The sequence below is a fragment of the Larus michahellis genome, chromosome 9, assembly GCF_964199755.1.
Source record: "Larus michahellis chromosome 9, bLarMic1.1, whole genome shotgun sequence".
Classification (NCBI taxonomy): domain Eukaryota; kingdom Metazoa; phylum Chordata; class Aves; order Charadriiformes; family Laridae; genus Larus; species Larus michahellis.
In genome coordinates, this window is record NC_133904.1 from 46,130,790 (window position 1) to 46,193,620 (window position 62,831).

Sequence of the window (62,831 nt, forward strand, 5' to 3'; positions counted from 1 at the left end):
CTTCAAAACCAAACTCCCGACCTGAACTAAAAAGCTAATGTAGATGCAGCTTGCTGACACAGTTTGGTGGCTGAGGAGATGGTAATCTCCAGGAGGGTGACGATGGGGGTGTGTGAAAACCTCTTAACCCAGCCCAATTACAGCCCGAACACCACACTGGCCTGCAGCTGAGTGCCCTGCAGCCCAAACCACCGCCCGCATCAGAGGCAGGGCTGCCTGCGGGGTCGCACACAGCGTATTCACTGGCTCCTGCTTCCAACTGCTACTTATGATTGACGATTTTGGAGGAATAATTCTATTCCCTCTGCCACAGCGGCCCCGCTATGCTGTTGATGAATGCAAAGGGGAGACAGGCTGGGAAGAGCGAAGTGATGGGACATTTGCTTGGGGCTCGCCGTGCCTGTGAGAAGGCGGCGAGCCGCATTCTGCAGCCATGAAACGGGGTCACTGAGCAGCTTGTGCCTGCGAGAGCCTACCTGCTGCTGCCCCAGGGCACGAAATGCTCTGGACCTACAGAAAAAAGGGGGCAGGGAGAGCCATCCAGGGAGTCAAAGGGCTGTTTTTTACTCAGTTTAACATAGACCTGCACTTCATCAAACCGCAGCTTTGTGCTGAAAGCTGGTGATGGTATGGCAACAGCTTGTTTAACGGTCTGTAGGAACTGTTGCTCTGGCTGCAGCAAGCTCCTGCTGGTTCTCTTACCCCCCCCCGGCACACTCACACAGCGCAGGGGCTGTATCCTGCTGACACGCTCAGGTCGGAGCAATGCCAGTATCCGTTACTCTCTCACTCTGATTTAATTTCGAATCTCGCGAGTAAGCAAGGAAGTTTTGAGGCCAAGAGGCTGCACCGCACGCTTTCTGGGATGATCAAGGCGCAGAAGTGGATGCGCTGTAATACTGAGCTGTTCAAATCCTGTTGTACAGGTGTATTTCTACCCATGCGGAGTGAATGGCTCAGATACATGACCCTGACCTTCCAGCTGCAACATGAGCACAGAGACACTTCCCAAGTAAAGATCCATTACCGTGTATGACGATACAAAATACTGAGATGTGGAGAGTCTATCATCATCCACACCCGTTGTGCAAATTTGCAGTTGGTGGGATTTGGATCAGACTCTTGTGCAGTTTTTCCCTTTTTCTGTATCACAGACCCTGGACAAGAAAAGCAGCTGTTATTCTTGTCCTGCCGTCGGCCTCTCTGGTTCTTGCTGTTAGCAGTGCTCTGAAGTACCTGAGCTAGAAAACCTCGGGAGATTTTAAAAATAAACTCTTTGCACTGACAGCTTCAAAAAACATCCAGGAAACAATTCTTTACGATTAAGAATTTAGAAAATATGTAGAAACATTTATTTATAAATAATTAGCATAAAGTACAGAATTTGCGCTGCTGCCTGAAACCTTAAGATGACAACTTTGTCAGCCCCCTCTAAGACAGCCAATATTATTATTATATTGCTTTTATAGCTGGGTTAATAAAAAAGAATACAAAATCATCCAGTCACCCACCGGCACAGCTCATAGGACCAAGTGGAGCTATCTTCTAGTCTCTGTCCCTAATCCATAGGACAGTCCTTTAACAGACTCATTTTTCTTAGGCTGGGGGTTGTGGTTTTTCAGTGCCTCGATTACTTTTGCTTTGCTCGTGGAGAGGCAGATTGATCAGGCGTCTTTATAGGAAAAAGCAAGCTGCGCTGTTCGAACAGTGTAGGCAGGTCCTGCGTCGGGGGCAGTCTCAGGACTTCCGAAGAAATGAGGTTTGTTATTGCTGTCGCTGTAGAGTTCCCATTTTCCTGTTCACCGCTTTCCACCCCCCATAAAACAGGCTCTTCGTTTCCTCTTCCACCCATTCTTTCCTTCTTTGCTTTCTACAGGAACACAGAATGAATGACTTTGTGAGGAAGACACTTGGTGATTCACTCATCTCTGTGTTTCAGGTCCCCGGCTGGTTTTAAAGCTAGATCCAGTTTAATCTCATAAACCACTCCACATAGCAAATGGTGCATGTGTGTGTGTGTGTGTGTCTGTGAAGAGGGGACAGGCAAGAAAAGGAATTTATAAAAAGTGAAGAGAAACGTGAGATGTCTTTCCAAAGGGCTGGCAAACTACTGGCACTTGTGCAAAGAACTGATATTTCGAATACATTTGGAACCAGTTGCCAAAAGAATTTGCTGTCATTTCATCATTTACAGTGTGTCAAATGCAGCCCTGATACAATTCTGTTGATTCCACTGGAGACACAAGATAAAGGATGAATGTATTTTGCAGGATTTCCTTCCTCCCCTCCTCCTTTGTCACCCCATGAACAACACACAAAGAGCCCTGCCAGTCTCTACAGTTGTGCATGAACTAAAACCTTTAAAGTTGAAAATATCACCACACTCTGCCCGACATGTCACGGCACCGCTGTCCTGCTTCCACTATCTCCTCTCATGATGGGGCTCTGTTTGCAGCTAGAGGTTCCTGCCGTGATATCTCATCGGGGCTGTTGGGGATTGTCCTGGTTTGAGGTAGTGACCAGCCCAGCCCAAACCGCGACAGAGATCCACGGGTTCATTTTAAACGGCCAAACCATATTGACCCAAAAATCCCTCTCAGAACTGGCTGCTCCCTGGTTCCTGTTTAATAACACTCAGTTTGGTCCCTCCATGGTCCTTTTACACCATCTCGGTCTCACTGTGTATACAATTACTCCTGATTATCACCTGTTGAAGCTGTCAGAAACCCCCAGTGTAAGTAAATGCATTCCTGATTGACTCCTATCCAGGGGTTGCCTGTACCAGAGCCATCTGCAGCCGGGTACTCAGTCCAGGAGGTCGGACTGGGCACTCACATTCTCTGGCATGCATGGGAGGAGACGCCTGGTGGCTTTCATTCCAAACTCCAAGTTCCCTATCTCTGAGTCAGAAAGGCTGTGGCCCTACATGGTCATCACACTGGTACCATCATCTTGGCTCCACACCAGCCATCTGAGAAGGAGCCAGGGCAGGACAGAAGGAAGGAGAGAAGAGAAAACTCCCGGAGAGCCTGTTTCTTTGGGGCACTGAAACTGGGAAGATCTTTCCTGAAGACTCCAAGTTGCCACACTTCTGCAGCAAAGCCTAGTAGTGTGGCGGGTAAGCTCTCGCGGGCCTGAGCCCTGTTGAATCAAAGATTTGCTAGATTTTATGCCTACAAAGCTTTGGCTTGTCCTGTTAAGAAAGTAGAGTGGATGAAGAACGGAGTGACAGGTTTTGTTAGATTTTTTTTGAGCTTTAATTGTTTTTTCTATCATGGTTTGTTTACAGGGAGGCTTTGCTGGTCTAGACAGCTCTGGTGTGCGTCCCATAGGCTTTGTGGACTGCCTCAGGGGGTAAAATGCAGCGGGTAATGTAGTATTTTACCTCTAGCTCCCTGCTTCCAGTATGTTTTTAGTTGGCCATGACTACTGTAAATGCTTAATAGCTTCTGAGAAATACATACGAGTAAGCATGTTTCCTTTTGGATACACGTCACACCATCAAACCTATGAGAATGAATACCATTGGAGCTACTTTTTAGGTTAGATATCTTTTCTAAAACTGAAAGACCTAGCTTGGTTCCTCCCATCGCCCATAGGAATAATTTCTCTTCACTAATTTGAGGCGGAACAGACCAGCGGGACTTGCCCCACCTCCTTGCTCTGAGGAGAAGGCGCCAGCGTCAGTCTCCAAAGCTCACATTGTTCCCATTCTGCACAGACTTCAGAGCATTTCTACATTACTACCTTTCACCCAAACCGGCAAAACATATTCCCATTCATTGTTTTGTCCTTGCTGGTTATGTTATCTGTTATTTGGGCTGCAAATATTTGGAGTGAGGTCCCAGAATAACCCATTAGATTTCCCTTTGCTCCCCTCAGTACTGCAAGCAGCACAAGGTGCAGAAAGCAAGCGACAGATGAGCGTTTGCTCCCACACGGTACCTAGAAAGAACAATTGAAGAAGAGACAATTCTGGCAGATGGGTTGCTCTTATATTTTTTTCGTATGGTCATTGCATACATTGCACACCCTCTGTCTGGTTTGAAAGTCTCCTCTTTAGTCTCCCCTTCACACCAGATCCCCAGGCAAACACAGCAGCTCCCATACAGCGAGTCATTGTCCCTAGTCCCACCTTCTCCCTGGCTCCTTGCAGGGACCTCATGGGCAGTGAGGGACTTTGGCTGGAGGGAACTAGGATCTAGGGCTTTACAGAGCATCTGGCGGCCTCAAATCCCTGGGATTTCCAGGCAGTTCCAGCCCTGGGGAATGAACAAGCCAGGAGCTGGGACCATACACTGTAATGACCTCCGTTCCTTGAGGTGGAAAAGATGTCAGAGAAATGGGGTCACACATCCAGCAGCTGAGTGGGAGTAGAATTATTTTCAGCTTTTTCAAATCCTGCCTCCCTAGATGTGGTGTGTTCTCCCTTTCCTTTGCCTCTCTCACCCCTCCAGCTTGAGAATCACTGCAAAAGATCACCCTGATGCTCAAGGCTTCAAGGTCTTAATGAGGCAAGGGTGTTTGGAAACAGTGATCGTGGGTGCTTGGGAGAGAAGATGCTTTTTACCTCTAAACACAATCAAACACTAAAATGATCCAAGATCATCATCGAAGGCATCTCACTCTGAACTTGTAGGCATGAATGTCTGAGCAGAAGGAAACTGTAAGAGCAGGAGGAAGAAGCTTACCTGCTATTCAAAGAATAGCTCATAACCAGAGTGGTTAAACAGAGGACAATCCAGGACTACTGTGTGGTGAAGGTGTAGTGCTCACACTATGGGAACAATCTCATTTTGTGCCTCCCTTTGCCTATGTGAATCGAACTAAATTTCTTCTACACCTTCTAGCATGGAACATGTTTGCTTTGGGATTTTTTGTTTGACTTTTTTTAATTACATTGCAGCAAGCTGGATGGAATAAGGCCTCTCTCTTCTGTCACAGCGGCGCAAAGGGCAGTTCAACTTACCCAGCATTAGTCCAGAAAAACTATATGCTGGCGAAATGGCCCCTTGTTTGAGTGCTCATGCTAAATAATTCTGGTATTTCAGACCAAATAATTTACGTGCTTTTTCTGCTTAAAAGAAGGTACTACAAAAGGTTTGATGTAAATGAAACCAAGACAATAAATCCCCAGTGAAATACCAGACCTCCTCCCAGGAGAATGCTTAATGTCATCCTGGCCTAATCTGATTCTGAAATACTTCAATATTATTTGGGCTCTGAGCAGTCTGGAAATAACAGCATTTTTGAGGCCCTGGGTAATGTTACTCATCTCCACAGCCTCCTGCAGGGAGGATCTTTAGTCAGATGAGACTTTTACCCCTTGGAATCTCATCCTGCAGTCGGGGAGGAGAGATAACCCCTGCCTTGTGGCTCTCAAGGAATCCAGGGATGTGCTTGTTCTCACACACGGCCAGGCGGGGAGGACTGGGCTGCTGGATACCACCACCCCTCCGCAGAGGCTGGCCAAGGAGAGGTCCGGGAGGGAGGTGAGATCTCGGCGCAGCACCCCCGCAGCAGGAATTCCTCCCCACACTGCAGCTGGAGCACCCGTTCCATGGATTTGAGCTGAGTTTTAATGAGTTTCGACTCAGCTCAAATGTTTCAGATGACTCGTCCTCCTCCCTCGACAGGGAAGGGGAAGAGGAAAGGAAGAAGAGGAGAGGAAGTAAAGCGGAGAGACTCACATGCCTGTCACAGGGAACTCTTGTCTTTCAAGTGGCATGAATGGTATTTTGTTTGGCTACTGCTGCGAGTAATAGAGAAGAAGGACAGGAGAAGTGGCTGGGTGAGAAAGAAGTGTCTTGTCACGCTGTAGAATTCACTTTGCTTTTTCTCACCGCTCCCGGCTGTTTGTAGACTGTGTGACATGCGGTTTGTGACTTTCTGAGCACATGGGCAATGGCTGGCACGGCCAGGGGGAATGCAGAGGCTTTGGATCTGATTGTTTCGCTGGCACGGGGCTTCACTTGCATCACAGCCCCTGTTCTCAGCACTGTGAAGAAAATGTTCGGTCCCTGCATGCTAAACTATGGCTCCGTAAATTTATCAAGGAAATAGCCAGACTTTTATCCAAACAGTTTATCCTCCAAACAGTTACCTCAGTCATATGAAGGAATGTTGGAACAGAAGCCCCAACAGAAGCAGAATCGGGCTCTCCCCGCCACATATGGTGTTGTTAGCAAGGTAACGAAGAAGTGTCCACAGACCCACTTGAATCCAGCGAGAAAGCCCACATCTAACATTCCTGGATCCAGACCTGGCACTGTGGGTGCCCTCTACCATTTGTCAAAATGACCAGTGAGTGCCTGTATTATTCCGGCTCTCTTCTGCCCATATCAATTTCTGTGGGAAACATGTGGAACCCTTTCATTGTTTGACCTAGTCTAAGAAAGTCTTAATGTAAAAGCGAGTCAGAAAAGGAAGAAAAACTTTCTACAATAGACTTTTAGGGACCCTGTGACTTTTTGTATAGAAAAGTTACACCAATTTACATCAATCGTAATTATACTGATGGTTTTTCCTATGCAGACACAGCACAGAGATTCTAGTTTAGGCGAAACCTGTCTATTCAGGTGAAGCAAACGGAACTCCTGGACCCCATTTCCATCTCCTGCCAGGTGGGCACAGGAATAGTTTTATTGCTCTCTATGGTATTATTCCCAGTTTACTCTGGGGTAAGACACGGCCTTGTCTCTTAGAAACTCCATTTTTCTTTTTTATAGGGTGAGAACTATTCTGGATTTTCTCTTTCTCACATAATGCTGCACGGTGAGGAAACATCGCATTGAAAAGCAAATCAACACATTTTATAAGCCTCTGGTTTAAAAATTATTTGTGTTATATTACATATACTTTTACAACAATATTATTCCTTGGGGAAAAAAAGAGAAACTGCCTTTCTGCAGACCCTGAGGATTTAATTATGGGTATTTACAAGGCAGTTTTAGATCTTTTGAATGAACTGCCATTTTTAAAGACGTACAAAGTGTTATTATGAATCTGATGTCAATTCCCAACATACCTCAGTTTAATATTAATCCCAGCAGAATCCTGTAATCAAATTAAAGAAAACAGTTTACTCAGCAGGAGTCTGTGCTGAACTGCCTAGTAGAGCTTGGCTTGCTCCCTTCCTATTTTATATCTGAATTTATGTGTTCTCATATTAACACAATCTTCATTTATTCAACATGCTGGAAAAAAAACTAGGTATGAAGTACAGCTAGTCTGCATGGTCTTTCCATCAACCAAGATGGCTTAAAGATTGAAAATATTTAGCGGATTTGACAAGAAGACCCAAATTCAAGAAAAATAGGAAGACAGGTTTCTACTTTCCTTAAAAAATAGGGTGTTAAATTTATTGAGAACATTCCATTTCCTTCTTCTGGATGCGAGTTGTTAACTTTAAAAAGGATGACTTTTCTTTTTGCTCTGGGAGAAAGTAGGACTTGGGTCACTGTTTGACAGTTACGTCCAAAATCTCAAATGAGATGAGAGGGCTTCTTAAAATCCCCATGGAAATGCTGGACCTTGATTCCTGTCATCAGCGGTTCCAAAACACAGATGGCAGGGGAAGCTTTGGTGAGTGGTCCTCGAACTCTTTTCATCCATGCATCGGATCGCTCCTTTATGCCATGGGATTATGGCGCTGGCCTCTGAGGAGGCTTGAAGACTAGAGGTGGTTTGCCTGCCAAGCTTCAGGGAGCCACAGCCCCTTGTGCTTTTGAGACACCTGGGGCAGGATGTGTGCTTTTTAAAACAGTCGGGTATGAAGCCCTTGTAGATGACAGCACGCTCGCTGAAGCTGCCAAGCGCTGAGGAGACTGAGCACCACCCCAAGCCAGCGTGACTCAGGCTGAAATGAGACAAAAGGCGGGACAAAAGGATTGCCCAGAGAAGCTGCGGGTGCCTGTCGTGGTTTGGGCTGGGCACTGAATGAACGACAGATGCTCTCTTTACCCCCATCCCTCAAGTGTTCAAGGCCAGGCTGGACGGGGCTTGGAGCAGCCTGGTCTGGTGGGAGGTGTCCCTGCCCAGGGCATGGGGATGGAACTAGATGATCTTTAAGGTCCCTTCCAACCCAAACCATCCTATGATTTATGATCGGCTTGCCAGTGCTGTGCTCTTACTCTGAACAGCGTAACCGCCCATAAAATAGCATATTTTTTTTTAAATAATGCTTTTAGCAAGGACCGGCAGTCCCCGTGACACCTGATACGCGAACAGACCTCAGCACTCTGGGCTTTCTGGGCGCATTTTTGGCCCCCAGTTTTGGGGCCGCTGGAAACCCCCCGGCTCCTGCCCAGGTGGGACTTTGCCGCTGCCCCCCCCGGCCGCTCCCCCCCCCCCGGGCCCCTCGCAGGGAACAGGGACGGCTCCTGCGGCGGTGGGGGGACACACAGACCCTCCGGCCTCCCGGAGCCGCGGCGGCGAGGCCCGGCCGGGCCACGCGGTGCTCGAAGGCCGGGCCGGGCCGCGCCCTGCTGAAGCAGTCGGGGCGGGGGCGCCGGAGCTCCAGCCCCGAAGGGAGGCGGCCGGCAGCGGGGCGGGCCCGGGCGGGGCTTGCGGCGGGGCGGGCGGAGAGGAGCGGCGCGGAGTCCCGTTAGAAGCCAGCGCGGAGCCCGCCGAGAGCCCCAGCGGCGCAGGAGGAGCGACCTGCCGTGCCCCAGTCCGCCGGGAAGATGCCGAAAACGGTGGGTGCCAGCGAGAGCCGGGGGGCTGGGGGGGAAGCCCCGCCGCGGGGGCGGCTCTCGGCAGCGGCAGGGCGGGCGTGGCGGCGGCAGGGCCTCACGGCGGGGCTCTTCCCGCCTGCGCCCCGCCCGGGAGCGGCCGCGGCGGGGCCCGGGAGGCGCTGGAAGAGCCGGTGGCCGCCCCGGAGGGAGAGGGGGAAGGAACTGTGAGGCGGTGGGGAACGCGGCGCGGGTCGGGCGGGAGGGGAGCGGAGCCGCCCGTCCCCTCCATCTTGCGCTCCCTGCCCCGCCGCGGCACCCCCGCCTTGAGGGGCCGGGCCCGGGCCCCGCTCGGGGCAGCGCCCTGCCGAGGCCGCCCCGCCGCTAAGATGTCCGGTGGAGCGGTGCCCGCCGCCCTCCCCGCCCCAGGCGTGTGCGGCCCGGGGAAGGCGTGCCCGGTGAAGCCCTTCTAGAGCCCGATGGGGGAATTAATTGTGATTCTATGGCCGCCTCTCGTGTGCCCTGCGAGGAGGAGAAGCCGGGGTTTTCACAACTCGTAATTAGTCAGGTTGAGTTGCTAGGGAGCCTTGTCCCAGCTTGACTCGAAGTATTTCTTGGCTGGAGAGATCTTGGTACTTCAGAAAGTCTGGTCAAGTCCGTACTTGACTCTCCCTCCCGCAGCAGGAGTTCGGTGACTAATGAGGAGCGTTGGGGTTTTTCCATTTAATTTCTCCTGGTCGGAGTAAGAGAATTGTCCTAGCCCTTCATTGATAAAACAGGAAGGAGCAGGCTGGAAAGCTCTGGACGTTTCCTCGCTGGGAGTGATCTGAAACGGCCTAAGAACATCTAATGTTTAAGCTAAGAGTCTCTGGTTTACATAAAGGAGAGAAAAAAATCCTAAACAAAACCCCACCCCTATGCAAGTGGAAGTTGAAATGGAATCCACCCTGATTTATTTTTTTTTTAACAGAGAGTTTAATTTTATTGCTTCAAAATAGATATCAAATGCCTGTTTGACTGACTTCTGCTTTTCCTGCTGTCTTAAGTGCCAGCTCTCTGAGACAATAGCTGGATTATTATTATTATTTTTTTAAACGTCAACATCTTAAAGGATATCAAATGTAAGCGACTTGAAGGTTAAGACAGTATTTTCTGAATCTTTAGAAAGGCCTTTCTTCAGACGTCAACAATGATTAGTCAAGAGTTTATTCCTAAAAAAAACACCAATACAGGCAAACAAGTTCAGTAAGATTAACAGAAGTAGCTCATGTTAGGGGACTTCTGTGTAAAAGGCAGTTGAGATGTTTTAGCCAGAGAATTTACAGTTGCGAGGAGCGACTTATCTTGGTGTGAATCACCCAAGAAATCCTGAACATGTTGCGGAGAAGCTCATGATGCTGGGTTCCCACTAACAGGCTGGATCCCAACCTCGCTGCGAGGTGCTGGGTTCAGCCCCCTCCATGTGCAGGCACACCCTGGGCTGGGCTGCTGTTCCCCGCCTGCTGCTTTCTGGTTCTGACAGAGCAGTTCTGCTTTTTCGGAGCTTCTTAAAAACTGGAACAGATAAAGAAATGCAAGCGCTTTGCTGTGACACTGTGTATTACACACCGCAGATTCCGCAGAAGGCGGGTTGGAGCGTGGGTGCCTGTTGAGGCAGGGAGCTGCAAGGCCGCCTGCTGTATCAGCCACCAGCCCTCAGTTTCCTGCCCCATCTGCCCTAGTTGCAGACCCAACTGAAACAATATTTTAAACATTTATTTCTTGAGCTGTGGTTTGCAGGAACAGGATATGCTGGCATAACTGTGTAATCAGTTCTTCATGTGAAAGAAACATGACTACTGCTGCGCTAGCTTAAGATTTGTTAATAGCTACTTAATTAACAAAACAGTAAAATGCAAGTGGCTTTCCTCAATCAAGGTCAAATGTGGGTGAAAATTCAGCAGTTAGATGTAGCTATATGTGGGCTTCATCACAAAAATAAATCCATTGTGAAGAAGACAGATGGAGGAAATGTTCCAGGGAACAGCTCTGGCTGGGCAGGAAAAACATTTGTGTCTAAAGTGTTTGGTAGCTCTTATCATTCATCTCACCAGCCTTACAGAACATGCTGCTGCACGGCTTGAGCAGCAAAACCTGTTGAGTTCTGAGTCCCTACTCCTCCTTAAGCTAGGCTAAATGTTAACGCATCTTGCAAGGAATTGCCATTTCACTCCGTGAGACTTGCTACGAGTGGCACTATGCTTTGGTGCACTATTAATAGGAATCCAAGATTAACTCTGGTAACCTTTGAACTAGTGGCACATGACTGGCAGATGTGAAGTGTGATGTCTGTGCAGGGGTTTTGGTTGCTGGAGGCCTTGTAGGCTGTGTTGAAAGTCCATCATGGATCGACCTGCTGATCCTGCCATGCTATCAGCAAGAAAGACTCACAGTTTTATCTAGAGGATCTTATAGTTAAACAACCAACTCTGATTTATTGGCTTGTTGTGTTTTTTTTTGTTCTGAAAAGTTTGCAAGGCATAAATGGTTAAAGCACACATCAAAGAGGATGTGTAATTCCCCCCATGCTTTGTATTGCAGAGGGGTGGAAGCAGTTGAGTGCTAGGACGCCTCTTGCAAGCCACCATCAAGCTCTGAAAAGTTTCTCCCCCAGTTGTAGAAGTTTGTGTGTTGGCCAAGAGTAGGCTCTGATCTCACGCTGAGTGACTGGGGCTCTGGTCTCGCACTGACTCATCTCAGACTGGGCAGAGCTGGAAGTTGTGCTGGCTTCCAAATCCTGATAGAAGTGAATGAACTGTCACGTTGATGGCTAGTCCGAGCACCATAGTTAATCACTTGAACTTGTATTACAAAAACCTTCTTAGTTGGAGGAGTGGGAGGGGAAAGCGACCTTTTTTTGTACCAGTCATGCCCGTTTAACGGGCTGATACATTACTGTATTTTTAGCTATTAGAAAAGGCAACGTTTCTGTATCGGGATTCATTAACTATTTTGCCTATGAATGTACTTACTTTGTGGCCGTCTGAATGGATAGGCCGCTGAACTTAAAATGTGGGCATCTGTTATGTGCATTCAACTGTCCTGTCACTAGGACCTGAACAGTTCTGTTTTAGGTAACGTGATCTTTACTTGTTGAAGAGAAATGGGTTTAATCAGAGCTAATCTCGTGATTAGCTTCGAACTAAGGTGTAATAAAGTTTGAACTCTTCTTATTGTATTAGCAGAACTGTTTCTCTCGATGTTCAGATCATAAGCCTCCAGGTTTCTAGGGCAAAGTGTTATTGCAGAGAAAATCAACTTGGACAAGCATGAAGTCTGCAGCACAAAAGGACAGTAAGATTCATAGGTCTCAGCTCAATGATGCTATTTAAGATTAGTTTTTTAAAAAAGTCTTTTCTGTTGTTGCCTTTTCCCTTAATGCTTTCTAAAACTTGGTGTAGCAATAGCCATTAAGGTCTTCAGGGACCCTGTCTGTAGCATAAATTCCCCGTCCTAATTCCCAGTTGGACTCCAAAGGTCCTTGAAGGGTAGCTCCCTTTGTTATTTGGAACTGTGTAGGTCTGGTTAGAAGAAAGGTAACTGAGAGACTGGGGTAGGAGGTATCAGGAGAATCCATCCTGTGGATATTGGTTTCCTGATGTGTAGGTACTTGGTACCGAATGCTGCAACAAGATGGCAGCTATGTGCAGAGTGCTACATTTGTTTGGGTGATCTTTTTTTTTTTTTTTTTTTTTTCCCTTGTGGAATTTGCTAGAGGTCTTAAAAGCTGATGGGGAAAGGTGGACAGTGATGGGAACCTTGATTTGTAATGGATGGGCACTTTTCTCTTATTGCCCTGGGTTTTGCATCCTGTTGTGCTATGAAAGAATCATAGAATGATTTAGGTTGGAAGGGACCTTAAAGAGCATCTAGTTCCAACACCCCTGTCATGGGCAGGGACGCCTCACGCTAGACCAGGTTGCTTAACTCTACAATGCTTCTCAACACTAGAAACATTCCAGATGCCCTCTGTCTTATCCCAGGATCAACCTTTTGGTGTTATATCTCTTCCTCTCCCTCGCCCAGTATAAGTTGGGAAGCTTAGCAGCACTGATCGAAGTTAGGCAGGCTTTGGTGTGACATGGGTGCTAGCTTGGTAGGCAAACTCAATCTATTACATCTTTCTTCCGACACTATTGGATACATGGAGTTGCTGTAAAAAGGTGTGTTTGAGAGCTCCCAAAGACCTTGCTTTATACAGGAGCCTGTTGGTGAATTTCAGATGACTTGGTACTTCAGAAGCAGCAATAGCTAAAACATACCAAGTGTACAGTGGACTCAGGTAAACTCCTAGACTGGTATACAATGAATTATTGGTAGTTTTGTACCCACCATGGGATTTTACAAACCAGGAAGAGCCTTTACACACCCTAGCTTGTATTGTATTCATCAGCTTGGTTCCTAGATTCTTCAAGAATAACAAGGCTTTACTTCTTGTGCAGACGAAGCAGTTAAGCCTGATAGTGAGCAAAAGCTTCTGTTTGGTACTTCTGGGTCTTCTATGTTAAAGTTAAACGGAGCTTAAAGAATACTACTGGTAAACTAATGTTCACTTTGTTTTTATATACTGCTAAAATCTTGCTTCCCCTTCTTATGGCCAGCCTGGCACCTAACCGGCAGTGTTGTGCAGAAAACATCAGTTATAGTGGCTCCAGACTGTAGTGAGCGAGAACTATTCTGAGCGCCTGATCTGAATTGGTGGTTGTGGTCCTGTTCTTGAAACTTTAATGTGACAGTGTCAGGCCTGAGAGTGTTTATCACACCAAAAATTCTGGGAGATTAAACGTGTTGAGTCCTTTCTTTTGTTTTTGACCTCTTGATTTGTTGCTTGAGGCAGATGAGCAAGAAGCAGGTTGGTGAGGTGCACACAATAAAAGGAGCCCAAGGAAAGATTTAGATCTGCTGCTTCTCCCATAAGAATCCTATGGGGAAAAGAGAGCCCAATGTCAGGGGCTGGTCATCACTTGCTTCTTGCAAATATCCTGTACCCTGAGCATTTACTGGCAGTACCTTTTTTTGGACCTGCGAGGGGTTGCAGCACTTTCCTTGGGGTGACTCTGCCTTGTCTGATTAATCACCACTGAAGGTTAATTACAATTCTTGCATTTCTTGTGAGGATAGTTCATAAGATGTCTTAATATGGACTCCTTTTTTTGACAGGAAATGGCATCACTGCCTCTAGAGGAAACTTATTTCAGTTGTTTTATGTCTAATGTCTGGTCTGAAGTGAAATCCTCCTGCGCGGAGCTCACTGAAGTCCCTAGGTAGCTACATGAAGGGCGGCTGATGAACTGAAACAGAATGATTCAGGCACCTCCTGGTGAAGCGGGGGCGCAGGGGGAGCAGGACCCTTCCCCAATTGCTGGGCTCTGCCTGTCCTTGCTGTTCCACTGACACTTTCCGCAGCGAGGAACTGAAACAGAATGATTCAGGCACCTCCTGGTGAAGCGGGGGCGCAGGGGGAGCAGGACCCTTCCCCAGTTGCTGGGCTCTGCCTGTCCTTGTTGTTCCACTGACACTTTCCGCAGCGAAACCCCTCTGGAAGAGGTAGCTCTGGCCCTGCTCCAGGGTTTAAAGGAAGCTGACTAAAAGCTTCCTCTAGCTACGTCATCTCCTGGACTCTTTCCTGACTTGGTGCAGCTCAAACAACCTTATTTGGCTGACTTCTTTTTTTCTTTTTTTTTTTTTTAACTTTCCCCCCCCCCCCCTTCTGTGCAGTGAGAGGGCCTCCCTCAATTTGCACAATAAAGCTGTTATCTCTGCTTAATCGCTGTTCTGAGGACTACAATGGGGTCTGCTTGAAAAAAAGTTCCAAGATCCCAACACTAAGTCCTCGGGTTGCCGTGCCCTTCCCCCCCCCCCCCCCAGCAGTGTCTTGATTGTCTGGCTGCTACATGATTATATTAGAAATCACGATCAGCCTGCAAAGGAGTCTCTCTGCTGGTGTAAAAACAGCATTGGAAAAGAGGAAATCCCTCCCTGCCCAGGAATAATCCAGGGCAATTAACTGATGTAAATTAAGAGCACTAGCAAGCAGCCAGTTAATTGCTTGCTTTTCCCTAGGGGTGTTTGGGAACAGCAGGAATTTGCATAGTGCAGCCAATAATACTGCATCAAAGGAGTTTGTTTTTACCCCATCTGAAGCTTCCAAAGCAGGCTGAAGTCTCTCGATTCATGGAAGGCTACTCTTTTGGGCAAATCTCTTTATAACACTTCTGTGGCTGTTTCTAGGTGGAGCGTTCAAGTGTTTTGGAAGTTGTGGGCATAAAACCCACCCGTCTGACTCCAGTAGCTAACGCTGACTCTTACTGTAATGTTTAAGAGATTGTGGAGCAAAAACTTGGCAGGGATGTAGGAAGAGAGAGTGACTAGCAGGCTTGGTGGTTATAAAACCACAGGATCAGCTGCAGCTGTTTGAAGATTTAAAACCTGAAATTGCAGAGGTTTGGGCCTTATATTGGCAGGAGACAGTTATGGCGGCAGCAACTGTGGATACGTGGGTAGGTGATTTGGTGCCGCTTCCTTCCTGTGCGGCTATGAAAGGGTATCCTCGTTTCTCTGAGCGTGTGATCCTCCAGGGGAGTACTGGGGAAGGTAGAAATTCCTGGCCTTTTGTATAGCAGCTTGTTGAACTTGTATTAAATGGGGAGAAAACACCCTTTGAAGAGGTCTTTAATGGTATGACTCCTGCAAAATGCTTTTTTTACTAGTTGTTCTAACATCTCTGAAGCTGTGGTTGTTCTGAGGAACTCTTTCAAAAATACAAACTTTGGATGAAGGAATAATGTCCAGTTCTCATCCCGTTCCCAGGCTAAGAAATAGGAGTGTCTGGCCGTGTTAGATTTCTCTCCCTTTGACCGTTGTGGTTGAGGAATAGCTACAGACAAAGGCAGAGGGGTGCCCCTAAAGGAGGAATGAATGAAAAAGCTCCGGATCTGATCTGCTCTGTAGACAAACATGCAATTAGGCAAGAGTGGGATGACAGACTAGGAGGGGGAAGAGACAGACTCCTCTCTCTCTGCCAGCAGTGATTCTGTGTAAAGAAAAACAAGATCTCGGAAGAGATCAGAAAGAGGATGACTGAAGTAGTGAATAAGAGTGTCATGGTACGCATGGTCCAGACTGATCTACGTTCTTGCTGGTTTCTAGCACTATTGTCCAACTTGTTTGTTTTGTAGAGGGAGGCTACTCAGGAGAGCAGACTTCACTGTACTGGAGTGTGAATACTGTAAAACCTTGGTTTCTTTTTTTGCGGGTGGGTACGTTAAGTCAGTGTCAGAGAATCTTGCGTGCAGCATATTAGAGAACTGCTGTTCTGCCATTGTATGCCTTCCTATGTTCTCCAGGTATTTTCTTTTTAAAGAAAAACATGACTTCCTGCAGCCATGAGCCATTCTTGTCTGTCTGTATATCACTGATTTGTCCTCTTCTCCTTGGTAAGCCCTTATGACTCACAATCTTTTTTCTCTCTACATTGGGAGACCTAGTTATGGTGGGGAAATGACTAAGTACAGGAAAAATCTGCCATCACAGTTTGATCAATCACTTAGTCACACCATTTAATAAATATATTTGGTTTTATGTAACGCAGGCTAATAAAGCATGGAATTCTAGGCTAAATCTTTCCTTGCCATAGCCTTTAAACTGTACTGAACTTTGCTGTCTGGTATTAATTCTGTGCTTGGTTACAGTGCAAAAAAATGAGCTGACAGATAAATTATTAGGGTGAAGTGTCAGGGCTGTCAATGTCCCCCACCCCCCGGACGTGTGGCTTTTTGTTCATAGTGTCTCTAAGAATAATAAGGTGTAATTTTTTTCAGTCTCTGAGTACGCTATTCTGAAATAGCGAATTAAAAAAAAGTATCTATTTCCTCAATAGACTAAATGTCTTTTCAAGCTGGTTGCTGGAGGGACAAGAGGGTTCTGGTTGCGTTCGTTTTTTTTTTTTCTCTCCATGAAAATACAGAACTTGATACCATCCTAAAATGATCGTAATCGACAGGATTTGCAGAATGGCAGCAAATGGTTCTGAAGGCACTCCGTAAGGAAGTAAGGCAGCTCCACTGCTGACAGATTCAAGCAATATCAGGTTGCCCAATAAAAAAGTGGTGATACAAACCCCATACAATACTTTGTGGTCCATTACATCCTCTTCTATGTAAACAATCCTGTTGGTCCTATTAGTATAACAACTCCCTGGCGACCTTGGAGTTCCAGTTAGAAATAATAGAGGAGGAGGGATTTGTACATATGTATTAAAAGTAAGGCTATACTTACTGGTCCATTAAGCAGACACTTTGATTAATGCTTGACCTGTTCCTGTGCAAGTTAGCAAGAGGCATCTGGCATAGAAGTCTACATATAGACATCTTTAGAAATGCTTCCTCCTTGTGTGCAAGAGGGTGGTTCTTGCAGAAGTTGACCAGTGGTGTATCTGTGCAGGGAAACTGGCTAAACACTGGTGCTCCAGTACTTCTTTTTTAGGTTTAGCAAAGTAATGCTGACCATTGGTCAAGAAAGGGTCAGCAAATCAAAAATTTTTCCTAAAAGGGTAATAATAAATATGCTTAATATTTATTTCAATTGTATAAAGATGTTCTAAATTGAACTTAAACTACAATAAAACTTCCACTCTCATCCTTCCCTTCCCCTTGTTTAAAACAAGAATTATCATCTGACAACATGTTGGTTATTGGACGCATGGATGTAGTTTCAAATATGCTCACTTATTTTCTTGGTGAGTTTCTTCTTGCTTTCATATTCTATATTGAACATACAACTTCAGGGTAGTTAGAGTAGAATTCTAAAGGTGGAAACTGGAAAGTCAGAGGTTCTTAGCAAACTTGGTTTCTGTAGCTTCCTTTAAAGGAGATAAAGTGTTTTTCTGTCTTAGGATGGGTAAGAGATTTTTAACTTGAAGGATTTTTGTCCTGTAGTGAAACTACTTTCTGTTCAACATGTGCGCAATATACAAATAGTGTGGTTTATCTTTTTTGGGGCTCTAAAAGAAATAGATAGGACTGTCCATCACAACCTCTACTTAGAATAGATTAGTGCAGTTGGAAGGGACCTACAACAATCACATACTCCAACTGCCTGACTGCTTCAGCGCTGACCAAAAGGTAAAGCATGTTATTAAGGGCACTGTCCAAAAGCCTCTTCACCACTGACAGCCATGATGCATTGATCACCTGGAAGCCTGTTCCAGGGTTTGACCACCCTCTGGGTAAAGTGTTTCCTCATGTTAAATCTGATCCTCCCCTGACACAGCTCTGAGCCCTTCCCATGTGTGGATCCCAGGGAGAAGAGCTCAGCACCTCCCTCTCCATATCCCCTCCTCTGGGAGCTGCAGAGAGCGATGAGGTGGCCCCTCGGCCTCCTTCTCTCCAAAGGAGACAAACCCAGAGTCCTCAGCAGCTCCTCACAGGATGTGCCATCCAGCCCTGTCACCAGCTTGGTTGCCCTCCTCTGGATGTGTCTGAGCACCTTCACATCTTTAAATGGTGGGGCTCAGCACTGCACACAGTGCTCCAGGTGAGGCCACGCCAGTGCTGAATACAATGCGATCATCCCCTCTCTTGACCGGCTGGTTGTGCTGTGTTTGATGCCTCCCAGGATGCGATCTGCCCTCTTAGTGCCAGGGCACACTGCTGGTTCCTATCGAGCCTGCTGCCAACCAGCACCCCCAGATCCCTTCCTGCCGGGCTGTTCTCTGGCCACTCCTCTCCCAGTTGAGACTTGTGCCCGGTGTTACTCCATCCCAGGTGCAGGATCTGGCATTTATGCTTATTAAATTTCATGCTGTTGATGATTGCCCAATGCTCCAAACTATCTAGATCCCTCTGCAAGGCCTCACGTCCCTCAAGAGCATCAACGGCATCTCCCAGTTTGGTATCATCAGCAAACTTGTAAATAGTGCATTTAACTTTTGCATCCAAACGACCAATAAATACACTGAGCGGCACTGGCCCTAGGATTGAGCCCTGAGGAGCTCTGCTGGTGATGGGTCACCAACCAGATGTAACCCCATTCACTGCAGCCTTTTGAGCCCTGCTATACAACCAGTTCTTCACCCAGTGCACCATGATCATCCCACAGCTGGTCCAGAAGGATGCTGTGAGGGAAAGTATCAAAAGCCTTAATAAAATCCAGAAAAACTACATCCACTGCCTTACCTTCATCCACTAGGTGGGTGACTTTATCATACAAGGATATTAAATTGGTTAGGACTTTTCCCTTTGTGAACCCATGTTGACTGTGCCTGGTGATTGCATTGTCCTTTAAATGGCTTTCGGTAGTGCCCAATTACTTGGTTAATCTAGTTAATATCTGACCACTAAAACACCTTCTAGTAACTATGTGTCAAGAAAGCAAAATTGCCTGAAAAGCTGGATGGGTTGAAAGAAACTTGCTTGTATTGTAGCTTATGGTGTCTGAGCAATAACAATGTGCAAAATCATGCCACAGTTTGGTTTGGGGTGTGTGGTTTGGTTTGGGATGTGTTTTGGTTTTATTTAAAAAAAAAAAATAAATTGTCCTTTAGGGATGATACTAGGTCATATTACTCAGTATATTCCTATGTTCCACTAAGTTTTGTTTGACAGCATTTGTCACTGGAGACACTGCACGGCATGCATAAGAAAGATGTTGCTTTTCTACTTTACAGCTTGTAACTATTAGATGTTAAGATAACTCTGTGCTCTGTGAGACAAGAGCGAAAGCTTAAGTATCAATAACTATTTTGCCAACGTCTGGTTACTTCATTTGCTCCTATGTATATCTATGTATGAAGGAAACTTAAAATCACTTTTTAAAAAGTGGACTTGTTCACTTCATTTGTTTTATTGGGTAAATAATGGGAACTTCAGCTGAGATGTATTCAGTCTAGTGTCTGGCTGTATTCAGCGCTCTGTGGCTACAGTTATCCTCAGAGAAAAATCAGGATCTGAGCTTATCTCAAGCTGAGAAGTCTTTCTTCCCTTTCTGAAAACGTGCTGTGTGAGCAACTGGATTTTTTTGCAGTATCTGTATTTTTCACCAAGGAGCACTCAACACGTGAACTTGTTTGGATTGGTGAAATACAGGAAGCAGAGAGCAGTAAAATGATTATGTTCTAGGCAATAGCCACGATCTCCTAGAAAACCAGAAGCTGCTGCATGAATGAACTTCTACACGACCGCTTGTTTTGTGAGCTGCCTTAAAAGCTGTAAGGTCACTGATAGCTTGAATAGTGGGTTCAGAAAAGGCTAGTATTACTTGCAATACCTGAAGGCTCTGAGTCTGTGGCTGGGAAGGTGGTGGGCTTTGAGGGCGTTCTTATTCAGCACCATAAAACACTTTATCACTAAACCAAGAAAACACTTAATAAGCAACGTGTCTTAGGCCTCCAGCTCCGTTGTGCTGCCTTTCTTATGGGAGCTGGGCTGTAACTTATTCTTCCCTGGGATGCTGAGATGACACGCTTTCCTTGCTGCTATAACGTTAGTCCTTTGCTCCAAAAAGCAAGCAAGGAGCCTCTGTTACCTGAACTTGGTATTCCAAAAACATCCAAGTATGTTTACTGCCTACTGACGTGATCGCTTTTTGGCTTAAAACATTAAACTGCACCTCAAACTGATGGTATTCTGACTCAGCCACGACAAACTGGGACGCAGTAAGTTCTAGTAGAAAAGTTCATAAGACTCAGAATTTTCTTACACTTCTTTTAATGCTGCGAGTGTTTTAGTGTATGTAAAACCTATACACACTAATGTCTTCTGCACTGATGGGCACAGTGTATGCCTAGGGTGTTGTGGTGACAGCCATACATGTGGGAGTGAGTTAAAGCTCAAAAACTCCAAAGTTGTTTGGTGGTTTGTTTTTTTTGCTTTATCTTGCTCTGTGGTTTGTTGCTAACGTCTCCAGTTGAAGGTTGACTCCAAGCTGCAATGCCGTGTATTATGCTCAGTTTGAATACCCCTTTGCACACCCAACAGAATAGTGTAGAGGTCTTATTCGAACAAAGATACATGTCAGCTGTAAGAACATATCATTGGAGCGTCTGTCTCGAATCTTTTTATCAAAAGATAGAGCAAATAGAAGGACTAAGTAACTTCCAAATCGCTGAAAGATCAGAACAGTCAACTGAAGATGAGATGTCCTGAGCAATACTTGCTTCAGCATCATACACAGGAAATACGATGCTCTCTTAGTGTTTGTTCTGACAAATGCTAAATAATCAAGTACAAATCTGACACAAGGCTGTCCTGCTTTGCTGCTTCAGTTCTGACAAATTTAACATACAGGCTTTGTTGCTTGCTCTGTACTCGGTTCACCTCAGTGCAAAGTCTCTTCTGCGGCTAAGCACCAAATGTAGCTTAGAGGAGGTGACCAGCCACTTCTCCCATGCCTAAGCTTTGAAAGCGTCTTTCATTCATACTGCAAACGACTACGTGCAAATGCTTTGGTCTCAGAAAAGTTTGGCATAGAGGACTTTCCAGTGAAATGCTTTTACAATATTATAATGACAGCTTTAATTTGGCAGTGTTTGGAAGGATTTGAAAATAATTCGTGTCTGAGGGCATTCGGACACTCTGTAAATTAAGAGAAGGCAGATCAATGAAATCACTTTGAGAAAGATGGGTTATTAGATGCATTAATGTGGATCTGTCTGTTTTCGCAACAAGCCTGAGTAAGAGTAGTTAGATGCTCTTGCTGTTCCTAGTGTTTTGGAGATGTGCAGTTGGGGGTGAGGTATCTGCATGCAGGAACTTGAAAGACCCCCGGGCTTTGATCAAACTTGAATTAATGCATGCAAATCCTATGCCGTTATTCCTTAGCATATGGAAAACTGAAAACATAACAAAAAGCAACCCTACACAGCAGGTCTGAATAAGAGCTAAGGTCACAAGTTGACTTACAAATCCTCCTTGCAGAAGGTTGCTTTGCAGGCTCCCTGCATCTGGTTGGTCTAGTAAGTTTTACCGTTTGCTTTCATTTAGTTACATTTGCATGTATGTTGACTTACACGGGAGGTGGACTCAGCATCTGGGTATTTCTCTTCCTGTTACTCAGTTGTGTTTCTCAGTTTTGACATCCAGCTTCAGGAAGACCACTAACAGTTTGGGTTATCTGTCTGTTTGGCTGCGTAAAGATGTCCATAACATCTTTGTTTGTACAGGAGGTGTAAAGGATCTAAATACTGAAACTGGAAATGTAAGGGAATTGCTACTCCCTGCTTGATACAAGAAGTCAGTTTCTGCCATGAGCGTTATAAATGATTAAGCTAATGCAGGGTAGCTCCCCAACAGCCTCTGCAGTTTTACAGAATTACTGAAAAAGTTAAGCTGAGAGAGAACCCTAGAAGTCATCTGCTCCAGCCCCGTGTTCAGAGCAAGGCTAACTTCAAAGTTAGATTGGGGTGTTCAGGGTCTTGTTTTTGTTACAGTGGGACAATAGTTCTTGACAAAGATAACATGGAAAGTACTGGGACTTGCGAAGTACTGTGTAGGTGCCTGGAAGTTCTTAGTCTCATCTTCTGGAGTGCAAAGGCATGGAGAAAGTAAGAGCTAAGTCAAGTATAACGATTAAAAACTATCAAAAGCAAACCCTTTATTTAAGGAACACTTAACATAAGCCCAGTTACTTGTGAGTACAACTATCTTATCTCTTGTGTTTGCTGGTACAGTGGATCTGTGCAGGGTGTCTCTGGTTATGTCCAGGCCGTATTCTAAAAACCCTTTCCCACGCGAAGCTAGCATAGACCAGGAGATGATGTTAATCTGCAAGAGTCCCAAGGCAGTATGTTACAGGTGTATTTGACTGATGTTGCTTCTTAGCAATGCTGATGGCCTGTTTCAGAGCATGCAGCCCTGCAGTGAGCTGGGAATAGCTTGACTCTGTAGCATTCACTGGAAGTCTAAGGCTTTATTCTGTTCTTTAAATTGTGACTTTGTCTCTCTGTAAAAATGTAGAGACAGCTACAGTCTTTAACTCTAATCCACGAGAAACGAATTACATTCAGATAGCTATAACTTTTATTTTAAATAGGCTTTGTGAAAACACCCTGAAAAATTAAAGAAGAAATACTCTGGAGTGGAAGGGGTAATTAAGTGTTTTGTTATATTTAAAAAAAAAAATCTGGTTTTTTTTTTTTCAGTTTAGTCAGGCCTTCTGTGGAAGGCTACATGATGCAGAATGTTATTTATTTTTGCATCTGAAATGGTGTAAGTGACACCTTCTACTATGGCTGGCTTTTGACCGCTTGATCTCATGGTGTCTGCCTGATATACAGAATTACAACTATCATCTGCCCTTAACTCTGCATTTTAAGGGTGGTATGTGATGGACCCGTATTTAAAAGGAACACGTGTTAATAGGCATGTTACTTGACCACTGGGATCCCTGGGAATTTAGTGACGTCTTGATGCATGCATCTAGGTCTCAAGTTCAACTGAAGTTTATCAGGCATTCTTTTCAAGTAGCCCAATTTCAAACAATGTATTTCAAGAGGTGTATGAACATGAACTCGGGAGTGTGCATTTAATTGCAGCCTTTAATGGACTAGATCAACTTGGCTGCATGTTTGAAAGCTTTGATAGTTTGCTGCCGCTCTAAAGTTTTGCTCCCATCTGTGTGTTCCTGCCTTGCCCTGCCTTGGATAGTCCAGCTCAGTAGTGCATCAGTTCTGTTCTCCTTGCTCAGCCAAAAACTGTGCTAATGGCATGTGGCTTGATGAGGGATAAATCTCACCAAGGGGTTGTGTACTGCAAAGGGTAAAGCAGGAGTGCCTGGGAGTGAGGAATAAAAAGTGGTTCAATAGCTTGTCCCATCTTGTCCAACTGTACCCAAAAAGCCATTTTACCCTTCCCTCTCCCTGTAATCTGTGCCGGGAGTGGTGCCCTTCTGTAAGTGTAATGAATGGGACCAACGAAATGGTTCTGCTGGAAAAAATGACAGATGAGTTATTCTCAGCCTGATTCATTCTTTGGTCCTGCTTGTGGCGTAGTCATGGAGCGTGTCAGTATGAACCCAAAGAAGGCAATGGGAGGGTGCGGGCCGTTTGGGATGGTTCACGGTGGTGGTGGGACCTCACCCTGCGTGAGCTGGCACCGCTCCTGTGGCTCCGGAGCAGCTCTGTGCCCGCTGGACACGGGTTCTGTGTATCCTGGTGGTGTAGCTGCTCTCCTCTATATTAGGAAAGCTCAAGTGCTTGAACTAGATGGAGCTTAAAATAACAAAAGGTACTTCAGCAATCACAAGCTGGTCTCTTATAAACTATGTACAGTCCCAACAGAGCTATTAAAAACCTAAAAATAGGTTGGTGGCGAGGAAAGCAAATGTGGGTGGGGAAGCTGAATATTAAAAAGAAATGTAGAACTGAGCTGTTTCAGGGAAATCCTGCATTTCGGGGAACCATGACCTAAATAGATATGAAAAGGCAGCCAGCCTAAATGAGACCCTGTACCGAAGGGAAGTTGCAGGATTTGTCTCGCACGCTGGAAATGATAAAACTGAAAATCACAGGATGATGAAACAGCTTTACCTCACGCTTGACTGTGCCTGCAGTTAAATTTGGAGGGATGGCTCATAGTCTGGGCAGTTCAGATCCCACAGTAAGGCTGTGTTCTAGCTCCTAGAAGTCTGGCTATTGTTCAGATATTCAGTGAGGGCTGTGAGCTGGCCAAGAACTTGACGTGCCACACCCCGGCAGTGCTTGGGATGTGTGAAACAGGCAGCCCTGTGTTCGCCTGCCCCTCTCCTTACCACTGAGCCGAAATGCGAGGTGGCTCTTGGTTGGAGAACGGAGAAGCACATAAAATGGATAAGCACGCTTCTGACTTCATCCACGCACGAGAATCCTTGGGAAGAAAGAGCTCAGTCACAGCCGTTATCTTCATGCTGTTTTCCCTGTGGCAAACCTCTTGAATGATAAGCAGAGTGTCTGAGCATAGCTTTTTTTTATTTGCCCTCAATTCCAAGTTACCTCTAAGACAATTCTTAATCGCAGGTGAATTTAGAGAACCTTTATGTAGGGAATGAGTGTTTAGTCTATTAGCTCATGAACCTTAAGTACTTACTGTACATGTGGTGCCTTTATGCAGCTCACACTTGTCTTGTTAGCATCCTGTCTTGACCTTGTTTTGAGCCCCTTCCAGCAAAATAGCTGCTTGTAATTTTGGCAGACATCCACTGGATGCTAGGTTTGGAAAGCTTATTGGCTGTCTGGAACTATGTCTTGGCTACCAGGCTTGTCTGCTTAACCCCTTGAACTGGGGCTTTGCAGCTGTTAAACCGTATTGGGAAATCCCCTGCCTTTGGAACGAAGCTTGGGAGGGAAGAAACTAAAGTACGGCAAGTTTAGGGGTGGGGGAAAAGCTGCTCTCTCAGAGCCTTCTCAGAAATGCTTCCAGTGGCGGTGGGGAGCGTTAGGACCATTTTTCTGGTTGAGTTACTGCAGGAGCAGCCCGGATCATAACGCTTGTGTGCGGCGTGTGATTTAAGGGGCAGGGGCACAAAATACTTGTTTGTAACCTGTGACTAGAACTGCTTAGGAGGGGCACGCAATAGCTGCGAGGAATGTCACCCGTACCGCTGCTGGCATCTCAAACACGCCCACTGCCCTGCTGGCTGCCTTTGAGTGCAAGAGCTTTAGCTGGGGATGTGGTTAAGCTCAGACATGTGAAGTACAACTGCCAACCCCACTACTAGGGTGCGGAGGCCATAATAGGCATATACAATTTCTCCAGAGAATAGCACCTTCTAACAGGGACAAAACAAATAGATGTTAAACAAAACAAAAATATTCCCAAAACAAAATGCAAAGCTACCCGGAGTGTAGAAGTTGAATGGTGGCAACTGCGTACGGCTAGATTTTGCTTTGAGTTTTACTTCCTCATCCAGATCTTATGGAAAAGGGGTCAGGGTTTTCCCTCATGATTTTTTTTTTTAACTTCTTCTGGGTTTTTGACTAGTAAAGGATGTTCTCTCTGAGTAGCTCAAACAACAGGTACAAAAATAGTTATTCTAAGGGCCTCTTCAGACGAGCTCTAAAGAAATGGCAAGTGGCAACGTTAATGGCTTGGAACAGCTACAGGAAAGCAAAGGGAGGTGCATGAGGAATCTATTTATGAGAAAGGAAATGGCAAAAATAGAGGAATTGATGATCCATTGCACAAGGGTGTGAGTAGGTTGTGTAATAAGTGGCATACAAGTATCTGGACTTGACTATAAATTTGGGGATCCACCCATGGCTTCTTTTGCTGGCTTAGTACTCTCATCTCGCAACTCCTTTTGTCAAACTGAAACTTGTCCGCCCTCTGGACAGGGCGGCAAGCTGCTGACAACCACGGTGTTGAAACACCACTGGTAGGATGTGACTACTCGCTATCTGCTTCATTGAAAAGGAAGGAATTGTATTCAAGTAGCTTTAACTTGGAAACATGTCACTAATGATTTCAGAAGCCATGCGGTGTAGGGAGTAGGGGAATTCCCCATCTCTCTCTTCTTTTTTTTTTTCTTTTTTTTAATTGTTTTGAATGAATAACTTTGTAGTAATCTTCTTATAAAGTAGAACTTTTATTCCTGAAAAAGTTGCTTGCCCAAATCAGATCACTAATTAAATTGGGTAAATTATGCCTCCAGAGTTCTAAAATGCCGAGTTCTCCAACCTATTAAGAAGCATTGGCACAGCCCTGCCTTTGCGTGGCTTGGAATTCTTCCATTACTAGTGTGTGCTCACTGGTACTAACTGGAGAAGGCAGCTCTGGACCTTTGAAACATTGATTATGGGAGAACTGAAAAGTTGGGGAAAGGTGGGTGAATGAAGGCCCCTAAAGTAAGGCAACTGTAAACATCAGCCCCTTTGCATAAGGAAAAAAAGGAAATAGTATATGTGTAAGGAAGTTTTTGAAGCCCTCTTGTGAGCTCTGTAATGTGGTTTGAAGGAGATCTCATTTTTTTTTTTTTTTAGAGACTGTCCTTGGGGGTAATAAATCTGATTTTCCACCACTCAAGGTAAAAAAAAAAAAAAAAAAGCCCTAGTTTATGTAAGGATGCCTGAAGTAGACTCCCTGACTAGATATGAGTAAGTGATCTCTGGGCCGCTGGAGATGTCCTGTAAGGAGGATCCCCTCAGGCCCCGCTTGTTACGCTGTACTCGGGCCCCTCCGAACACTCGGTATTGATCAGTTACAAAGGGGGACTTCAACACGAAGGTCATTGTGGCTTCTCACACTTGGTCTTGAGAACCAGAAAAGCAGCAAAATACTGCTGTGTTGCTCTGCTCTGTAGGCATTACCTTTTCAATGGCAGCAAGTGTCTTCAAGGAAACCGATATTTTCATGGGAACATTCCTGTTTACCACTGGCTGCATGGAAGAATTTTATTTTTCTTATCTCTGGGAGATGAGCAGTCCAAATTCGTCTCAAAATAGTCTCTTCTGTTAACAGCCCGACACATACATATTTGGGACTCTGACGCTATGGTGCGACAGGGTTTATATTAAGATAAATCACTTGGTTTCCTTTTTTGAAACTGACTGCTTTAGCATTATATTTTGTACCAGATTTTTAAAGCCACTTTAGCCAATCTCTTCTTGCCCTTTTCAAGAATAGGGATTGGCTCTTTCAGCCGCTGGGTGCAGTGCCTGCTATAAACCCTGTCAGAAAACTTGTATAGTAAATGCTGTTGGAGTGGACACAATCAGCTTATTTTGAACCCCTTCGTTTGGGGTTCTCTGCACTTCCAAGCTCCACGTGGGGCAGAGGTACTTCTGAAAACTTCCATGTTGGTCACCGAGTGCTAGAAGAGTGGATAACCTGCAGCGTGGCTTTTCAATGGCTTCCCCCTGCCCCGTGTTAAAAAATCAGTGCTAGAAAGGTGAGTTTTGCTGGAAGTTATGGGCCGAGCATTTTCTGTGCTGGCAACACCCCCTCTGTGTCGTGCTGCAGCGAGAGAAGTGTCAGATGCATACTGGTGTGTCTCGGGGCACGTTTGGCTTCCTGCAGCTCGGGCGCTCCCCCCTCCACCCATTCTCGGTTCAGTTTCTGCAAGCGGACCCTTCAAAGTGTGAACTTTCTCAGTCTTGCCTTCTGGGGCTCCGGCTCGCTTCCTGTGGCAGCCCTTTCCTCTTGCTGTCCTCAACAGCTTGGCTCCTGAAGCTGTGTGAAACCAGCTTGCCGCCCACAGAGGCCACCGTGCCTTGCTGGGGAGTGAGAGCAACCGGTGGAGGTGGAGTGGGGGGGGAACGTGACTCTAATGTGACTTCGTTAAGGTGTGGCTCCACAGCGATTTCCAAATCATAGAATGGTTTGGGTTGGAAGGGACCTTAAAGATCACCCAGTCCCACCCCCCTGCCCTGGGCAGGGACACCTCCCACCAGACCAGGTTGCACCAAGCCCCGTCCAACCTGGCCTTGAACCCCTCCAGGGATGGGGCAGCCACAGCTTCTCTGGGCAACCTGGGCCAGGGGCTCACCACCCTCACGGTAAAAATTGTCTTCCTAATATCTCATCTAAATCTCCCCTCTTTCAGTTTGAAGCCATTACCCCAATCTAAGCTGGATTGCTGCCATGCTTCTTCACAGGGAAAGGAATAAAACCACCGGAGTACAAATCCAGTTAGATTCAGCCCAATTGTTTCCCTGACTGGGTTTACTGGTGCTCACATGAGCACAGGACTGTGCAGTGAGGTTGTGCTGCAGCAGTGGCATCTCCCCTGCGGAACGCAGCTCAACACCTCCATGGCTTCAGAGGGCACCAGGGCCAACAGAAGTGCCTGTCCTTCTGGGACATCAGCTGGTGGTGCCTTCTCCCAGCTCTTCTTCAGTTTATCATTTGGCCAGCTTGCTTGTGTATGATAATCACGCTGCGATTCAAGTGACTTGCTCTTCTATCATTTTTAGTTCAAATGCTGACCGAAGTATGAGACGTTATTGATGAGCCCTGTCTGCCACTTGATTTTAAATTGTGGAAGTTTGTTGGTTTGGTTTTTGTGTGTTGTTTTTTTTTTTTTAAGTGAATTTATTAATATATGTGGTATACGTAGTGTAGAGCAATATATTGCATATGTGGCTGAAGGGCTCTGCATATAGATCCAATGGTTATGGACTCTCCTTGAGGACTCGGATCTAACATTTGTGATCTCTAGGTCAGTCAGCAGCAATCCGCACTTCCCAGGGGCATCTGGAGGATGCTGACAGCTCCTCAGGTTTTGGTCTAGAGCCCAGTGATGTGTGTTTCATAGCACGTTACATGTATGATCTCCTCCATCCTTCTGCAAGGGGGTGGTGGTGGGGATAAGGCCAGAAAAAAATAAATGTTGCTGAAGCCAGTAAGTGGAGCTTCTTTCTGTGCTTCCCGTCTACAGTTCTTGATGTCTCTGTCAAAGCTGAACTCAAAACAGTGGTTGAGCCCATTAATTGAGATTGGAGTATCCAGTCCCTTGTTCCTTTTGTTGCTGGCTGCTTACAGAGGAGCTGTCCTCCCTCTGCAGGTGACTTCTAATTTAGTTTTATTATAGGTGCAAACTGAAATGTCCCTCAGTAGGCACGGAGCTGTGTAATTCAGCATTAACAGTGGGTGAAATCTTACTGTAAGCTTCACGTAAACCTGCCATTTCTCGCTGAGTCAGTTACAGTTGGCATTTCTTGTGCTCTAATGACAGCCATGTGTGTCTTGTTCATGTAAAGCAGTCTGAGGCTTGTAATATTGAGCTAGTTTTAAATGGTGGTTGGGTACATAAGGTAATTTAGCGCATAAGGAAGGCAGTAAGATCCTCAGGCATCTCGGTACCTTCAGAAATTTGATCCACAGTCTATAGGTGACTGTCCTGTGTTACATATTAACATACAGCAGGTGCAGGCAGTTGGGATGTGTTTGTAACTAGTGTATTGCTGAAAGGTACAGTCAGCTCCGTATCTGTCTGGCTCTGTCGGAAATGACATTAAAAATAGCCCCAACTGAATAACTGACAACTACTTCTGCAAAATGAGCTTAGATGCTGTGCTGTCAAATGTGCAAAGAGAACAGGGGATGGGAGGGGAAAGTGCAATTATTTATTTCTTATTTTCCCCCTCCTCTTACAACAATCAAGGGGGTGTCATATATCTGGGAAAATGTTTTCAGATAATGATCCTTTGCTTGTGTCCATTTTTAGTCTTAGCATAAGATGACCAGAAGATGTCTGAGCAAAGAAGCTCAGTTTTTCTGTAGCATCAGCTCTTTGTCTTCAGGCTCTGCCCTAAAATCATTAAGGATTCTTTGAAGGGTGAGTTTCTGCTGCAGGCTGTAGTTAGGTACCAAAGCAAAGCCCAGACATAATGGGTGCCTGGAAGGGTGATGTTACAACACGTTCTATAGCACATAAGTCATGCTTCTGGCTTGCTGGTACGAGGCGTGTCAAAGGTGGGCAAGCTTCCTCCTCCACTGTATTGTATGGAGACTTCATTCAAGTTGCTGTAGTAGGGTGGAATGGGACACCTTCCTTGGCCTTGTTGCCTTGTTCCTGTGGCTCCAGTCGAATGAGGGGTGCCAAGTCCCCAGCTGAGTGGGTAGGAGGGCGGTAGAGAGGGCTGGGAAGCTCCCGGGAGCCATCGGAAGGGTCGATGCTCTCTCTGGGGGCTGCCATGTGGCACCAGGACTGGTGCCCGGGATGTGCCTGCTGGCTGTTCTGCTCCCTGATGAGCTTAGGGGTATGAAAAGGCCCTTTAAGGCTGTTGGAAGGGGGCTTGGTTTAACTAAGTGTAATCCCTTTAGAAATTGCAAGCGCTTTCACATGACCCGATTCCAGCCTCACCCTGACACAGAGGACCCCGGGCTGTTCGGGCAGAGCGCTGGCACTGGGGAAGGAGCCAGATGTCTGTGAGTATTGCTGGTGCTGAGGGTGGGGGGCATTTCCTCAGATGCTCTTCCCAGGCCGTGCAAAGCGTGATGCCCTGGTACACTCGGCGGGGTCAGCCTGCGACTCCTGTCCTCGCAGTGGGGCCCGTGTTGGCTGGCTGACGTGGTGGGAAGCGAAGTACAGCCCTGGGGAGCATGTGTCCTCCAGAAAACACTTGTATGTTTGAAGGGACAGGGCAATAATTCTCGTTATACTTCCTATACTGTTGCTAATCTTGCTGAAAGCCAAAACTGGGAAGGTTTTTAGATTACTGGGGTGCCACACGGGATCTTGAGTTCAGAGTTCATGCAAGTCCAGCTGGATTTGGTGTGCTTCTCTGATCAGAGCTAGTAGAACTGAAGCACAGTGCTAGTCTAGCGTCTTTACCTGCAGTAACTGGGTGAACTGGTGCCCTATAGTTTGGAGGGCCTATAAAGGGTGGCCTGGAATTTCTTCTTCACTGAACTTATTTCTGTTCCATAACATTGGAATGAGCTATAAAGTAGGACTTTTCCCTATGCCACTTTCTCCAGAAATAGTCCACTTGGTGGCTTGAACCTGGGAAGCACACATATCTGAAGCTTGAAACCTCCAGACCCGCAGGGTAGAACAGCTTCCTTGCATTCAGGAAATCCAGGGAGGAAAGAAGCTTTAGCTCAGGGTCAGGGTTTTGTAGAGGTTGGTGCTCTGTTGTGCTGACTCTACCTATTATTCTGACATGAATTTCCTAGTGCTCTGTTCCTGTCTCAACTTAAGGCAGACAGAGTTGTCTGTTCTACCTCTTGCGCTGCTCAACACACTGGGGCATTAGTACGAGTAATACATCCGTTAATTAGTGTGATGGTATCAGCCTTTCCTGTTTGTCCTGTCATATGCAGCTACAAATTTTCATCTTAGGAAGTAGTTATAGCAGATTATTAGTAGGGCTCGCTCAGAGACCTGGAAGATAAGTGATAATCGTTACTGCTAGTAACTTAGAGGGAATCTCAGGCTTGAAGGTATATGGGCAATGTTAAAATTTCTGAAAAGACGTTGCAGATAGGCGCCTGGTACCGCTGTTTAGTAAGTCTGTCTCCTGTCCTGTAGCTTGTGAAAGCTTTTGCCTATCAAAAGGAGCTTTCTTTGGCTGCAGCTGCTCCGGGGGGCTGCAACAGCGTCTCTTCCATGCAAGAGGTTCTGTCTGTGCAGGCGGTCGCACCCTCACCGCGACACTGTCCTTGGCAGCAGGAAGCTCTTTAATACGCTCTGCTAGTGACAATCTTTAACGGTGCTTAGACTGGTAGAACAATGGTAATTCGTCAAATAGAGAAGAGGAAGAGTTGCTAGGTTTCTAGCTCTTTCCTGTAGCTGTTATGAAATGAATCAGTAAAATATGGGCTTCTTTTCTTAAGTATTTTTTAGCTTGGTGAGTGTAAATTTGCCTGTTGAAATGTGATCCTTGAATTTTCTTGCAACGTGCAGGACGGCCTCCTCTGGAAGCTTTTCACAGAATATTGCTAGCTGTTTGTATGCAAAATAGTATATTAAATGATGATGGAAAGACAGAAGAAGGCTATTTAGAGGCCACTTACTACGGTAAATAAAACTTCTGCTACTTTAAGATCTAAGCAGAATTTAGAGGATGCAGCAGTGAATGCATTATAAATGCTGTGATGAAAAAATAAAGTGAGTTGCTTTAAGTAGAATTTGAATATAAATTGCTGCATTAGGATGGTAGCTTTGGTAAATCTGTTGATGATGAAATCCAGTAAGTCTTCGAAGAAAAAAAAAAAAAACCCACCCTCCTGAGTGTTGAAAGTTTAAGACAAAAGTTTACTGACAATAAATTTTGGGAAAGGGGTGTAGTGTACTTGGGGATGAGTGCTGCCTTTGTGGACCTTGCGATCTGATCCCTGGTGGGCAATGTCTTTTCTCTTTTTTTTCTTTTTTTTTTTTTTCCCCCACCGTATTTAGTCCTATTCCTTACATCTCAGCAGTGTGTACCTTACCTGTGATGGAGCTATATTTGTATATGCTCAGCGGTCCAAGTTGATTATCTCATTGAGGACTATTTTATTCTGTTTGCAACCCAAATGGTAAGTGTGATGGTGGTTATACTAGCCCTCAAACCGAGGAAAACCTCACTAGATGGCTTAGAAATACAAAGTGTAAAAGCTTAGTGCTAATGAATCTTGAGGCTTTTCTTAGAATAAGTATTGATGGTAAACTAGATAAATGGTTTAAAACTGCTGTGGCAGGGTAATTCTCGAGGCAAACAAGAGTCTAAATTATGATGGGACTGGATCGTGCGGGCTTTCTTCTGGTAGAGCACTCTTGTTGTGTAACCCTTGTGTAACATCTGTGTTGGGCAGTGCTCGGCTGTGAATGCCTCAGTAAAAGTGGTTTTACGAAAAGTAAGGCCTCAGGTGAATGAGGAGGATGGAGGTGAACGCGCAGTGCCTGGCACTGGGTTGTCAGGTAGAGGTTATAGCGGTCTGTGGTTCACTCCTTGTACTCAGAGCTGCAGGCAGAGCACAGAGGATCAGCGAGACTGCCTTGCCGTCGGTGAGGTGGCCCCTGGGTATCTTTCCAAACGTAGCTCCCTTGGTGCTTGTTTTTTCAGCATTTTTACATGCTAGGAGACCCAATTAGTATTTCTGTGCCGGTACGCAGGCTCTTGAAATGAAACAAAACCCTCGATAAGTGTGCATCTGCTCTGAAGTACTGTCAGGCCTCTTATCTGCTAACTGGGAGTGGAGAGCAGTGCCTCCCACCACCTGAAACGGCAGAAACCTTACTTTGTTTTTCTAGTTCGCAGCAACTGGCTCAAAAAGAAAAAAAAAGTGGCTTGGTTTGGGGGGGAAAAACTCTTTGTATGTTGTTTCCACACCAATTGCGCTTCACAAAGCGCAGTTTTACAGCAAACTAACTTCTTAGCCAAGTATTAAAGTACTACGAAACTAGTGGTTAAAATGTCACCGCTACAGCCCGGGACATGTCCCCAGCTCGGTCTTCTGACAGTTAACAGCAATTCGCTGTTGAACGTGTTAAAACTCTGTTCGGATCAGGGAAGCTAGCACTGCCGGGGTGTGGTTCTCTAAAGCACAAGCCTGTTTCCTGTGGTATCTTAGCTCATGCTGTCTTCTAAAATAGCAAGTTGCAAGTGCAAACCCCATTCAAGACTTTGCTGCTCCTAAACCTTAGGTTTCTGCTCATCTTGAGCACAGGGGGCTCCTACTAAGAGGAAAACGGTTTATCTCTTCCTGTCGAATGTGCTAATTGAAGGCTGATAACTGGTCAGATAGCCTAAGTGCGTTTAAGTGAGCGACAATGAAAGAATTTCACTGGTTCCAGCATGGGGCCTTATTTTACTGTGCTAACAGAGATGTGAGTCTTACAAAAAAAGTATTCTGCATGAATTATGAGGATAGTTGCTGCCGCAGCTTTATTTTAAATTTTAAGGTCTGATTTGCTCCGAATAGCTTAAAAGCTCTTCAGGCACAGGCTGCAAAGAGCTGCCACAGATGTTTCAGTTCTGTTTTCTAGTGCTTCCTCTGTGCTCAGGCACTGCAGTGTTCAATCACCTATGCAGGTGGTATCAGATAAGAGTAGCTACTATGTTTTATCCATAAACAGTAGAGCAAAAAGACTTATTTTTCTTTCACTGTAGCTGGAACATTAGTGTTATAGGTGAACAGGAAAGACTTTAAAACAAACAAAAAGCAACCTGTTGCTTAATGGCTCATTTAATGTAACCCCTCTTGCACTTAGACATGGCTTATGGACATCTTTGCTGTCACTGGTAGGTGTGCTGGGCAGGTTGGGCTTACAAGCCAGCATTCTTTCTGGTAGAGGAGACTGCTTCCATGTATACGGAGCAAAGCTGTTTTGGGGAGCATTCAGCCGTTCTAGCAAGCAGCTGGATTCCCGGTTCACCAAAGCACCGTGAAATTGCCAGTTGTCAACACGTAGGATCTGAGGAAAATAATTTTGGGAAGGTATAGCAAGGGAACTCAAGGCAACTGCATGCTATTGAAAGCTGCTAATATTAAACAAAGCTTGATTGCTTATGAGTTTAGGTCACTTGCTCTTTCCTTGCTACTTCTACGGGATGGTTTTTCCTCATTTTGAGTTCATTGTGTCAGAAGGTTCAGAGGGTTTCAAAACCAACTTATTCCTTGTCTGCTCGTTCACAATGTCATTGCTCCAATAATGTCTAAATAGCATTCCTTATGCATGCAACAACTAGAACTGCAATTCTTCTAGACTTCAGCTTTGCTGTGCTGAGCCCACCTTTAGCCTCTCCCAGAATATACTTCAAACTTTAGCTAAACTTAAAACAAGAAAACCTTTAGGTTCATCATGAGGGGATGTCAAGTACAAAATAGTGGTGTGCTCAAGTAGGTTTTTTGGGAAACTTCAAAATGTATTTGGATGTAGTGGTCTCTTTTGGCACTTGACTTAGACTTAACTAGCAGACCATTTCTTGCTTATGGAAAAAACAACAACCCTGGTTGTAGTCCTCGTGCAGTCTGCTGCTGCTTTCTTAGTTAACAAAATGTGAAATAATTGTCTGTATACTTGGTAGAAACGCAGGGATCATAACTGGCTGCGATCATATCAGTAAAGGGTGGTTCCTTGAATATTTCTCTGCTTACTCAAGCGTTTTTTGGTCTCTAGTGTCATGTGGTTGGCTTATAGTCTAAAGGCGAGTTTGAGTTATTCTTACTAAAACTGTTCACAGCATAATTCCCTCCACCCCTGAGCCCTGGAAGGGTGCTGGAGTGTGCTAAGAGGATTGATTGCACTAAAGAGCAAATAAATTAAGATTTGTTGATGTGGGGTAAACGGCTGTTGGCAAGAAGGAGAACTATGAATGCAAGGCCTTGGTGTGCTGTGAACATCTTATCTGTACAACTTCAGGTTTTGAACCTTTCCTTTGATGGAAAAGCATTAGAACAGGTTGATCTGAAATATCTGCAGTTTGTGTTCATAAATTGTGAAATGTCTTTACCTTTTTCAGTTGATAGGTATGCAAATAGAAATGAATTCTCAGGTGGTTTGGTGTAGTTGCAGGCCTTACTTTGCCTCTTCAGAAGTTAAGGCATCTGTGTTGAGGTAGGAGCGTTCCTGTCTACCCCTAAGGATCTACACAATGTTTTCCAGTAATGGTGAGGAGTTGTGAGTGGAATTGGCTATGGCTTGCACTGATCTCTGAGGTGAAATGCCTCTGGTGTTTAACTTGCTTCATGAGAACTATTGGTGAAAGATGTGCAGATGTCTCCCTGCTTCTGTGGGATGAAGCTGCAAACTCCATTGCTGCAATCCCTTGCCACTTTCGTTTCGCATGTGAAAACGTGATGGTGAGACTTCCCTGTCAAGATAGTGTGTCATATAATGTTTCTTCTGGAAGACCATTCATAATCTTACTACTTGCATCTAAGGTTAATACTGTCATAAAGTCTTGACTGCAATATTAAATTACACCTAAACCATTTCTGCAGTGTTTAGAGATCTTTCACCGCCCTGAAAGAATTGGAAAGCAGTAGGCAGTTATATAGAGATACTTCTGCTGCTTTGTGAAGTGTCTGCACGTACTAGTGAATATGTTAGTTCAGCATGCATCCTATTTGCCTTAGCGCATGAGATTGTCTTTGTGTCCTCACTGCTTCGTACCTACAGCCCTTGGGGCTTATTAGGGGTTGTGCCTTATAATTTCTCCAAATACCCATGGAGACGGGAATGATATTAGTATTGACTAGTGCTAGGTTGTTAATGCTTCCAGGGAGTTCCTTGATGTCCATCCTTCAAATGGAAGGGTTGGATGTCTGGTGGTGTGTACTGAGGTCTGGAACATCTCTGCTTTTGTGAAAGACACCAGAATGTTCTAGACTAGAAATTCAACTTCATGAGCTGTGAATGGCTCTCACGTGTCAGTATATAGATGGGCATACAAGCAGGAACAGGCAGGATAAACTCGTACGCTGTGAAACAGGAAAGTTTTATATTCTACAGAGAAACTAGGAACACCATGCTGGCAGGGCAGATGACTTTGTACCTGCTGGCAGTGAAGTTCCTAGAGGCTTGGGAGCTGGTCCCTGGCTGTATGCAGATGTTGGTCTTCGTTATTGGGTAGCGTCACTTAGAGGTTGTGTTGTAATGATGCGTTTTCTGTCTTCCAGATCAGTGTGCGTGTTACCACCATGGATGCTGAGCTGGAGTTTGCCATCCAGCCCAACACTACAGGGAAACAACTCTTTGATCAGGTAAGTGATGAAGATCTAAAGTTGATAGAGGTGATGTGATTCTATTAAGGCAGCAACAAACAATTTCTAAAGGACTTCAAAGATTAGGTGACAGTGTGTATAATAACTTCAAGAGAACTCAGCGTGGTAAGAAGTTATACCTTTTTTCAAAACTACTGCATTTTTGAATCTCCAATAATGTGTTAGGCGGTATTCTTACCTCTAGTGAACCGAATTTATGGTATAGCTCATAACAATAATAATTGGAAAGCGGTAGATGTCTGCAGTCATAACTTGTAAGACAAGGAAAGTCTTAGGAGGTAGCTAGTAAGCTATCTTTGGTAGGCTTACTTGCAAGCATTGTGTAATTGTTTTCAGAGTAGTTGGTCTTTAAAATACGAGAGGCTTAGCTGGATTTCAAATATTGCTGCAACCCTTAAGTGCAGATGAAGTGATATTCTATACTCCCATCAAAGCCTTGAGGGAAATCTTAAGAGAAGTTCTGTACTATACGGCTGTCTTCATCTGGATGCTTCTTCCTCTGCGTTCGCTGGCTAGGCACACTTCCTCCTCCTTTGGCCAGAACAGAAGCAGGGAGGCATGTGCAGCCCAAAGTTGGAGCAGCTGAAGACAGTCATTATCAATTGTAGCGGCTGAAACTTTGACAGGCTCCAGTGTGTTTCTCTGCTGTAATCCTGAAGGCCATGGATTTGCCTCTTGGAGGAAAATCTGAACAGCAAGTTCATAGCTTAAAGAAAAGTAAAATAAATCTTGGATTATTGACAAGACGAAGGAACTGCCAGACCAGATATGTCAGCTATGGGTGTGGTTCAGTAATGCTGAGTGTTCTGGGGCCAGCTCTACATAGTACCTATTGTAATGAAGAGAGAAACTTAAGGGCTGACCCACCCTTAGAAGTCAGCTATTTTATTTGGGGCTAGCAAACCTAATTTAAATCTTTTTTTAGATTTTTAACCACAAACTGCTACTTTCTCATACTCAGCTGGATGATTCAACACTAGATATTATATTGCTCTTTGCAGCCCAGCCCTGAAACGGAGGGAATAGAGTGAGATCCTAGGCTTTACTGAAAGAGCATCCATTCATAATGGGGAAAAGCAGAAAGACTTTCAGGAAAGTTCGGAGTTGCATGTAGTTCTTGGCTGTCTGTGTGTTACTATGTAGTAGCTCCTACGTATTTTACTCTCGTGTGGTCTCAAATCTGATAGTTTTTGATTGATAGAAATGAGAGCTGGATTCTGTCCAGAAGCCATGTGTGCAACATGGAACTCCACCACAGTTAGTTCATGGGAACAAATGTCAATGAAGCTGAGGTGACATACCCCCACATTCATCAAAAGGTGAACTGTTTTTTTTGGAGGGGATGTTCTTCATGTGGGTGCTTCCCATGATTTTTTTTTTTTCAATATCTGGTTTCTGACATTATCCAAGCAAAGCACTAGGTGCTAAGAAATTGTACTACTGAAGTCAGTGGCATTTTTAATAAACATGGCTTGTTGTGGTTTGTCTTTTTTTTTTTTTTAGTCAGCTTTAGACCATCTGCAGCTTCTGTTGAAAACTGACATTGTGGTGGCAGACTTGGGCTTCAGCAGCTTGTCTCTGTTTGAGAAGCATCTGATCATGTTTCCAGTATGGGAACTCTCTCTGTCTTAGTAATTGATTTCACTCCTTTGTGTCATGTTCTCAAACAGCTGCACGTTCTTCTCCCTGCAGCGTGTTTCACACAGCACCTGTCTAAACAGAAGTTTTATTGGCTTCTTTTTCCATAGTAAACACTTTGCAAAGGGAGAAAACAAATGCTGTTGTAAAACTAAGTTTCTAAGTTGCTAATGCAAATGAGGCAGTGTTTAGTTCAGCTAAATTGGGTTGTAGGTGGAGCTGGAAGAGGAAATACAGTCGGGGAAAAAAGTATCTGAAGCTAGCTGTTAAACACTTGCGATTTCTAAAAGGTCTGATGGACGCCATCTCTTTATACTGTCCATCTATCACACTCCCTGGAATGAGAATTAAACTGCTTTCTACTGCCTAGCACACAAGATATCCTTGTGGAGGTGGTGATGCTGGTTCCTGGTAGGATTGATACTGAAAGAAATGTCCTCACCAGTGGCTTTGGGTAAATGATTTCTCAAAGACCTAGCGCAACAGTGCAGGGTGGGACAGTTAGTGTGGGACCACCGTGGTGATGGTAGGAAAACTAACCTTCTGCCAAGGCTTGAGGATGTTGTGAGCAGTGAAGTAAGGGAGCTGGCAGTAGATGTGGGGATGTCAAAAGTCTTCCACCTCTAGCATGAATTAGGAGTTTTGGAGGCCACTGCTGTGTGAGCGGTCGAGGAGCCTAATCCCAGCCTCTGTCACTGCCCTGAAATCTAATCATTGCCCCTTTTCAATTAAGGAAACTAATTGCAAAGGAGGTAGCTATTCAGCTCCTGACACATGACACAATGGAAAATGTTTCATCTTGGTCTCTCAAGGTATATATACATCAGACTTGTCTGTTCGTCCCTTTTTTTTTATGGAAAATTGAAGGCTCTTTTCTATTGCAAAAGAGACTTCATAGTCGGACTTGCACACAGAGGAAAGCAGGTACTACTTGTATATGGACATGCTCAAACAGATTATTGATCTTTGCATAATGAACTAACTGAATACCAAACCAGAACACGAGAGCTTCTAGTGAGCTGACAGTAAATACTAAATTTTGCTCCCTTTAGTACGGGGATGGGGTTTAGCATATATTGTCAGCTGGCATATATCCAGTATGTTTCAAATGGCTGAGCTGTTGGTGTGGATTAGTTCCTGTAAAGAGATAGTCCAGAGCTGTTCTCCCTGCTGACACCGCTGACGGGGACCAAGCGGGGACTGTGTCTGTCCTGAGCTGGTCTTGGGCCCTAAGATGGGGGGATGTGTAAGAACAAAGTTATGGCTGTTCGTTTTCTAGCTCTTGGAATTGCTAATCTAGTATTTTCTGCATGATGCTGGTTCTGAAAAAGGAGCTGCTTTCATCAGTGCTTTTTTGAGGGAAGGGAGAGTTCCTCTACAAAGCAAACTTAGGGCTTTGCTGTTGCAGCAAATTGACCTTCTGGTGTGAAACCTGACTTTTGACTCTTTCACAGAAAAAAAAAATAAGATTTGTTGCACATTTTTGCCCCAGAGTGCACTTTCACTTTGAGCTGTCAGTTCTGAGTTAAGCAAAAAGCAAGCTGCTAAGCATTACCAAGGTTTCTAGCTGCACAGCTACCTTGGTGCATGCCACTGGCTCTGTTCAGTAAGATTTAGGTAGTATTTGTTTCCACCTGTTGTGTATAAAGGTAGATAAATAGATTCGTTGTGCCACGCATAATTCTGACCTACTTTGAAGAGGATTCAGAAGACTTCTGGAAAGCTTGTATCTAGGTAGTAGCTTCACGAGGAGGAACAGTTTGAGTCTAAAGTTCTGTAGTAATAATAGGTGAATGGGCTTGAGGTGGAAATGTTCCTGGCTCCCTCTTTCCTGCTTGCTTATGTTCCAAAGAGAATTTTTGTAGTGGTAGAACAGTGCAGATGCCTCACTGCTCTGTTGGAAATCATCTTCTGGCCCAAAGTAGCAACAGCAATAGCTGCTTATTATCCTCTTTTGACCCTTTTCTGTATCAGACTGAAGTGCAGTTGGACTAGAGACTGGTGTAAACCAGAGTGTTGCTTTGCTTTGTGCATCTCCTGCACGTGAAGGATGGGTAAGGAAACTGTTTCTCTGGTAAAACTGCTTAGCTACTTATTGCTGTGGATAGCTTTGAAGTTGTGTGTCCCTCCAGCCTTTCTTTTCCCTCTCAAACTTCCTTTTTCTGGGTAAATTTTCTAGCTTGAATCATCAGATTTTGGCCTGTTGGGGGGCCGTGGGGAGGGTTAGCCTCTACCTTGTACAGGGAGAGAGTAACTAACTTGATTGCCGAAGTGCTCCACGGCTGGCTGGCTGGAAAGCTTTCATGGAAATGCCCTGGTTTAGTGGACGCTGCATCTTACAGGCTCCTCAGGCAGCCTGCGTACAGACTGCTCGCAAAATCCTCAACCGCTTTGACTTCTGCGGTATGAAAACATACTCCCTTCTTCCATGTCCCCCACATGCTCTATGAGGCAGCTTCTCAGATGCTTTGTTTCTGATTGCTTCTGACCTTGGATTCTGCTGGCACCTTGTTCTTTCTTTCATTCCCCTTCAGAGACCTCATTCCTTCTAGTCTCTGGTAGAGCATTCTTAGCTGTCTGCTGCACTAGGGCTGTTGGGTGGTGAGTGCAGTCAATGGCCATTTGATAGGCCTGACATGAGGATCTTTTTAACAATGAATTGTGGTTACTAAACTGCTCGGTCAGTACTTCCCCAACCTAAAATGAACTCTCTTTCTCCAGTTTCAGAACAGATTTGTGCTTAGTGTTCTCTGAGCCTATAGCTGACCTTCAGTCAGAAGGACCTTCAGTCCTTCCAATGCTAGCCTTTGTACACTGCGAAGTCCAGGAGATGGTGGCTTCAGCACGCCACTCCAGAATAAGCCTTTGGAGTAACCAAATGCACCCAGTCTCATTAAAGGTTATCTATGTCCAATTAAAAGCCATGAAGCCAAGTCACAGGTTAAGGAGAAATGTGACATTAGAAAAACTGTAATATCTCTCACTTTGGACTCTGAAAGCGTGTGATTAATCTTCCTAGGAGGTTTTTCCTCAGTTTCCTGAGCTTTTGGGGTGAAAACTAACCTTGTAATAGAAAAGTACACTCAGCTATACATTAAATTGTTAAAACAAGCATCTCTCTGCTCACTCTAAACCTAGCCACTGATGCTGTGTGTTATGTTCAGCATTGAGCCTAATATATAGTGGAGTGGGGGAGTATTCTTTTTTTTTTTTTTCTCTTTAATTCTTAAGGATCCTACGTATTTCATTAAGAGCCAGAGCTCCTGAGATTCTGAGTTCATGTGCTCTGCCCTGGCTTGCTTATCTACTGCAGTGAGTTTAATGGTTTTGTAGAGTACCAGTTTGTCAGTCTCTTCTTTAATGATTGCTAAAGCTTACAACACAGGCTGACCAAATCCCTCTCGCCTGGAGTAACTCCAGCTGAATTGAACTGTGGCTGGAACAAAAGTGGCTGGTCTGTCATGGCCTGTAAACTAAGCTTTGTGAGGAGGGAGGCCGTAGAGAAGCCTTTAGCCTTGGTAAGGTCCTACCTAATAGTGTTTAAATACACAGGAAACTGATCTGGAGCACTTGATATAGTAGATGAAAGCACTGAACCGAAAATGTATTATGGCAGTTTCATGGTAGAAAGCAGCAAGTCTCGGGACAGTGGCCCGTTCCTCCGGCAAACCCCAGAACTCTTGTTTGTGTAATGAAGGCTTGTGGTTGAGTGGTATGGAAACGTGTCTCAAATTTCACAGGAATATGTGGAAACTTGCTGGCTTTTATAAAGCAGTAGTCCAACCAAAAACGGACTGCTCGTTGCTGAGGAGGCCAATGACAAACTGTAATAAGCTTGAAAACTCAAAGAAGATCCTGTCATTTAGCACTTCGGCATTTTAGCGCTTTAAAAGGGAAAGTTAGAAATAAATCCATCAGCCAAATGGAAAGGGAAGAGTTGAATATTTATGGCTGTAGATGGAGCCCATCTTGGGTGTTAAGTTAGGGTACCTGGAAGACCATTTTCTAAGTCATTTTGCACTATGGCATATGAAACTGCAGGTGTGGCACCAGTTCAGAGCCCCTCCCGCGATAAAGTTTGTTAGCAGCTTTCTATCAGAAATACTTGACATGCCTGTCATAGAAAGGGAGAGAGGCCCACTTCATCTTTAACTAGGGCAGCAGGTGAGATTCAAGACAGATTTGTGCTGTGGGATAGCCTGGGATGCTCTGGCCTTTGGCCCAGGAACTAGGTTTGAGTGGAATGGCTTCTCTGCTTGCATGCTTTGGTCTTCCCCGTGTGTAGATAGTGCCTTCGTGCAGGATCCGTGCTTGTTTGCCAGTGTGGTGGTGTATTTCTTGGGCTGAGAATGAGGGCAGTCCTCAAGCATCATCTTGATGCTAAAACCTATGTTTAAGAGGCTGCTTATGGCGCTCTGTCTGCTGTGGGCAGCACTCAATGGCAAGAAAATAGTTTGGAGGGAGATGGGTGAGTGCTGAAGGGAAGGACAGGAAGAGTTATGCAGACCTGGAAAATGTGGAGTAAGGAGAAGTGAGAGAAAAGGTTACCTGGAAGACTCTGTGCTTCTTCTCTGAACAGAAGTAAAAAAAATTGTACTACTGTGTGCTTAGACTGCATGCAGAAGGTGGAGTCACCAGAAATGCACCTTTCCCCTGTGTCAGTAATGCTTAGTAAGTGGAATTTTAAGCTAAGGGGTGCTTGAGGAAGGGCTTTGTCTCGGCTGGTGGAGGTACCGTGGGACAGCTGAATTTTAAGGCTGCCTGTAATCTGTTGCCAGTTGTAGACTAAGCCTTGTACCGCAGGCTAAGGGAGACCCAGGGACTGACATAATGTTCTCCCTGGCACGAGGAAAAGATGTCACTCTCCAGCCGAGAGTGTCAACTTTAGGTATTTCAAGTATAGCGCTCTGTGTTAAACAGTACTCTGTTTTCCTGTCCTCTGTGCCAGCCCTTCTCCATCCTCAGCCACTGCCAGTAACTGTTTGCTTTTTGGAACATCTCACAGTTGGTCGGGGCTCTGAGTGCTGAACACCCCCAAACGTCGCTGAGGTGCTAACTGCCAGCCAGGCTCCCTGCAGCTGTAGAAAGCTGATTCTCCATGCTTTTCCCCTTGCTAAATGGAACTAAACCTGCTAAAGCTGAGGTGGGAAGGAGGGAGGAGGACTGTCTCCCCCCCTCCTTGATTCAGCAGCAGCTTGGGGGTGTGATGCTGTGTGCTGTGCGGTCCCTTGTTGTCCCTGCTGTTGCTGTGCAGGCTTCTGCTGGGGAATAAAAGTCCTTTTGTGCGGGGCCTTTCAGTTCCTCACTGGCAGCCCGGCGCGGTGCATTCCCAGGCGCAAGCTGCTGACAAATGGAAGTGAAGCAAGCAGACACATGCAGCAGAGGGGGGAGCTTCCATCCCATTCAAATGTTAATGCTGTTGAGAACAGAGCTTTCCTTAGGCTCTAGGACAGCCTTTTTCCCACTCCTTCCATCACGTCCTTTCAACGCATGCCGCAAACTCTGATTCTTCTGCTGAAGCTGTGGGCATCCTTCTACGTGATACACACCAGTGAATCACTGGCTCAACATGAGCCGTCAGTGTGCACTAGCAGCCCAGAAAGCCAATAGTATCCTGGGCTGCATCAGGATAAGCACGGTCAGCAGGTTGAGGGAGGTGATTCTCCCCCTCTGCTCCACTCTGGTGAGACCCCACCTGGAGTACTGTGTCCAATTCTGGAGCCCCTACTACAAGAACGATATGGACGTGCTGGAACGTGTCCAGAGAAGGGTCATGAGGATGATCAGAGGGCTGGAGCACGTCTCCGGTGAGGACAGACTGAGAGAGTTGGGGTTGTTCAGTCTGGAGAAAAGAAGGCTCCAAGGAGACCTTATAGTGGCCTACCGGTATCTTAAGGGGGCCTACAAGAAAGCTGGTGAGGGACTTTTTAGGATGTTGGGTAATGGTAGGACTAGAGGGAATGGATTAAAACTAGAGATGGGTCGATTCAGACTGGGCGTTAAAAAGAAGCTCTTCACCATGAGGATGGTGAGACACTGGAGCAGGTTGCCCAGAGAGGTGGTGGAAACCCCATCCCTGGAAGTTCTTAAGACCAGGCTGGATGGGGCTCTGAGCAACCTGATCTAGTGGGAGGTGTCCCTGCCCAGGGCAGGGGGGTTGGGACTAGATGATCTTTAAGGTCCCTTCCAACCCTAACAATTCTATGATTCTATGAAGGCTTATCTGCCCCATGTTCCCCTGTGTTTACAGGGGCTTTAGGGCAGCTCTCCAGCTCATAGTCCAGCAAGGAGAGGCTGAATCATTACATGGGATGATGTATATAGACAACATGACCTTGCGTAGGTTTTGTCTCTGTGTGTGCTGCTAATAGCATGTCTCTGCTGAAAGCTGCCTTGGGTTTTTTGGCCTGAGAGGAACTAGGGCCCTGATGCTGCTTTTGTAAGGCCAGAAGAAATGTCTGGTCGAGGCCCTAAAGAATCTTCCTAGTAATGTGTTTGCGGGGAACCCATGTGCTTGGTGTTGGTGTCTTGCCAAAGCTAGAGACCACATCAGAAGGGAACAGAGTGCATCCTGAGGATTCAACCAGGAAGTGATTTAAAAGGAAGCAGGCATTTAGGGAGAAATTGTAAAACGTGGGACAGGGCAGTACAAAATTACCTCAGCTTTCCTGGCAGGGGGGACAGCATGATCTGGCAGCTGGCTTTCCCAGGGCCAGGCTCATCCCTGGCTCTCCAGTTGTTGAGTCCCTCTGAAGGAGGGGAGCTGTGGGCAAGCCCAAGGGGTGGCTGCTGTGTAAAAGTAGCTTACAGTGTCCTATTGACCTAAAGACAAGTGTCCGTTCCCTCCCCCTTTCTTTTCTAGTAATGGAGGTGATGGGTAAGTGGGCATGAGAACAACTTCTGGGGCTTCAGGAGAGATGTGGGGGATCTTCTGTTTCTAGACTTGCTGCACCCTCTGGCATGTCCCAGACTTGCCAGGGCACAGGCTTCACCAAGAAACTTCCCCCTCCTTTTTACCAGCAGTAGCGTTGTACTGCAGTAGTCTTGCCCCCCCATGAGGCTCTTATCTCTTGTTACAGTATGTCCGTAAAGCGTTCTTAACTCTTATTTACAGAGCACCCATGGTGTGCTAGGGAAATGACTGAGAGCTTACATAGTGATGTCGTTAATTTCTGTGGCGGCTCTTTGTCCTGGCACAAGGGGTAGCGTATCGATTTACCCACTGCGGTACCTCTTAATGGTGCCACTCATTAAAGAGCTGCATGAAAGGCCTTGTCCACAGCTATCGGTGGAGTAGAATACAAATCTTAAACCAGCACAGCCTTAGTAGGACGCAGCCTAGCAGGGTGATTCATGCCTTGCCCAGGAGTAGTACGTCTGCATGATAAGTGAGGGGTGTACCTGAAAATGGAGCTGTGATGTTGATTCCTGGCAGCTGTTGTACCTGTCAGACCTGCTGCATTGTATTTTGGCCATACATGTTGGCTTAGAAGTAGCTGAAGAAAATAGTGTCCCAGCTGTTGCTTATAAATACCAACAAGCCTTAAAGAGAGGAGGGAGAGGGAAGAATACATCTCCCACTTAAGACCCCTCAGATGCCTTATCACCTATGTATGTGCACTGTAGCCATGGAGGCAGAAGGCTGGGGCACTGGTTATCTTCGTGTTCATCTGACCTTACCTCTAACACGTTCTCCTCCACCACTGAGATCGGCCTGTCTGGATGGGGCTCTTCCTAATTATCTTTCTTCCAGGTCGTCAAGACAATTGGCCTAAGGGAGGTCTGGTTTTTTGGACTTCAGTATCAGGACACCAAGGGCTTCTCAACATGGCTGAAATTGAACAAAAAGGTATGTTTGCTCCAAGTTTTCACTTGTCCTGGGTTCCTTTCTCTTGCGGGGCAGGGATCTGTTCCTGCCTTTCCACACACCCACAAGTTTGGCGACTTGGTGTTGCCTTCCTTCAGTCCACACACTCCCTCCCTAAGGTACAAGGAGTCATGGTGTCCGACCCGGTCCTCCTGCATCTAGTCCTGTTTGTTGTCCAGGCAGATCTGTTACCCTTCCTGCTAACACGCTAATGTGGTGCTCATGTGGGCATCTTGGTTGGAGAGAAACCTGGAAAGTAATTTAGCTAGCACTGATCATAACTAGTGGCTTATCATAAGCCCTGTGGGGAGAGGTGATGAGATATTTAGCAGTAAGGAATTGAAAATCCTTGCTTTTCTGTCCGCTCACTTTTGCATTGGAAAGGGAGAAATTTTTTTTCTAATGCATGCTTGTCTTCCTGTTCATAAACCTGCTCCCCTTCATTTGGTGTGCAGGCTATAAAATCTGATAACTCTGTTCCAGGTAACAGCACAGGACGTACGCAAAGAAACCCCCCTGCTTTTCAAATTCCGTGCCAAGTTCTACCCGGAGGATGTGGCAGAAGAGCTGATCCAGGACATCACGCAGCGCCTTTTCTTCCTCCAAGTGAAGGAGGCAATTTTGAATGATGACATTTATTGCCCTCCAGAAACAGCCGTCCTTCTGGCATCTTATGCCGTCCAGTCAAAATATGGAGACTTCAACAAAGAGGTGCACAAGTCTGGCTACCTTGCTAGCGACAAGCTGCTCCCACAGAGGTAAGTGAATCTGGGTAGTCTTAGACCTTCTTTGCCTTTAAGGGTTTGGGATTATTTTTTTTTTTTAGGGGTGGCGTCTTGTTTGAAATGTTCAGAATAAAATACAGCCTCATGCCTCTCTGAGGATTGGGATTAGTATTCATTTAAATAGAAGCTTTAATCTTAAACATCTTACTGCTACTGAAGAAACTCTAATCAGAAATAGTTAAGAGCAGCTCCAAAACAAACAAAAAAAGTAATGCTACAAGGAGGAGCACAGCTGAATATAGCTTGTGACTTGTCAAAAGCCTGAATATTGACCAGGGTGTCTCTAGCTAGCCTTATAATAAAATGGTATTTCCTGGAATATTTTTGTGGGGGAACTGTGATGCCAATGGAGTGTTTAATGAAGCCTTAATCAAGAGTGATGTGACTGTGTGCATAAATGCAGTGGGTGGTCTCAAATGTCCCATGTATTGTTTCTAGAGTTCTGGAGCAGCACAAGCTTAACAAGGACCAGTGGGAGGAGAGGATCCAGGTGTGGCATGAGGAACATCGAGGGATGATTAGGTAACGGATGCAGTGTGAAACTGCCGTAGTTGAAGTAGTGTGATACGTGTCAGTGTGTGATGTATGAACGCATACAAAATATGTGGCTTGCTTCAGGATGAGTTGACATTCTTCAGGTTATTCTGTTCAGAGTAACTAGGTTCACATGCCTCTGCCCTTGCTAGTCCACATGAGCTGGCTGTCCTTAGTAAAACAAAACTGAGTTTGCAGAGTATGTTTGTTATTATCTGCTAGGGTGATGCCTGAAACCTTTGCCAGCTTGTTGCTGCTCTGCCCGTGTAGGAGGACAGCACCTTCTTGCTCTAATGGTTTATAGACTCAAAAAGGAATATCTGCTTTATTTTTGCACGCTGCAGAGAAGATGCTGTCTTGGAGTACCTGAAAATTGCACAGGATCTGGAAATGTATGGTGTGAACTACTTCAACATTAAGAACAAGAAGGGCTCTGAACTCTGGCTAGGTGTAGATGCTCTTGGACTCAACATTTATGAGCAGAATGACAGGTAACAAACCCCCTCTCCTCATCATTGCCTTCAGCTCTTTTCCAGTACAAAGGCATTCAAAACTAATCTTTTCTGGAATTCAAGTCTTTAACTAAACTCTACGATTTCTATATCATTCTTGGCTGTATTTTTGACACTGCCAGAATGATCCATAAAACATGCTGCTTTGGACTAAAATATACAAGAAACTAGCGAATCTTATCAGGCTAGTTTTACTTGCATCCCTAGTCTTCGTGCCGCAGATGCATTCTCCAGTTCTGTTTTCCATTAAAAAAAGAAAAAAGCGGGATTGAAAATCTGCTTCTTATGTTTGTAGTTCATTTGCATGACTAATCTTGTTTGCTGATTCCGGTTAACATAGGAGTACTGAAATATGAGGGCAGATTTGGTAGAATTTTGAGCTTTATATTGAAAGTCAAGAACTTGGAATGACTTGGGTCTCTTATTTCCTTTTGCTTTCCATTTCTGCAGGCTAACACCGAAAATTGGATTCCCTTGGAGTGAGATCAGAAATATCTCATTCAATGACAAGAAATTTGTTATCAAGCCTATTGACAAGAAAGCACCAGTAAGAAGCAACATTTAAACTAAACTTTTGGCTTCTTAGATGAATGATCTCTCTTTTTTTTTTTCTTTTTTTTTTTTTAAATTAATTTTACATTGCACGCAATCTTTTTATCAGTAATGTCAAATGCTGACTTAGGCAGTGCTCTACTTACCAGATCTATTCAGGGCAGTACGTGCAGAATGGGTCTAATGGCAGTGAGGTGATAGTTGGGATTTGTTTCTGGCTAAGGAGGGTAGGAATTTGTTCAGTATAACCTTAAGCTGTTCAAAGTCAGTGGCAAGGAGAAGCTCTTTGCTTGGGGTTTGCCATTCTCCTGAGATGGTTCAGATTCTCTGATGGTACAATTAGGGATCTGAGGTGCTTGTGTTAACACTGTTGGCTTTAGGAGTGTGTGGAATGGTCTTTTGCAGTTTTTCACCTTACTTGAAGCTGAAACTTCAGGTCATTTTGCAGGGTATGCTGGGAGGGTTCTTTTCTTACAAATTTTTAATGCACACAATCGGTTTCATTTTTAAGGCTTATTAATTTCCTGTGTCAGCTGATGCCTTCTGTTCTTCTGGTCATTCTTGTTACATTGCTGCTTGGAAGCATTTCCCTGCTGCTGTTGCTTTGTTTTAAATTTAATTTAAAATTAATTAAAAACCTATTACTTTGTTTTAAGAGAACAAAGTTATTTATCTGTTGGACATAATGTTTAACACCCTTTCTGGCATAAGACGAAACATTACATTTGCTATTGCGTTAAATAACTAAGTGGGAAGAAAGGTGGGAGAAGTCGTAATTTCAGCGTGCCTGGTAAACCAGCCCTGATGGTGGGTTTTTTTTTTTTGTTTTGTAATGAAACAGTGAAGCATGTCGCTGTGTACTGTATGTGCTAGGGATGCCTTACAATGGAACCTAGCAGGCTGTAACAAGTTGGGCACTTCTGCCCCGTGTGTATTTGTCAGGTTGAAGTTCATTCCTGAGAGATAGGTGTCTAACTACCGCCACCGATGAATTAGACACTGTTAAGAAAAGCTGGCTAGCAGTTCTAGAGAGCTTAGTGTCTTGGAGCGTGTTGCATACGCAGGGGGCTTCTTATGCTGAAAGAACAGGTCTAATGCTGCCTTTTTCTTGTTCCAAGGACTTTGTATTCTATGCCCCTCGGTTACGGATTAACAAACGAATCTTGGCACTCTGCATGGGGAACCATGAGCTCTACATGCGCAGACGTAAACCAGATACCATTGAGGTGCAGCAGATGAAAGCACAGGCTCGGGAAGAGAAGCATCAGAAACAGATGGAGAGGTAGGGTTCTGGTCACCTGGACTTGGTCAATCACTCCACAATAACATCGTGTGCTAGATAAATCGCTGGCAGCACCTTAATCTGCTTGAACCAAAAATAAGGCAGGCTGCTTTCTGCTTCAGTAGATCTGATGGGATGATGGAAATAGCACTCATCACAAATGTGACCCACCATCGCTTTCTTAAAGATTTGTCCGTCTATTTGACGGGACTAATATGGGTCCTGATAAAAGGAGATTTCCCTTACAACATCGCTATTATGAACTTGCCATTAAGATGAATGCCAGCAGAGGTTTTTCTTCCTGCACCTTCTATAAAGGGGCGCGTCTGGAGTAGAACTCCTCAGCTGAGTGCTGGAGTGCACATCTCTTGTGTGCTCGTGGCTTCACTAGGAAGCGCTCCAATCTGAGTAGCTGTTAATTTGAAATCGCATTATGACTTCCCCCTCATCAGAGCCCTGCTGGAGAATGAGAAGAAGAAGAGGGAGTTGGCAGAAAAGGAGAAGGAGAAGATTGAACGTGAGAAGGAGGAGCTAATGGAGAGACTCAAGCAAATTGAGGAGCAAACCAAGAAAGCTCAGCAAGGTAATATGAGATGTTCCCGCGTTTCCTTAAACGCATAGTCTGAGTGAGAAGGGTTCGAGTAGTAAAGCTATGAGCATCTCTGAGCCATTTTGGCTCCGGTATTGCATGGTTTAGCCCTCTGAAGGTGAGTGTAAGCCCTCCATATGCAGCTGCTGAAATAGGACTTGGATTAAAGAGATGGGATCAGGCAAGTAATCTGTTGGCTTGGAACAGGCCTGGCTCTTTGTCTTTGAGCTCTAGTTACAATGTGGAGGAGAGGAAATGGGACAGTTTCTTGCATCTCTCCTTTACCTGTCCCTCTGAAAGAAAACTCGTATCCAGAATGTAGGTGTTCCTCTTCTCCTGCCATTCTTTTCTTGATCTCTTTTCAAATGTGCTCCCCTATTCGTGCAGAACTGGAAGAACAGACCCGGAGAGCTATGGAGCTGGAACAGGAGAGAAAACGAGCTCAGGAGGAAGCAGAGAAACTGGCTAAAGAACGTAGAGAAGCAGAAGAGGCAAAGGAGGCCCTGTTGAGAGCATCCCATGATCAGCAAAAGACCCAGGAACAGCTGGTAAGTGTGTGAGCTGAAAATCAGGTAGGGAAAATAGCGACAGGGTAGGCATTTAAGTTCTTGAACAAACCAGGCTATGAATATAGTGAGGAAGCATAGTTTGGTTCTTTAATTTTTAGCCTCCAGCAGATGAACTTATACCTGAATACAAGTGTATTCTTACAGTAAATCTGGATTGTTGTGCTTTGTGTCCTTTTTTTCGTATGTGATGCTGAGACCGGAGTGTAGAGCTCACTAATTGCTTTCCCTGATTTGGATTCAAAGAATTGATTTCTGTAGCTCTGGAGGAGAAGAAAAAAAACCCACTCCACAACAAAACCCAAAACTCTTTTGGCTTCCTTTTCCCTGGCATTATGGAGATATCGGTGGGACTGAAGTTTACAGGAAAGCTTTCTCCTTACTGAATGTTAGACGTTGGAGATACTGGTTTTATTCAGGACTTGGACTAAATGCTTCATTTAGCAAGTACTTTTGGTTTTGTCCCCATTAAAAGCCTTTCTTTTTGCAGGCTGCTGAGATGGCAGAACTCACAGCTAGGATCACGCAGCTGGAGTTGGCCAGGCAGAAGAAAGAGAGCGAGGCCCAGGAGTGGCAACAGAAGGTAAAGCAGAATCTGAGCAAATGGCAGTACTTTTTTGTGGAGTTGCCCTTCATTCTGTGTTGTGACTTAAACTACTGCACCAGATACCACGCTAGACTAGGCGTTTGCAAGCTTGAGGCCGTTGTAAATACCCAGCTTTGCTTTTCTTGATGGAATGAGTGTCTTAGTCAAAATATTTCTACGTGGAGTTAGAATAATTAGGCCTGTAGCCCATTTTCCATGAATTATAACTATTCTTCAAATCTCTGAAGTGTTAGCCAGCAGAAAGTTTTGCAGATGATTGTGGCTGAATAGCTTTGGAACATACCACTTCAGTGTGCAAGATTTCCTGCAATAAGCTCCGAGTAGTGCTTCTGCGTGCTTCTGCGAGAAGTCTCATGCACTCCTTATAATCCTGACTAACTCACTGTGGCATGTCCTGCTGCAGGCACAGATGGTGCAGGAGGACCTAGAAAAGACCAAAGAGGAGCTGAAGACTGCCATGAGCACCCCTCACGTCACCGAGCCCATGCACTCTGAGAACGAGCATGACGATGAGCAGGATGAGAATGCAGCAGAAGCCAGTGCTGAGCTACGATCAGAGGCCACCATCAAGGACCGCAGCGAGGAGCAGCGCACCACTGAAGCAGAGAAGAATGAACGGGTCCAGAAACACTTGAAGGTAAGAAGCTGGCAGCAAAGAGGGTGTGTGTCTGGGTCCTGCTTCTATTCTTCTTGCCGTTAATTGCAGCAGGGAGGTATTACTGGTAGTTAAAGAAAAAAAAAGGGAGGTGAGGAAAGAGGGATGATCATGATCTTGCCAGGTAGTTGCTTAATCATTGAGCAGAGAGGCAGATCTTGTCTCCTGGCACTTGACTTCCATTTCACTGGAAGTCGTGAAGTATTTTCAAGCGGTGCCAAAAAGCAGCATCTGTCATACGTAGTGTGAGTCTTGCCAGCCATCTGACAGCTGTTCGTAGCCCTGGCTGCAATGAATCGGAGAACTCGGTCCAGTTCCTGCCAAGCAGCTGTCTGTAACTGTCTTGTCTGACAGGGTTGCATTGCAAAACCCTGAAAGCAGCCCACTAGGGCTGAGCATGGAGGGAGCAGTGCTGCACCACCACCTCGTAAGGAGCTCCAGTGTTCTGGTGTTGACTCCGCTCTAAAAAAGCGTTTTGCTACACTGCCTGTTACCTGCCTGACTTGCATCAGGCTTTGCTTGTTCTGCATCGTGCTGTGGTGGTTACGCACAGGCAGAGTGACAGAGGTGCCTTTTATCTTCTGCAGCAAGTTTCTCTTGTGGTAGAAGGCTAGTAACTGCTCAAATCCTGCAAGATGCTTCTGTTGTCTTTAGGGATCCCCCTGCTTCTTCTGAAGTACATTGGAGACAGTCTTTCTTACTGTGCTAGACAAAGATAGATGATAGGGTGATGGACGTGTGGTGTTTTCTACCTTCAAATGTTAGGGAAAAATATTAACAACTTCCACAGAATCATAGAATTGTTTTGTTTGGAAGGGACCTCTTAAGATCATCTGGTCCCACTTCCTTGCTTAAGCAGGGTCAGCTAAAGCAGGTTGCCCAGAACTGTAAATATTCAGGCTTATCTGTTTCCTGTCTCCATGGATATTGAATCTTTTAGGAGGATCAGCAAGGAACCGCCTTGTCCAGCTTTGAGGCTCTGGCATGTGTTAACCCATTGGTATCTGTTTTCCCCTTCTCCAAAGGCTCTTTCTTCGGAGCTGGCAAATGCTCGGGATGAAACCAAGAAGACAGCCAATGATATGATCCACGCTGAGAACATGCGTCTAGGCCGAGACAAGTACAAGACCCTCCGTCAGATTCGGCAGGGCAACACCAAGCAACGCATTGATGAGTTTGAGTCCATGTAAACTCTCCCCTGCACCTGCCGCCCCGCACTCTCTTCTCCCTTCTTCCCCATCCTCTCCCGTCATTCACTCGTAATCGTGCTACGCTGGAACCACTACAGAAGAGTGACCATGGTCTTATTTATCGAGTTTTGGGCAAACGCTGGAGTTAAGTAGCAGAAGAAAGAATAGTATTTACATCTTCCTGGGGTGGGTTGAGAAAGCAAACATGTATCGGGGCAAATCTGAAATTGTTTGGCTTTGGATAAAGTCTCACTCCATTTAGTTTTGTATCGCTTACTGAAGCGGCTGTGTTGCTGTCCTCTCCCGTTGGGTGGGGAGGCCAGCAGATACTTTTACTGACTTACGTACAGTAAAGTGCTAACAGTTTTTTGACACTGTGCCTTCCTACTAACTTGTGCAAGCTTTGTTCAGTATTAAGCTTAGTAGCCAGGGTCTGAATTTTTGACTTAATACAGGGTCTGAATCATGTAGTTGAGAAGAGGAGGCTGGAGCTGAGGAAGAAGGGTTGGAGGTAGAATGTGGACTTTCTTTCTAAAAGACCAAAGCTTTTGTCCTTCAAACATAAGCAGACCAAACAGATTCTGTGGCGTTCCTGCTGGTGTTGCCTTTTGTTGTTTAATGATGAAACTTTGAATTTCCTAATCATGAGGAGGCCTTTGGAATATTTCCACTGATGCAGTGTGGTTTGGAGCCTCGACTTCCCTGCTTTCCAGAAGTTTTGTCTCTGGTAAATGGCTTTGTTTGCTGTCATTTGTCTGACTTGAATGTAACCAGTGAGGCAGAGATAGCTAAAGAACACTGCCTTCCTTTTTGGGTTTGTCAGTGGAAACCTAAAGGGGTAGGTAGAAATGTAAAAGACTAAAAATTCCTGTAACTGTATTTTCCCTTTCTGAACCAGTACATTTCTCGTCATGTGAACAGGATTTCAGGTTTTTCCATAAGAGGCCTTTTTAGCACATAGTCATTGGTGCCTTATGACTGTGTCTGCATCTACTGTAGCTCAGATGTCTTTAGTTTAAACTAGATGCAATCATAAAAAGTGATCAGCACCTGGGGACCAAAAACTACTCTTGTATCTGGGTCATGTACAAGACTGCATCTGTCTTCCTGGCTTCAAGCAGCATTTGAGGGGAGAGGATCCTGAGATATTTGTCCAATTGCTGCCTTAATGCTTGCTAGCATTCTGCCAGATCCCTGGCTCAAGTGCTTTTCCTTCCCCAGAAGGATGCTTTGCCCCTTTGTAGCTTTGAGAACAGAAGGCTCTGTCTCTTAGAAATGGGACACTAGTGGTTGTGAGACTGGTCCTGAGAGCCACTTATACCAGTTGTTGTAATACCCATCACCTCCTGTCTTCCAAGCTATAGCTCCCCAGAATCCTTCCCACCATTTCTGGGGAGGAAACAGCCATTTATGCTCAGGGTTGAATTGGATTTTGCCTTGATCCTTCATAGAAGGAAACATTAACCTTCAAAAGAGGCCTCTTAAAAATGGATTCCACCTACCATGGAGTCCTCCTTTGCTTTGCCCCCCTTGGATTAGCCTGTCCCTATAGGAAGTCATCAGGCTAGCCTGTCACTTATTTTCTTGCCTAGCACGATCCTAAATCTTGTGACTTTCTCAGTTTTGTGGGTTCCCCCTTTGTACGGGTCACCACTGTTGGTGACAGAAGGAAAACATCTGAATGCTAGAGCATTTTCAGCTCCCTGCTCTATGGGAAAGGTAAAGGGGGACTGTGCCAAAAAAGAAATGTTCATGATAGTGTTAATAAACTGCAGTATTTCCCCAAGAATTCCTTGGGCTGCTGGAAGCAACCTTAGCAGTGCTGTATTATTTTATTTTTTGGAAGCAATACAAAGTCTGTGTGGAGATCCACACAAATACCAACCAGCCAACCTCTGTTAGGAGCATAGCTTAGCGCGTTGCGTCTAAACATCCAGATGTGGGAGACCCCCTTCTCTCCCTGGGACACAGTATGCTTTTGGGGGACACAGTGACACTTTCAGTTGGTCAAAACCACATGCCTCAGTACTTTGAAAGTCACAAATGAAAGATTGCAGTTAAATTTGTCAGAACTGATTTGCGTATTTTTACACGGAAGGGTTATTGGCACTGGCTCTACGCGAGTCTCATTACTGGGGGAACAGACAACCTTTACACTTCTGTTTTGGTGCTTTAAAGCTGGTTCTCAGCACTTCTGCTCTGTCTGTGGCAACTATTGATGCATTTGGGGGGGAGAAAAGCCTTTATTATATTTTAACAGTTTCCTAACAAGCTGATGTATGGTGCCTGGAATACATGTTCAAATAATAAACCAGTAAACCTTTTCTGCTTTGATGGGTCACACAACACTGCTGAGCTCGTGTATCGTGATGCTGGCATGACTTCTGTTTATAGGGGTTTTTTTTTAATCGTTCTAATTCCAAATGGTCAAATATAGGAATAGAACGGCTTGTGCCAGTGAGTCCACCTAACTCTTTGTAGTTGTTTCAGCCCTGCCTTCTTCTTAACCAGTATTATATTCCAGTGGTATCTAATGATATTTGATTTCAATACTTCTAGCTATGCACAATTAGAAAATATTAGTCGTGGGATAGAGGATATGTTTATGGTCCTCATTCCCTTGGAAATGTATACTGTATTGTAAAGAATTGATATTTTGCAAGAAAACTAATGTAAGAAGCTTTCAGTATTACGGTGAGATTTGTAGACACGTTTTTTTTTATTTGTTAGAGTACAGTGAATTGTTCTTCTTCCTCTCCGTGTTCCAGTTTAATTGGATAACTGCTCCTCTTGGGGGGTGGGGGGAGGGAAGTACTTTATCAAATATTTGCCTGGCTTGTTTTTTCTTGTTTTATTTTTTGTTGCTGTAAATTATGTTGAGGTTTTTTGACCAGTCTTTTTACTGGGTTATAATAAAACATCGTTTCCTTAGGGTTGTGGAGTAATTCACGGGTCCGTGTACTTATCTGCAGAGAGAACCTTGATATTAAGGCATTTCTTTCCTGTTTGGAGGAGTTGTTAAAATCCATACTCTGTTCTTCCTAAAGTGCCAATAAAGTTCAGAGAAATTCAGCAGATGGTGTCTGGCTGGTTACTTAAGGCTCGCTTTGAGTCTAGTGCTGTGTCTCCGAGCTAAACAGGTCTGACATGCGGTCAGCCTCGTAGCACTCTCCTGAATGAGAAGATCTTACTTGCATCCTGAAAAGCTGATAACCATTTTGAGATGTTTTTCTTTTTTCTTTTTTTTTTTTTTTAATTAAGTCAGATTGGGAAGGAATAGGACCACTGCATCGTGTCTTAATAGAGAAACGTCAAACAGTGTTTGCCAGTAAGACTTTCATGTGGCTGTGGATGGCAACTTGCTCTCCATCACAAAGAGCAGCGGCTTGAATAACATCCCTTTCTCCCTCCCCAGCCCTCCAAGCTGCTGGACTGGAGTCAGTACTGGAATCCACATTTCTTTGTGGAGATGCTGAGTATAAATTTATATTGCGTTTAACTTAAAGTGGACCAAATGGAGGAGGAGGAGGAGCTGCTGTTGGAACTTTGTAGAATCATAGAATTATCAGGGTTGGAAGGGACCTTAAAGATCATCTAGTTCCAACCCCCCTGCCCTGGGCAGGGACACCTCCCACTAGACCAGGTTGCTCAGAGCCCCGTCCAACCTGGCCTTGAACCCCTCCAGGGATGGGGCAGCCACAGCTTCTCTGGGCAACCTGGGCCAGTGTCTCATTACCCTCATGGTGAAGAACTTCTTCCTGAAGTCCAACCTGAATCGACCTATCTCTAGTTTTAATCCATTCCCCCTAGTCCTACCACTACCCGACATCCTAAAAAGTCCCTCACCAGCTTTCTCGTAGGCCCCCTTAAGATACTTGCCACCGGTGAGCACCGGCGTTGCCATGCCCAGGCCCATGTGTATCCGTGACCAGGTTAGCGTGCAGGGGGTGGCTGGACCTTGGTGCTGCTGCTTGCCCTGATGTCCTGCTGGCTCTCTCCTGCCCTGACCCTGTACTGGGGGTTTCATCCCAATTTGTTTTGCAGCTACGTAGCCGTAGTTATCTCTACCTGTGATTCCTGAGCTCTCAGGCCTGGGTCCAAGGATGGAAGAGCATGGCTACTCTGCTACTTTCTGCTAACGAACTGTGTGATCTTTGTTTGTAGCTGCTCTCCATGTGGTTGTGAAGAGGGGCTTTGCAGAACCTCTGCCTCGGGGTTGCTGTGCTGCAGAGTAAGGCAGAGATTTCATCAGGAATGTGTTGGTGCTCGGAGATCGGGTGCTAGGGGAGGAACCTGAACCTGTCTATAAACAAAATGTGAAGTGTGGAGCAATGGAGACTTCTGCAGTCCCCACCAGGCTCTGCACAGAGCCAGTTTCCATAGGTGGGTTTTTCTTGTCCCTTCCTTCCAGGATTCCAAAAACCTGAACACCACTGGAGGAACTGCACGTCTGCTTCAATGCTAGTGCAGCCTTCAAGTGAAGGTTGTGCTGGTCCGGGGAGGTTGCTCTCACAAATGAGGTTCTTGCTTCTCGGTGGACAACACCTTCCAGCTTGTGCTTAAATTTCTGGAGTCTCTGAGAACTTTGTGCTTGCAGCCAGATCACTCTTCTGCGTGAGCGGCCTGGCTTTCATGGCATTCCCTTGCCTGTATCTGTGGAGACTTAAGAGGCTCACTAATTCTCCAGTTAGGTAAATCTATATTCGGTTTGTCTTTGAAGAAATGGAAGTGCAAAGCGTTAATGACTGAAGGCTGCTTCTGTGCAGGACCATGTAGTTAAAAAAAAAAAAAAAAAAAAAAAAAATCCCAAACACCTGATTCTTCTAATCTTGGAAGACCTTTTGTAGTTTAGAATCAGAAATTTGTATTTCGCCTCTAGTTTGCGTAGACAACTTCTGCTGGGTTTGCTATTCTGTCTGCGATACGTTTCAGATCCAGTCTAGGCTACACCTGTAAGTGTTGGGGGCCCAGACGTTTTCGGCTGTTAGACAGGGCCAGACTGTAGCACAAAAGGCTCTCACAAGTGCTGGGGACCAGAAACAGTGTCTTTTTGCAGGTTCTGGGATGTGACTCTAGCAGCCACTGTACCTTAGTAAGGACTCTAAAGAAAAGCCAAACTAACTGCAGAGTCAAGTTTCCATTGAGATAAATCTGCCTGGTGGACTAACGCATTGTGCCTCGGATGCTTCGTCTTCCGACTGGGCGTCAGCGCAGCTGTAGAAACAAGGATGTGATTGCTTTTTCCTTCTCCTGTTTTCACATTGCAAGGGCTTGGTCTCCAAACTCGGATTTGTTTTGATGTAGACAAGTCCTGGAGGGACTTCTCTGGGCGGGTGACAAGCCTATCGGTTGCTTGCTCAGGCTAATAAGTGTGCAGGGATGTGCGGGCATTTCTATTTTTTAAGCGGCCTGGTGTAAGATTCTCAGTGAGCAGATGAGCAGGCTCGGTAGCCTTCCAGCCACTTCCTTTTTCTTCTGTGATGAACAATAATAGCACGTGAATACCGCCCCCCCCCCGTGCCACGCTTATCAGTTCAGGTCAATTTGTGTAGGATACCGTTAGTAACTATGGCAACTTAGTAAGGGAGCTAGATTAGATTCTGCAGGGTAGGACTCTGCCTTCTGACAGCACTATCCTCTTGAAATCTGTGTTGGGTTGCGGAACCAGTAGATAGTGGATCTCCGAGATACCAAACAAGAGTTGTTCTCCCCTTTCTCATGTTAGCTCCTCCTAGAAGCTGCTACTCCCGGCTGTAACCGGGCTTTAGACGTGGCGCATCATGCGACAGTAGCTCTCCCTTAAGTAGCTGCATCTAATAGCTCTTTTCCAACATCTTGCAAAGCTCATTAATGCAATGCACAGGGTAAGGTATGATAATTGTAGATAGTTGTATGGCAGCTGCTCGAAGATCTACAAAGGCAGGCGCCCTCCCAACGAGAAAGCAGAGAATAACTGAGGTGTGGCTTGTTCGCCCAGTGCAGCGTGACCCTTCTGTTCAGTGCCAGCTTTGCAGCTACGCGTAACTCAATCTTGGACGTACAGCCTAATTACCTTATACCAGCGTCTAACTGGTGCACGTGATAACTGTCGGAGAACAGTGTAATTCATCTGTGACTGACGTCAGCCCATAACTGCTGCATACCCTTGTGCAAGTTGACTCCGCGTGTGGTGTTAATGGCTCCCTGGCAGAAAAATTAACTTATCTGTAAGAAAAAGGATCTGGGCCTCAATGCATTGAATGATAGGCTGAGGCTGGCTTTTGTCTTGCAGGTCTGCAGCTCTAATTTAAGTGCAGTGTGTGGACAAGGGTGCAGGTCCTTATGACTGAACGATGCCTAAATGAACATCAGGTGCCGAGTGATGGGTGTCTGAAAGTTACTAGTAATTTTAAGATGGACTTTCTCAGGATAGATGGCAGGATGAAGTGGGTATAGGGAGAAGTGAAGGAAAGAACAAGGAGGAGACATTAAGGCAAGAGTAGTGCTGAGACTGCAAAAAGGAATATTGGGAGCTCCTGGAAGGGACGGTACCTCCAGCTTCTGTTGAGGATGCACTTGCTCTGAGCGGGTGCGAGTGCCATTGATAGAGCTTTCTGGTGAGCAGAGCTAGTTGGAAAATTACCAGCACCCGTGATTGCTATTGCCCCTGGTTGTGCATCATCTTTTAAAGAAATACAAGCCAGGGCTGATCTTCAATCATCAAAATTTACTGGAGGGTCAAGGGGATGTGGAATATACTGCTCTTGAGCCGGGAGGTTACGGTGAAGGCTGTCTATACCCCACATGCAGCAGTACTGCCCTCCCATCCATCTTTGAAGCATCCTTGACTGAAGGAGAAGCATCTGCAAGTGAAGGCCTTGGCTTGGGGCACTAACTTCTTAGTGGCCTTCACCCAGCCAGCAGCTGCATTCCCAGAGGTGGCTGCTGTCAAGAAGCCTGTTTGAATTGGTTTAATTTCCTTGTTGCAGTGTTAGCCTGTCTCTGATGATTGCGTTGCTGCCCTCTTGCTTCCAGTGGTGACAATTTGGCCCTTGCTCCTTTTGTTTGTAGTGATTCTCGGAAGTTGCTGAACATCTAGAGAAAGGTTGGGGCAGGCAAACGCCCACTTTGTTTGATTGATGTAGAAACTGAGGCGCGTTTCCAGTCTTTCCCCTGAAGCCTCCAGCCTCTACGAGGCTCTGAGACTTGAGCGCACTTGATGCAAGCACTTTGTCTGCAGGTTTGTGTTCAGCGCCTGTTTTGGGGCAGCACTCCGTACCTGGTCCTGGGGGCTTGGAGAAAGCAGAACAGGCACAAGTTGTCCTATTGGCTTTTATTAGCAGCTTGGTCTGGAACAGGAAAGGTGGTTGACGGGTTTTCATAGTGACAGTAGGGAAAGGGGATTTTAGTTTTGTTCGGTGGCTTTAGTCCTGCGTATGTCAGCAGCCTGTCCCTGCTTCCTTACAGGAGTATTTGTGGGGTGGGAGGCGAGGGTTAGGCTGTTCTTGCGGTTCGAGTTAAGAACGAAGGCTGCGTTCATGAAACCTGCATTATTCCTGGGTGCCTGCACTTGCGCTGCTCTGGCTACAGTCCCTCAGACTTCACCCATGGGAACGGCATGGACTTGCCTGTGGCTACCTCTTGGCAGCCACCGAGCCGGTGCAGCTCCGGCAAGAGCACTTCTCTGCCTCAGGTGTGCGTTTTATCCATCATCCCTCATTCACCCCCCTCAGAGGCCAGCCAAGAATCCTTTCCCCTACCTCTTTGAGAGGTAAAACAAGGCACAGAGGGTGATGGGTTTCTTCCAAGGCAGGAGAGTTGTGGCTGAACCTCGTGGCCCATTTCACAGAATTTAGCTCAGACTTCCAGCTCCGCGCCCTTCGTGCGCCCAGGCTGCCTGCCTTCCCGCAAACCTGGAGGAGAGCAGGGGCCAGTCCAGCTCGCCCCAGCCAATAAAGGAGGGATGACTTCTGTACTGGGGCAAAAGGAGCGATTACTTCTGTGCTGGGGGCACAGTGCTGACCTTCAGCTTTGTTGTGACTTGTGCTGCTCCCTCAGTTCCTCCCTCCCCTCTGGACACTCTTCCTTTGGGGGTTCCACTGTTGGGCACCTGGGGTTTTATCAAAAACTGATTTGAGGTGTTAATTTGCGTGCCTGGGTGACACCTGTGAGCTTTCTGCATATGTTGCAGCTCGCTCGTGGGCAGGGGCCAGGTGGTTTCTGACTTGTGCGTGTTTTCTGTCTCTTCCCTCTCTCGTGGCTGCAGGACGGGCTGCCTCTCCTGGTTCTTTCTGCTCCTTCTGATTCTCCTTCTCCTGCTCCTTCGCGGAGGAACTTCTTCCTCCCTTTAATTTATCGAATGTATCGAATCTTGATTCAAATGGTAGCGGAGTTACCCTCACAACCCCAGAACTGCAGCGTCACTGAGACTATATTAATGTGTATATTAATAACTACGGGATAACATCTGCTTTCAGAGAGGCAGCAGACGAATATGTTAATTTTAAACCTTCCATCTCGGGTGTCTTGGAAGCCACAAGGTTTGGAACCCACGCAAGTCTGCCTTGTGCCGACCGTGCCCACGTGTTTGAGCCGGCCCACGGAAGGGCTGAAACCCTAACGGTGGTCAGAGGAGCCGGGTCTGGTGTCTGAGGGGTCCCAGTGTGCTTCTGGCTGTGGAGGGCTGCAACGGTACGGCGTAACTTCTTGTTGGGCCAGTGGAGCGCTGATTTCAGTCTGTTCACTTCTTGGGCGGCAGTCAGGGACAAGGTGGGGTTAGCGGCACCTCGGAGCTCTTTTGGACCTTTGCATGAGAGTCCCTTGACTGGGGGTGGGGGTGTGTAAATTGTCCTTACCGTGGTGCAGAAGAAACTGGGCGATGTATTTCAAGCCAGAAAACCACTTCCTTCCCGGCATGTGCTAACACATCACTAGACGTGTAGGCACAGCCGCTGCGCTGACAGCAGCGCGTGACCTGCTGGCAAGCAAAATTGGGGGAAGGGGCCGGGGCCGGGGGGGGGGGTATGCGCACATGCACACCGATGGAAACTTGGCTTCTGCCAAATTTCTGTGAAACAGGGCTAAAGATTCACTTCGGCTGTGTCCATCCTGCCCATAAAGTGTGTGCTGACCTCCAAAGCAACATTTTGAGGGTTTGGTTTTTTCGAAGCGAGGATATCTTTGCTTAGTTGGGGTTTTCTTTGTTGGTTGCTTTGGTTTTTGTGGGAGGGGTTGTTATTT

At 45.7% G+C, this 62,831-nt stretch overlaps 1 protein-coding gene across 1 annotated transcript; it reads left to right on the forward strand.

Annotated features, from left to right (window-relative positions):
* The first annotated feature begins 8,545 nt into the window (after positions 1-8,545).
* On the forward strand, positions 8,546-56,684 carry MSN (moesin). The gene is made up of 13 exons (XM_074600264.1): positions 8,546-8,696; positions 36,731-36,814; positions 46,227-46,322; positions 46,824-47,098; positions 47,564-47,647; positions 48,004-48,150; positions 48,622-48,718; positions 49,842-50,005; positions 50,458-50,588; positions 50,982-51,142; positions 51,651-51,743; positions 52,171-52,404; positions 53,448-56,684. Exons 1-13 carry the CDS (start codon positions 8,685-8,687, stop codon positions 53,610-53,612), a joined length of 1,743 nt encoding a protein of 580 aa, XP_074456365.1. The 5' UTR covers positions 8,546-8,684; the 3' UTR covers positions 53,613-56,684.
* Positions 56,685-62,831: the final 6,147 nt, after the last annotated feature.

Excerpts from the sequence above, each read along its gene's own strand:
- MSN (XM_074600264.1), top strand. Across the intron at positions 47,099-47,563 it reads GACAAGCTGCTCCCACAGAG|AGTTCTGGAGCAGCACAAGC; the intron begins GTAAGTGAATCT and ends TATTGTTTCTAG. Across the intron at positions 51,143-51,650 it reads AAAAGACCCAGGAACAGCTG|GCTGCTGAGATGGCAGAACT; the intron begins GTAAGTGTGTGA and ends TTCTTTTTGCAG.